Source organism: Cervus elaphus, chromosome 8, assembly GCF_910594005.1.
Source record: "Cervus elaphus chromosome 8, mCerEla1.1, whole genome shotgun sequence".
In the NCBI taxonomy this organism is placed as follows: domain Eukaryota; kingdom Metazoa; phylum Chordata; class Mammalia; order Artiodactyla; family Cervidae; genus Cervus; species Cervus elaphus.
This window is the reverse complement of record NC_057822.1, coordinates 13,930,020-13,985,582: the sequence shown is the minus strand read 5'-3', so window position 1 is coordinate 13,985,582 and position 55,563 is coordinate 13,930,020. Positions and strand designations below refer to the sequence as shown.

The 55,563-nt window shown below is 46.9% G+C and overlaps 1 protein-coding gene and 1 pseudogene across 4 annotated transcripts; one reads left to right on the top strand and one right to left on the bottom strand.

Moving 5' to 3' along the window:
* The first annotated feature begins 18,729 nt into the window (after positions 1 to 18,729).
* Positions 18,730 to 49,532, top strand: SPOCD1 (SPOC domain containing 1). 4 transcript variants are annotated; one of them, XM_043909577.1, is made up of 15 exons: positions 18,730 to 18,833; positions 19,391 to 20,599; positions 38,168 to 38,209; positions 39,201 to 39,377; positions 39,819 to 39,860; positions 40,021 to 40,081; positions 40,395 to 40,500; positions 41,280 to 41,439; positions 41,579 to 41,695; positions 43,251 to 43,376; positions 45,794 to 45,975; positions 46,290 to 46,425; positions 46,946 to 47,035; positions 47,613 to 47,799; positions 48,749 to 49,532. In XM_043909577.1, the coding sequence occupies exons 2-15, from the start codon at positions 19,430 to 19,432 to the stop codon at positions 49,360 to 49,362; spliced, it is 3,210 nt and encodes a 1,069-aa protein (XP_043765512.1). In that variant the 5' UTR covers positions 18,730 to 18,833; positions 19,391 to 19,429; the 3' UTR covers positions 49,363 to 49,532. The 4 variants fall into 4 exon arrangements, with proteins under 4 accessions (XP_043765512.1, XP_043765511.1, XP_043765513.1 ...); XM_043909576.1 differs by having other exon boundaries at positions 48,695 to 49,532; XM_043909578.1 differs by lacking the exon at positions 19,391 to 20,599 and having other exon boundaries at positions 18,751 to 18,833; positions 48,695 to 49,532.
* Positions 33,875 to 35,650, bottom strand: LOC122698873 (annotated as a pseudogene).
* Positions 49,533 to 55,563: the final 6,031 nt, after the last annotated feature.

Here is a 55,563-nt window from a genome sequence, read left to right as displayed (position 1 = left end):
GGGCATGTGTTGCATCTTGGTCCCAACTTATCCTTGTCCTGGGTGCTCTTGTGCAGTGAGTGACCCGCCCTGTGGGTCACAGGTCTGGAACATCAGAGGCTCTCAAGAAATTTATTGAATAAGTTGATGATTAGATGTGGGGTTTAGAGAGAAGGGAAGATCCCCTGGAGAAGGAAATGGCAACCCACGCCAGTACTCTTGCCTGAAAAATCCCGTGGACAGAGAAGCCTGGTAGGCTACAGCCCACGAGGTCGCAAAGAGTCGGACACAACTGAGCGACTTTACTTTACTTTAGAGAGAAGGAGATGAGGAAGCCCCTGAGGGGTTCTTGTTTGTGCTCAGAAGTTCTCTACTTGCAGGTGCCCAATAACATGGAATTGGCGAAGTGCTTTATTTCCTGTTGCAGGGGCTCAGGATGGCATCTTCCAGCACCCAGCCTGGGACCCCTATAGGAATGGGCCAATCTGATGACCTGGTGAGAGAGACCACCCAGGGCTTTCTTGCATGAGGCCTAGGGAGCCTTCAAGAGGCAGCCTCCCCAGGGAAGAGGGAGCCTGACTTGGTAACAAAACCTTGAGCAACCCATGGAAGTAGGGATGAAAAGTAAGTGGGGAAGCTCTCTGTGGAGGGGAATGAAGTGGTACCCTGAAGGCTGAGGAGGAGCCAGACACCTGAAGAGCAGGGGAAAGCATCCTAGACACAAGGATGGCGTGTGCAAAAGTTCTGAGGCTGGGGAGAGGTTGCTTGGCCCCTTTGGGGAGTTGAATGTTGGCCAAGGTGGCTGGCCCTCCATCTGTCTTTTCTTTTTTAAAAATTTTTATTTATTTATTTATGGCTGTGCTGGGTCTTCCTTGCTGTGCGCAGGCTTTCTCTAGCTGCGGTGAGCAGGCTTCTCACTGCAGTGGTCTCTCTTGTTGTGGAGTAGGGGCTCTAGGTGTGTCAGCTTCAGTAGTTGCAGAGTGCTGACTCAGTAGTTGTTGGCACACGGGCTTAGGACGTGGGATCTTCCCGGATCAGGGCTCGAACCTGTGTCCCCTGCATTGGCAGGAGCATTCTTTACCACTGAGCCACCAGGGAAGCTTTCCATCCACCTTTTCATAGACTCTTCACTAATCAGGTGCCTTTTGGAATGTCCTGCAACCATCCTCCTCTTCGTGAACTCTGTGAAGTTCAAATAACTGAGTCATACCCTGACTACACCACTGTCTCCCCAGCATGTCTTTTATCTCTGAGTACAGCCAGCCTAGGAGTTGATAGAGTCGTCCCACTAAGATAGAGAAGAACCCTAGCTCCACTGTGTATCGACTGTGGACTTTATCAACCCCTCCTTCTCCATCTTGGAAACAGGGATGAGAAGACCAATCTTGCCTAGTTGTTGGGAAAATTTGTAATAATAGGGGCAAGAACAAAGGAAAGATATTTTAAAACTCAGGAAAAAGATAAAGATGCAAAATAAGGAAATATACAAGCACATTCTTTGTGCTTGAACAGTATTTATATGTTTACAGTAATCCTTAATTTTTTATTTTTCTTCTTTCTGTGCTGGCCAGAACTTCCAATGCAACATGGAACAAAAGCAGTAATAGTGGGCAATGTTGCTTAGTTCCTGACTTTAGAAGAGATAGTTAGAATGTGCTCCATCCAGTATGGACGCTAGCTTAAGAAACTGTGGGAATGGTGAAATCTGAGTCCTCACAGAACTTCTGATCTCTTTCTTCTTGCAACTAAACAATGGTTTTCGTGTTTCAACCACCCCAGGCCACCCCAGGACGCCACATTGCCTAGGGCAGTAAAGTTTGTTTTTTTTTTTTAAGCACAAAGTTAAAGGCCTCTTACACTTTCCCAGTCTTAAATCTTCAGAGTTCACACATTCATTCCAAATGCCTGAACATCCTAGAACACACCCTTGATGGCATCTTGAATTATAATTTAGAATGTTTTTTTTCTGTGCCTGTATGCCTGCCTGCCTTCGCATAATGATCTTCCCTCTGTCTGGGACACCCTCCCTTTCATGTACTCCCACTCATCTTTCCAAGGCCAGCTCACTTCTCCAAGGAGGCTCTCCTCCCACCCTCTCTAGCACTTAACATCAGACTCTTTTATGCATAAGTCTTACATGCATAAGACTCTGAGGCACAGGCCCCAACACATACAAGAATCTTTAAGTATCTGTTACACAAACACATGCGTGCTGAGTCACCTCAGTCGCATACAACTCTTTGTGGCCTGATCCTATGGACTGTAGCCTGCCAGGCTCCTCTGTCCATGGAGGATTCTCCAGGCAAGAGTACTGGAGTGGGCTGCCTCCAGAGGATCTTCCCAACCCAGGGATCGAACCGGTGTCTCTCATGTCTCCTGCACTGGCAGGCAGGTTCTTTACCACAAGCGCCACCTGGGAAGCCTGTACAAACACATAAATGAACCCTAAGAGGCTGGATCACCAAAACGAAAAAAAAGTTCCATTCCTCCAACAAATCTAGACGGCTTTGCCTCAGCCTCCAAGCTCCCACACATGTTCAGAAATGTTGTCTTCTGCCTTTATACTGGATCAACACTTTAGCTGAAAATAAAATTCCTGAGTCACACTTTCTCTCCTTGCTGACGTTGTAGGTGGTGCTCTATTGAATTCCAACACTGGATTCTGCCACCGAGTCAGAGGCCAGCCTTGTTTCCCCACCTTGTAAGTGATTTGCTCCCTTTCATGGAGTTGCCCAAAGGATTCTTTCTGAACTTTGGAAAGCCCACCTCTTTCCTAGAATATATTTGATATGGGTCATTTTGGTATGGATCAGTTTTCATTGGTCTCATTAACTTTTCAATGTCTCTTTTTCCACTAAAATATGTTCTTGAACTGTATCTTGTAATAATATTGTTTGATGCCATTATTTTGGTTTACTTCTTCTGTTAAGTACATATGGCTTCTCTTTGTCATTTTATAAATCGGTTAAACTTAAATCTTTTCATTTCATTTTTCTCACTTTTCTTATTTCTTTTCCCTCTGTCCCTTACCATGTTTCAGCAAAGCCTGTTCTCTTTCGTGCTACTTTCACCTTGACTTTCACTTCTGTGATATTGTATGGGGTTGGCCAAAAAGTTCATTCATCAGATATTATGAAAAAACTTGGATGAACTTTTGGGGCAATCCAGCAATTTCCCTGAACCCTGACAGCTTATTTCCTTTTGTTACCATCTCACTCTGAAAAATGAATTCTCTGCTTCACCCTGAAGCTCCGTTCCAAGCTTCCTTGCTTTTATCTGCTTCCATTTCGGATTTCTCCCGATTTCCTCAAAGATGGCCTTTGCCTCTTTTTTCCCCTTCTTGTTGCTTTCTGGGAAGAGAAGTGGGGAAGGACCAGCTTTTTCAAATAGGACATTCCAACTGCATCACCAATAACCTCACTTCTCTCCTCCACAGTGATTGGCTGCTGAGCCTACAGGATTCATGGGATCAGCTTTTGTTAACCTCTCTGGCCTCATTTTCAGTGTTCTCCACTCTGTCCACAGTGAACTCTGGTTTCATTTCCTTGAAAGCCCAGCATCTTTCCTTGTTCAAGACTTTGAATCATCTTTCTTTGCCTTTCCTCTGCTCTTTACCTGGATGACTTCTACATATTTTCCAGTTCTCAACAGAAAAAGTCACCTCCCCAAGGAGCTCTCCCTGACTCCCCAGCTGGTGTTCCACAACCCTATCAAGTCTCCAGCGCTCAGCACCTTTCCTCCTGGTGCTCGGAGTCAGGACACTCCATTATCTTCCCCCTATGTTGCCCTAATGTCATCCAAGCAGTGACATGGACACTTCAGTAGCCCATGAGGCTTTGTTCAGGGTGAAAGCACAATTCCCATTTGCCCTTTTGAAATTCTGACAATAGTAATGGGATCCCCACTGCAGGGGTATCCAGAGTTCCTGGGATACCTTGGGTGGGAAGGAAGGTCTTAGTGAGGAAAGGCCAGGTGCCTCCCAGGGGTTTTTAATCCAATGAAGCGGGACAAAAGATTCAGCAAGGTTTTTTCCCCTGATATTGCTTGGGCAAAACCATGGGCATTAGCCAGAGGCAGGGTGGGGCGCTGGTCCATAGAACTCTCGGAGGGACCAGGGCTAAGCTGCCTGAGACAGCTTCGGTTGTTCTTTTAATCGTGTTTTGATTGCACACATGACATTTAAACATCACTAAAGGCAATGTTTAAAAAGAAAGAGAAGCCACTGGACCCCATCCATCTTACACATCTGATGTGCTGGAAAGAGGCCTGGGCTTGGAGTCCAGCACACCAGGCTTGGCAGCCTGCTTTTCCGATTCCTGGCTGTGCCACCTTGGGCGGGCTATTGGCCTTCCCTCTGCCTTAGCTGCCTAAACCCTAAAGGGGAACAACACCTTCCTCAGGGGGATTATTTGAGGACAGTTGGGGAAGTAAGTGAGATCAGGTTTGTGGGATTCCTTAGGCATAGTGTCTGGGGTCTGACGGACACTCAGTAAAGTTTCTTTTTTTTATTTCTATCTACGCAACGGCTTTCATTTTCTTTAAATTTTCAGAAAGCTTCTGCCAAGCTTTCATCAGGTCCATATGAACATTTTGCACTTGTGATCGTGCTTGAAATTTAATTTTGCGCTCTGCTTGTAAACTCACTGTATCCTAAGCACTTGTTTCAATGTTTTCATGATGATTTCATGGTGGATGTGCCATTGAATCAGTGTCTCATTATTTATGTAACCATTTTCCTGCTATTTGGACATTTTTCAGTGTTTAAATAATTCCACATCGAAGTCTGTATTCTGTATTATTGTTGCTTTCATTGGTATCTCGTTTTTATTTCTCCTGCGGAAGGTTGAATATTCTCCCATATTTCCTTACTCCTCTATTTCCTCACCTGAACTGCCTGCTCATGACCTTTGTCCATATTTCTCTCAGCTGCTCTGATCTTTTTTACCGCTGTGCACGAAATCTTTACGTAATGAAGGAGTTACCCGTTTGCCGTTTTCCCCACTCCCCGGGTTCCCTTTCATTTTAGTTGTTTTCTAATAGAAAAACTTAGTGTTTCATCTATCAGTTTTTGTGTTTTTTAAAAAGATCTTTATTTATTTTATTTTTGGCTGCCCTGGGTCTTACTGCCGCTCACAGGCTTTCTCTAGCTGTGGAGAATGGGGGGCTACTTTCTCGTGGTGCTTGGGTTTCTCATTTGGTGGCTTCTCTTGTAGAGCACAGGCCCTGTGCACTGGCTGCAGAAACGGGGGCATATGGGCTCAGTAGTTGTGGCGCCCGGACTTAGCTGCCCTGGGGCAAGTGGGATCTTCTGGGACCAGGGATCGAACTGGCATCCCCTGCATTGCAAGGTGGATTCGTAACCCCTGGATCACCAGGAAAGCCTCCTTTGCGCTTGTGATTTCTTTGGTTGAGTTCATCAATTACCCAACAGACACCACATGGTAGATGAACCGCATGGAAAGGTATGGGGCAAGGGAGGAAAAGTTACCCCAGTTCTTGATTTCCAGAAGGTCTCAGTTAAGTCGATGTTACAGACATGAACTCAATCATGATGCTGCCTCATCATGAACAGAAAGGGTTGCAGGAGCTCCAGCATCAGCAGTGGTCTGAGTTGTTTCTCTGTAACAGGCCCTGTTCTGAGAATTTGCTTTCACTGTCTTATTGAAGCAGCACAACAACTCTGAGGCTTAAAAACTATTATTACCCCTTTTTATAGATGAGGAAAATGATCCTCAGAATGATTACAAGACTTATGTGAGCTCCAGCAGCTAGTAAGAGCTGAAACCAGTATTTGAAATCAGCCAGCCAAGCTGTAAAGCTTGCCTTCTTAAACACTACCCCAGGGCATCCCCAGGGTGGTGACGGTGGTGATGATGGCAGTGGTAAGGGATGGGGCTGTAAATCAAGGAAGGCCTCCAGGAGGAGGTGAGACAAAACTGAGAAATGAGAGATGAAGACATCTTCACCACCAGGTAAGGGGCTGGAGAGGAATGGGCATTCCACAAAGAAGGAGCAGCTTTGGGGCTTCCCTGGTGGCTCAGTGGTGAAGAATCTGTCTGGAGGCTGCAACTACTGAAACCTGAGCACCCTAGAGCCCGTGCTTCACAACAAGAGAAGCCACAGCAATGAGAAACCTTTGCACTGTAGCTAGAGAAAAACATGTGCAGCAAGGAAGACATGGCACAGTCAAAAATAAATAAATCAAATTATTTTAAAAAAAGAAAAGGAGTAGCTTTTCCAAAAGCATGAAGTTGTACCCCTCCCCCAACCAGAGACTGTAATTTGGCCAGTAGCCTCAAAGTACAGGTGTTCTTTCATTGCCCACACTTTATTTAATCTGTGTATTCCTCACAGGCTCCATGTTAGGTGCTAGAGATACAGAGGTGAACAAGACATTCAGGGAACTCAAACTGGGGCTTGGTAACAACCTAGAGGGGTGGGATGGGAGGGAGGTGGGAGGGATGTTCGAGTGAGAGGGGACATGGGTAAATGTATGGCTGATTCATGTTGATGTTTGCTAGAAATCAAGGCAATACTGTAAAACAATTATCCTTCAGTTAAAAATAAATACATTAGATTAAAAAAAAATGCAAGACATTCAAGATAATACCTGCCTCATGGAGCTTTTGTTCAAGGTAGGGGGAAGCAGACAAGAAGGATGTACTGAATGTTTATCATTTATTACTGACTAACAGTTAAAAACAATTCCTTTCTACATGTTGACTAGCCTTTATATCTTAAGTTTCTCCTTCCCAAAGCAGAAGTCATCTCCCCTTACAGGGTATAGGCATATGATCTACTTTCCTCCAATCACACTCATCCTCCTGAGATATCAACCAGAAGATAGTCTGTGTGGGAGCAGCTGTGTGTGAGGCACACCTTTTGCTGGCCTGAATGGTGGTCAAGGCAGGACTGGTTCTGGGGTTTGCAATGGCAACAGCAGTTCCCCCATCAGTTCAGTTCTGCTGTGTGTTTCTTGGAGATGCTCCTGAGCTGGATCTAAAGCTCAGTTCTCCATCGTCCAATGAGCCTAACATTCCTAATTAAATTCCCTTTCTACTTAAATTGGCCAGAGTGGACCCCATTATCTGCAGGCAAGAGTACTGTGAATATGCAAACAAATAAATACACACACCAGGAAAACCAAGGGGTTTGCCCAGGGTTCCCCAGTGGTGGAGCTGAGACCTGAACCCAGGAGAGTGAGGATCCAGAGCCAGCATCTCATCCTAGAAGCCGCTGGGTCAGTGCCCCTGCCTCGTGGGACCATCCTCCAGGGTTGCTGGCCTGAGAAGACCATCTAGTCTTCCCTCTTTTGTGCAGGAAAACACGATTTCCTTTCCTTTCAGGTGCACGGATTGCAGGTGGCTGGGAGGGAAGCCTTTGCACGTGGTGCCCTGGCCCTGGGCTCTTAATCTCTTGCAGTGATCTCTGCACAATCCTCCTGCCTGGAGGACTGCTAGGTGATGGGATTGTGCATTTTTGTTAATGTTATCATCGTGCGATTCTGGATCTATCCCATGGTCAGAAATAAGGGAGGGGCTACAGCCCGACTGGACTGTCCCAGAAAGGGAAGAAGGGGAGAAACAACCCAGGGTGTATGGCCTGGAGGTTGTGAGCCATCCAAGTCCCCTATGTCTGTGTCTTTGTGAAGGAGGGCTCACGCACACCGCAACTAGAGAAAGCCTGTGAGCAACAACGAAAATCTAGCACAGCCAAAAATAATCAATCAATCAATCAATCAAAGAAGGCAGGCTCAGTGCCCCCTGAAAGCCGGAGGCATGTCCTTGACCTCACTATTAAGAAGAACACTGCAGGGACTTCCCAGGTGGTCCAGCGGCTAAGATTCTGCTCTCCCAATGCAGGGGCCCCAGGTTCGAACCTTGGTGAGGGCACTAGATCCCACATGTCACAACTAAAAATCCTGTATGCCAAAATGAAGATTGAAGATCCTGTGTGCCTCAATGAAGACTTGGCACAGCCAAAATAAATGAATAAACAAAACAATACCAAAAAAAAGACTACTACTACAGAAGGGAAAACGGGGGCTCCTGTCTGCAATTCAGAATCTGCTTTCGTTAAGTCAGCATCTTGTTCTGGGAGACAAGGCAACTCGCCCGGAGCATGAACTGACAGCAGGGGAAGTCGATCGCCCACAAGTGGTCCCTTCACTGGCAGGACTTGCCTGTTAGCAGCAAAAGACAGGTGTTTTTCTGTTGGATGCATTTCTCTGCATTTTCCAAGGCTGGTGGATCAATAGCTACAAACAGCTTATATAAATTTCTGTCTCAGTGCCTTACAACTCTCAGGTGGGAAATTGCACCATTGTGTAACTCAGGTTCCCATCAGGTGCCACTGCTGTTAGCAGCTGCTGTCCCTGGCTTCTCTAGACCCACATGACAAGCCTTGTAAGGTCAAAACTACTGTGCCTATCTCAGAGATATGGACTGAGTCTCAGACAGGGGAGTCATTACCCAACGTCCTAGAGTGGGCAGTCATTGGCTTCAAGGCCTCTGTGTGTGGTAAGCTGTTTGTTTTTACAGACCCCATGGACTATAGACCGCCAGGCTCCTCTGTCCATGGGGATTCGCTAGGCAAGAATACTAGAGTGGGTTGCCATGCCCTCCTCCACGGATCTTCCCAAACCAGGGATCGAACCCAGGTCTCCCGCAGTGCAGGCAGATTCTTTACCAAGTGAGCCCCCAGGGAAGCCCATTTGTTTTTACAAACTAGGTTATTACCATTGTCAGTTTCCCAGGCTAGCAGTCACAATGATTCTCAGAGACAGCAAGCTGTCATCCCAAGGTCACAGAGCCAGTGAATAGCAAGGCTGAAATTAGAAGCCAGCTTGTTGGACCGCAAAGCCCTCTGCTAGAAGAGCTTGTCAGCCTGGGCTGGTCCAGCCTCCACAGGCCTGCCCTGGAAATAATGGAGAAAGGCCACAGGCACTAAGATTTGTGTTTCTCTGAGCAGCGCCCAGAGGGAAAGGCAGGCTCCTTCTCCATCCACGGTACCAAGGGCATCAATTCCCAGCTCTGGAAGGACCTACTCCCCAAGGCTGCAGTTCTATTTTTAGCCTTGAATCCATCAATAAACAGAGAACGGCAGAGCAGGCAACTCCTGGCTGCCTGATATTAGTTAGAAGAGAGACAGGGACCATTTATTAAGCATTTTCTGTGTGCTGGCCATTATGCGAAATGCTTCATGTGGATTATCTACTGAAATCTTTACAACATTCCTATGAAATGACTGTATTATTATCATCATTTTATGAATAAGGAAAATGAGGCTCAAGGAGGTTAGAGAATTTGCTTGAGGCTACACGGCTGATAGCTGCAGAGCCAGGGTCCAAATGAAGATCACACGCAGTTCTGTGGGACTCTAAGCCCACACGCTTTCCAACCTGGCAGTCTCCAGATAAGACCGCCTGGAAGAGCATTATGGGCAGGGGAACAGCACAGGCAAAGGCAAAGATGTTTGAAGTGCAAGGCCTGTTTGGGGGACAGCTAAGAGTCTGATGGGATTCAGGTTGACAAGGAAGACGAGGCCAGGGCCTTGAGCAGCACAAGATTCTGTAAGATTGTCAATCCCCGGGTGGGTAGTGGTTCTGAATTCTGGTTTCTGGAAAGATTGTGAGTGGAAGAGTGATATTGCCATGTCTGAGCTTTAGAGTAGATGATGGATTTGAGGGAGAGACTGGGGAGAGGAAGACAAAGGAAGATTCCCACTAGTAACAGCGGTAATAGCTTCTATTTATTGAGCACCTACTATGTATGTTAGGAGCATTAGATGCATTTTGTAAGTTACCACCTAATTCATGGATCAGGGGCTCACTCAGTGGTAGCTATTTGGAGGCTATTACTATCTCTCTTTTACAAATGAGAAAACTGAGGCATTGAGAGGTCAAGTGACTGCCCAGGGCCACTTGGATTGAAATCCGAGTCTGGTTGATTCCAGAGACCTTGACGGCTACCGTGACCAGATGGGAGGGCAGGTCATAAAAACAGTTTCCAGCAAAAGAACATTTATCTGACGTTCAGGAATGAAGAAGATAAGGTAGGTTGCAAAGATCATAGGGAGGCAGAATTTTTGTTTTGTTCTTTAAATAATATGTTTATTCACACACACTGAGGAAAGCAATTACGTCACTATGGTCACCAAGCTTTTCTGGGGCCGAAACTGGTAGACAGACTGAGCCAGGGGAAAGGGCATTATTTCTGCAGGGCAGTGACTGGGGAGGCAGGAAAGGGCAGGGTCCCAAGTTCAGTTTGTCCAGCAACTCCGAGGTCTCCCACAATCAGAGGCGCAGTAGCACGTGGCTGGGGCAAGTGAAAAAGGGGGGCGGGATCATTCTGAGTCTCAGCTGCATCTAATAACTGACATCAAAAGTCTCCAAGGAGGTAGAAAATACACCTGCCCCTTGACACACACACACACACACAATAATGGGGGTGTGTCAAATGTCAAAGGGACACGGGAGCCAATTGAAAGAGCTCCCAGTGACCAAAACTGGAACAGTTTGAGCAACAAAAGAAAATAAAGTAGCATTGGATTACAACCCAGAGTGCACAATAAATGCCCGTGAGTTCTTACTGATTGCAAACACATGATTGAATAAATGATATAAATAAATGATTAAGGAGAGAAAAACCTCCCAAGCAGAATTCCAAACAATTTATGTAGACATTCTGCCCTCAAGGAGCGGAGCGTAACTCCCCACTGTTTACGTGTGGGTTGCACACAGTGGCCGCCTTCCTAAGAGTACCGTGGGGGGCGGCGGGGGAGGTGCAGAGGAACCTTGCCAGTGGAGAAACTTGACAAATGTGACCTCAGCCAGGTGACGAAGGTCGACAGTGATAAGCAGTCACGTTGACACGATGTGTGTGCATCAGAAGCCTTGGGCAAGGTGCCAGCAGCTTTGCATAAACACAAGCATGTCCACCTGCAGCGGCCATGGCCCTGGTTTATTGTTGGCTGCGTCCGTCCACGACCCTGCGGCGGGGGGATCAGGAGCCTTGGAGTGTCTGACCAGGGATCGCCTCCGCTGCTAGGAGCTCAGAGGCACAGGAAATCCAGAACCTTCGGCCTTGGTCCGGGACTTAGAGGGGCAGCCAGGTTCAGAAGCAGGTTCAGGAGGGCTCGGTCAGAGGTCCAGCAGTGCCCAGCAACCTTGACCAGGATTGCAGAGTTTATAGTGTCCAGGGCATGCCCTTGAGTCAGAGAGGAGGTCCCAGGGGCTGGGGTCCCAACAGCTGACAGCCTCAGCAAATTCCCGTGGTGCCTCTCCTCAGACGAGTCTGCGCCTCGGGACACAGAGCTGACGCCTTGTGTTCCAGAGTCTCCTGCCTGGCGCCCAGAGGGTTTGCCTCTGGTTTTCCAGTTCTTGAGTCAACAACCCGTCCTTCAGCAAATTGAGGAAGCCGGGAGGAGGTGGAGCGATGGTGAGCCAGAGGCCCATGCAGGCCAGTGGAGGGGACAGCACGGTGACCTCTGAGCCAGCCGCCCCACTGACTTCTGCTGCTGCTGGCTGGTGGAAGCCGGCCCGGGACAGGCCGTGCAGGGGGGGCCTCTGGGGAAGCTTAATTCCCAGGGACATCTGTTCTCCCATCACGGGTTTGCCTCCCCTCTTTCCCTGGGTCCCACAGCTTGAGAAGCCAGAATTGAAGAAAATGCACAAAGGTATCCATGGAAAAGAAACTTTGTCCTCTCTACCCCTCCCCAGCAGCTGGAGAAGCCGATTGACAAAAATCAGCCCAACTGAGGGAGTCAGGAGAAGGCAATGGCAACCCACTCCAGTACTCTTGCCTGGAGAATCCCATGGACGGAGGAGCCTGGTGGGCTGCCGTCTATGGGGTCACACAGAATCGGACACGACTGAAGCGACTTCGCAGCAGCAGCAGCAGGGAGTCAAGACTGAGACCTCCCCCCTAATTGAATCTGTAGTGGCCTCTGGTGTGGTGGCCAGAGGGGTATAGGACTGTCAAGGCCCAGCCTGTGGAGTAATTGACTGGACGGAATCCTGCCAGGGGAGAGCTGCCTGGTGCCTGGGGAAAGAAGGTCCCCAGCCCTGGAACTGCTAGGAGAAGCAGAGGGAGAGGTGGGGCTGATCAGCCATAGACCTTATGGCTGATGAAAGGAAGGGCTGACTTCTAGGTTTCTGGATGGGGGGACTTGGTGGATGGACCTCAGGACACGGAGATGGAGATGCAGGAGGAGGGGCAGGCGGGGCAGGAAGCCAGCCTGGGCCACGCCAGCTGGCTGGAGGCTGGGAGCAGAGATGGCACCTCTTGGGCCAGGAAGACAAAGCCCTTTGTGTCGGAGTTCCACATCCACTCACTCGGCTGGTGCCCAGCCAGGAAGGCCAGCCCCCAAGCCCTCAATCAGTGGCAGTTTCCCTGCCATACATACAGCACCGAGGTCTCTCCCATCAGCGAACTGCCTCTCCCTGGTTCTTAGGAGCCCCTTTGCTTCTCCCCAGGCTGGGCTCCAGGCCTTAGCTCTCCCCATCCCTCTTCCTCCCTCGGATGCAGGAAATTTCTGGCCCTGCAGCCCACTTGGCTGAGGGTCACCTCCCAGCTTCCAAAGCCAGTCTGGGCCTCGGACATTTGGGGCGAAGGAAGGGAGGGAAAGAACCACCAAGCATTGAGTAGCTACTGGTCTAGGTGCTCCGCGGTTCTCACAGCACTCTGCTAAGTGTGTTGTCACCCTTTCAAATGGCAGTCCTGGGATTTGAACCTATGTCTGTCCAACTCTAAAGCGAGTGCTCTTTGCACAAAAGGAGAGAGCTGTAATGCCCACATGCTCTCAACACTGAGCTAGCTCCTCGCTCCTGTGTCTCCATCATTCCCTCTTCCCTGGTTCCTTCTCATTTGACCATAAACTCAATGCTCCTTTTTCTGGAAGTCCTTTCCCCTTGACCTTGCAGTCCTCTCCTTCCTTCTGCTAGCAAACCTCCTGCTTCATTCCCTTCTGTCATTCCCATGCCAGAGTCACCAATACCCCTGGGCTCCATGATAGGCTCTTTCTTGCTCTTTTTCATTATGGCGTTTTACAGGAAATTGAATATATTTCCCTGTGCTACACAGTAGTGCCTTGTTGTCTCTTTATTTTATGTATAGTAGTTTGCATCTGCTAATCCCAAACTGCTAATTTATCGCCTCCCCTTCCCCTTCGGTAACCATAAGTTTCTTTTCTGTGTGTGTGTGAGTCTGTTTCATAAATAAATTCATTTGTGTCATACTTCAGATTCCACATATGTGATACAATGGGCCCTTTCTTATTTAGTCTTTATATTTCCAGGTCTGGACTTCCCTGGTGGTCCAGGGGTTAGAGACTCTGTGATCCCAACGCAGGGGGCACGGGTTCGATCTCTAGTTGGGACTAAGATCCCACATGCAGGTTGGTCAAAAAAAGAAGCAAACTATTATATAGAATGAATGAAAAGCAAGTTCTACTGTACAGCACAGGGAACTATACTCAATGTCCTGTGATAAACTGTCATGGAAAAGAATGTTTAAAAAGTTGGCACAAACAGTTGGGAGCACAAAGTGTTTGTGCCAACTTGCACTCCCACCAGTCATTAGGAGAAACCCCCTAATGACTCTGCATCCTAATATGTGCTGTTTTTTCACTTCTTAATGACCACTTTTTAAAAATTTTATTTTATTTTATTGAAGTATAATTGGTTTGCATTGTTGTGTTTGTATCTGCTGTATAGCAAAGTGACTCAGTTATACATATATATATATATATAAAATACATTCTAATATTCTTTTCCATTATAGTTTATCACAGGACATTCTATACGATAGTTTGCTTCTGCTAATCCAAGCTCCCAATGCATCCCTCCTCCACGCTCCTCTTGGCAACCACAAGTCTGTTCTCTACGTCTTTGAGTCTGTTTCTGTTTCATAGATAGGTTCATTTGCATTGATGACCACTTTCTAATTCTTAGTACCCTGCCTCTCACTCACTTTCTCTCTCTCCTTCTTCTTTCTTTCCTGCAATAAATATGTGTTTGGGGGCATATATTTCTTTTCTATTTTTAAGGAAAAACAAATCTTTTGTTTTTTCAAGGAGCAGTTTGTTGATAGTGTCATTTGCTACAGAAGGGCCTGGAAATATATATATATATATTTTTTTTTTCCTTTTTTTGACCAACCTACATGTACCATACTATGAACAACTTTGAAAACCTAGGCCATTATCAAAAAGTCTATAAACAATAAATACTGCAGAGTGTGTGGAGAAAAGGGAACCCTCTTACACTGTTGGTGGGAATGCAAACTAGTACAGCTGCTATGGAGAACAGTGTGGAGATTCCTTAAAAAACTGGAAATAGAACTGCCATATGACCCAGCAATCCCACTGCTGGGCATACACATCGAGGAAACCAGAATTGAAAGAGACACGTGTACCCCAGTGTTCATCACAGCACTGTTTACAATAGCCAGGACATGGAAGCAACCTAGATGTCCATTGGCAGACGAATGGATAAGAAAGTTGTGGTATATATACACAATGAAATATTAGTCAGTCATTAAAAAGAATGTATTTGAATCAGTTCTAATGAGGTGGATGAAACTGAAGCCAATTATACAGAGTGAAGCAAGTCAGAAAGAAAAACACCAATACAGTATATTAACGCATATATATGGGATTTAGAAAGATGGGAACAATGACCCTATATGTGAGATAGCAAAAGAGACATAGATGTAAAGAACAGTCTTTTGGACTCTGTGGGAGAAGGTGAGGCTGGGATGATTTGAGAGCGTAGTGCTGAAACGTGTATGTTATCATATGTGAAGCAAATCACTGGTCCAGGTTTGATGCATGAGACAGGGTGCTCAGGGCTGGTGCACTGGGTGACCCTGGGGGACGGGGTGGGGAGGGAGGTGGGAGGGGGGTTCTGGATGGGGAGCACATGTAAAAATAGATAAATAAATAAATTTGAAAACCTATATAAGATAGACATAAAACATAAACTACTAAAATTGGTTCAAAAAGAAAAAGAACTGAATAGATCAACAGTCATTTAATAAATCAAGCTAGTAGTAAAATGTCTCATTGGCCAGTGGCGCCACATAATTTTCCAGTGAATTTCACCAAATATTATAAGGAGTAGAAAATCACACACAATGTTACAGATGCTATATAAAAAAAGGAAATCTACCTGATCCATATTATAAGACTAGTACAAACTTGACACTAAAACTAGAGAAGGCAGAATAAGAAAATAAATCTTTAACCTATCTTTCTTATAAACATAGATGCAAAAACCCTACTAAACTGTATTAAATCAAATGTGGTGGTGTTTGTTTTTTTAAAAAATCATACTTAGCAACATTAGAAAATTCTATCAGTGCATTTTATTGCATTGTTTTAGGTAGAAAGGTATCAACAGATGTGGAGCAAACATACAATAAAATTTGCCTCATTAGTGAAAAAAGTATTTAGTAATAACAACAGAAGGGAATTTCCTTAACATAGTATATATTACCTACCAAAAGTCTACAGCAAAAATTGTGAAACTTTAGAAATTTACCATTTAAATAATAAAAAAAAAATCCCATGCATCTATTCAAAATGGCACTAGAAGTTCTACACAATGCAAGAAGATTAGAAAAAGAAATATGACATATAATGAAAATGCAGTCTAACTAAAAGATATCAAATAAAAAAGGGAACTATAACTCTAATGCAATACAAGATGGAATTGTCATTATTTTTAGACCTAACGATCATACAGTTAAATATAATTACAAGAAACCAATAGGAAAATTATTACAGTTAATGAGAGAGTTCAGCAAAATTTGTGGATACACAGTTCACAAAATATAATTGCCTTCCTTTTCATTGGTAATAAACAAGTGGAAAAATAAGAAGGAAAAAAAGCAACAAAGATTACAGAGCACAAAATAATTTAATAAATATGCATAATATTTTGGTGGAGAAAAATCACAAAAGTGAATTGAAAACTTGAAAGTATAGAGAGAAATAAATCAAATTTATAGGTGAGAAGACTCAGTATTAAATATACTCAGTTATACCTCCAATCTGTACATTCAATGAAATTTTATTATAAATCCCAACAGAATTCTTCAGGGAACTTGAAAAATGATTCTACCATTCATAGGGAAGAATAAAGGTATGCAGACAGCTAAGACAATCATGAAAAATAGGAGTGAAGTTGGGGATAGGACTTGCCCCCAAGGTATCAAGATGCAATCACAAGACCATAGAATTAAAATAATGGAATGTTAGGAATAGACAACTTGATCACTGGAACAGAACAAAGAGTCCAGAAATAAACTCAAGCTTTACTGGGAACAAGGTATACATCAGAGACGTCATAATCAGTGGAGGAATCAGCAACCAATTCAGTAAAGGGCATTGGGCTAAAACCTGGCAAAACTTTGCCTCGATTATTTTGTATGATAATAAGACATTTAGAATATCAGGAGACAGTGCAACCTGCTGGGTTTCTAAACCAATTTACTAAAGGAAATGAAAAGAGGTAAACATAGGATTAATATAGGTAAAGGTAGACCACATACCCAGCACTCAGTTTCCCTCATTAACATATTTTTGCTTTTTAAATTCAACATCATGTCTTTGAGATACTGCATAGGCTAAACAGTTCATTCAGGTTTTTCCGTAACAACGTATGGAAACCTTGGCTTGAAGTAGCACTATTTGTACCAGTCACCATTGTCCTTTTATCCTCTATGCCATGCTTCTCCTTTCCTTGTCCAATTGTGGGAGACTTTCATTATCTCAATGGGCCAGAAAAATAGTCTGCTTGGTCTTAATGGCCCTGGTCCGTGTCTCTGCCATCAGGACGAGGACATTCCATGGTGGGAAGTCATCTTCAAAAATTTTTCTTTAGAGCAGTAATTGTGGTCATTGGTAACATCCAATCTCACCTCTTAACCTTATTTATGACCTTGACAGCCATATAATGAGAGTTTTCAATATGGATCACACTACAGCTTCTTTTTTTTTTTTTTTTCTTGAAGTAAATTTTATTTTCTAGAAGAGTTTTAGATTTGGAGGGAAAAAAATGAAGATTGGTACAGAGAGTTTCCATACACCCAGCACTCAGTTTCCCTCATTAACATTTTCTTGCTTTCTAAATTCAACATCATGTCTTTAACATCCAACATCTTTATTGGATTGGCTAAAAAGTTCATTTGGGTTTTTCCATAACATCGTATGGAAACCTGTATGAACTTCTTGGTCAACCCAATATTTAAATGTATTAATTCTAACTGAATGTAGTAATCCCATTGACTGGAAGCTTCTCTAGGTCTCACATGGCACAAGTTTCATGCTGGGGAATTTCATCTCCCCCTCAGTCAAATCTCTAGTTCTGCAGTGAAAGTATTTACATAGTCATAATGTTATAAATGGGGCTTCCCTGGTGGCTCAGTGGTAAAGAATCCACCTGCCAATGCAGGAGACACGGGTTCTATCCCTGCATGGGGAAGATCCCCTGGAGAAGGGAATGGTAACCCACTCCAGTGTTCTTGCCTGGAGAATCCCATGGACAGTGGAGCCTGGCAGGCTACAGTCAATGGTTTTGCAAAGAGCTGGACATTACTGAGCAAGTAATACACAACAACTAGAGAAAGCCTGTGCACAGCAATCAAGACTCAGAGCAGCCAGGAATAAATTATTTTAAAAAGTCAGCAACATTTCTTTTAAAAAAAGATATGTAAATTTATTTGGCTGCACCGAGTCTTAGTTGTGGCATGCAGGATCTTTAGTTGCAGCCTGTGAACTCTTAGTTACCGCATATGGGATCTAGTTTCCTGACTAGGGATCAAACCCAGGCCCCCTGCATTGGCAGTGTGGAATCTTAGCCACTGGACCACCAGGGAAGTCCCAGATGGAAAATATTTTTTAAAAAATTTCAAGAAAGACTCCAAAAGCAAAATTTGGATTTCCTACGCACATGTAAGATATTCATACAACATTTACACTGTACAAGGAATTATAAACAGTATAGAGATGACATAGTATTTGGGAGGATGTACATAGGTTACATACAATGGCTATGCCATTTGGTATAAGGGACTTGAGCATTACAGAATTCTGGTGTGCCTGAGAGTTGGAGAACCAAATTCACCAATCAAAGAGATGACTATAATAGCAACTAGTAGAAAAACAAAAATATATATAAATATAAAAGACAAAAACTGGGAGGAGCAAGGGGGAAGGATTAGTAATGAAATCACACAGTAGTTAGTCAATAGACACTGTTAGCCTGGTGAGCTGCAGTACATGGGGTGGCAAAGAAAGGAACATAATTGAGCGACTGAACAACAAAGACATTAATAAACCAAGGAACAGAAGTATGAGCATATTATTCATAGTCACATGAATAAAAAAAGAAAGAAAGTTGTTCCCAAGAGCTGGGCAAGTGAGAGGACATTTTTAGGTTTAATTGCTAACCTTTCTGTTGGGGTTTGGTGTTGCGTGTTCATCTACATGAATTATATTTGAGACAACAGTAATTAAAATAAATAATTGAGGAAAAAATCTAAATCTGATTCTGATATTTCTCTAGAGGTTCAGGTACTTTCAGTAACGCCCCATTACCGTAGGATCAAGATGAAACTCTGACGCAGGCATTCAAGGCCCTTCTTTGTCAGGCACTTCCTCCCGGAAGCCCTTGGGTGGAAGAGGGCGCCCTCTGCCGGAGCAGCGACGTCAGCACGCCCGAGGTCCCGCCCTTTGCGTATCAACAGACTCCGCCCCCATCCCTCGGGGGCTCTCCGCATCACGTGATCTCGGCCCCTTAACACCTGGGTGTCGAACCCCAAGAAGGGGAGCCCAGAGACCCCAGACCCCAGGTGAGAGCGAGTGGGTCGGTGGGTTCTGGGTTCCCTGAACGGTGGGAGACTGCCTGGTCAGGCTGGGAACGTGATTGGGAGCGTCTGTCAGGCGCGGCCCGATGTGAGGGTGATGGGCGATTAACCTGAGTGACTTAGAGCTGGACTTTTTGTCGGGGACCAAATCCCAGGTCTTCCATTTTTTATCTGCGCGTGGCCTTGGGCGAGTCACTGAATCTCAGTTTCCTCGCCTGTGGCTGCCAGCATGAAATGAAATAATACACAAGTACATAATTCATAAATAATAATTGTTGTTTTTAAAGCTCATACAAGCAAATGTGTGAACTCTCAGAAGACGGGAAGACCTTATAAAAGGTGGCTGTAGCTCAACCCTGTTTGGAGACAGGCCTCCCCTCCCTCACCTGGGGCGCTGTGTTCCGCTGGGGTGCTTATGTCTGTGGTTCCTGGGTGCCCTGGAGGTGCCACCTATAAGGGAGGCTGCCTCCGAGGTTCCCACTGACCTGGTGTCCTGAGTGGGCTGGCAGGTCAGACCCCCCCTCCCCCTTATCTCCTCACAGGGCCTGCCTTCTGCATTGGGCCCCTGGAGGTGAACAGACATGTCTCAGGAGGCGGCTCCAGCAGGCCCCAGCACAGAGGACCCTGTTCTCAGTCCCCTCAACAGCCTTGGACTTTTCCAGGAGGGTGTGGAAGAAACCAGCTCCATGTCAGGCCTGGCTCCAAACCTGTCAGGAGAGAACTCGGGGGACCCGGTTTGTGCTGGCAGCAGGAAGCGGGTCCTCAGGGAAGAGTCTTGTCAAGGTGCCAGCTCCCAGGCAGTGGGTGCTCCTGGGGCTAGCCTAGAGGCCACGGCCCATCCAGTGGTCCTGGGGCTGCAAGCTGTGGGACAGAACAGGGATTCAGTGCCCAGCCCCAGGCTCAACCCTCGGCTGCCCACAGCGCCTGCCCAGGGGAGGGCTCAGGCCTTCAAGAGGGTCCAGATTATTCTGCATGACGTCTTAGCTGGAAGTTGTCCCGGGAATCTTTGTAGTGGGTATGTGGGGTCAAGAAAGAAAAGCAGGAAGTCTGAGACCACCTCAGAGGGTCAGGAGGGTGGCTTCTTGGGGCTTGGTCAGAGCCCTAGTGGGGACAAGCCCCAGGCTGTGGGAGACCCCCCGCCAGGTGCTGACGTAGTGTTGTTGGGAGGTCCATGCAGTCCTCTCTCTTGCAAGGACACTGGGTCTGGGCCTGGACACCCAGGTGGAAGTTGGGTGGACTGTGACTCAGGGATTCAGAAGTTTGAATATTTGCCCACTGTAGGGAGTGGGACCCCTCCAGGTAGCCCCTGTGACCCTGTGAACTCCCCCCTGCCCAGTGGAGGACCGTCACTTCAGCTAGCTGCCCAGGATCCCCTCCAGAGCCCTGAGCTGTGCCCGGGAGGGTCTGGAAAGGCTTCCACAGCACAGCAGGAAGCCGAGCACGTGGTGAGGCCTGGCGATGGTGATGGCCATGGCACTTCACACAACCAGGAGGAGCTGGAGGTCGGTGCTCTACCAGTGTCTGGGGGGAGGCCAGGGCAGGGACTTGCTAACACCCCCTCCAGCTTCCTGGAGCCTGGAGCCAGCAAGGCTAGGTCAAGCCCATCCAAGAGGCAGAGAAATGCCAAGTGTGCTAAACATTTGAAAATGGGCCCAGTGCCTGCTGCCCAGGATCAGGGCACTAACAGATGCCCAGACAGCTCCAACCAGGACCAACCAGAAGAATCCAGCCCAGGAAGCGGCCCCAGACTGGTAAGTTGACCCTGAGAGGTTGGGATGGGAAGGTCATCTTTATCTTTTGGTGTCAGTGAGTCATGTGTTCAAATCCTATCTCTGCCCACTTTCTAGCTGAGTGGCCCTGGAATATTTTTTAAGCTGTTTCCTCATGTGTGAAAAGGGAATACTAGTTCCACTTTAATGGGGTTGTTTTGAGGATTAAATGAGATGATGGTGTGAAATAATGTGCCTAGCACAGCATAAGGCACAAGGTAAATACATTTGTGTTAAATGTGCTTTTCCTTGAGTGTTACAACAGTCCTGTGAGATAGGCATTAGCCCTGTGTTTCCGTGTGGGGAAGCTGAGGCTCAGAGAAGTTAACAAACTTCTCCAGGTTCACACAGCAAGGGAGTCAGTGCCTAGCCATATTCCCTGTGTTCACTGCTTCCCTTTTCATTGTTCCTTAATTGATAATAATTAGCATTTTATTAATACTAATAATTATGGTCAGTATGTTTATATACCAAGGGCAGAAGATGGCATTGCTGTGTTTGGTGTATATTTCTGACATAGTTGAATTTTTTTTAAATTGAAGAAGCATGTTAGTTTCAGGTGTAGAGCATAGCAATTCAATTATATATATGTAAGAGTCAGACATGACTGAGCGACTGAACTGAATTGAATATATATGTATATATATGTTCTTTTCAGATTCTTTTCCCTTGTAGGTTATTACAAAATATTTGAGTATAGTTTCCCATTTTATATAGTAGCTCCTTGTTGGTTCTCTATTTTATATATCATAGTCACATAGTTGAATTTTTATCACCTTGGTTGAATATGTGTTGTATGCTGAGTGCTTTTGACTTAGTCTTCACATGAAACCCAGAGAGGTGGTTACAGGCCCAAGGCCTCACAGCTGGTAAATGATAGAGCCGGTATGCAGACCCAGGCAGTCTGTCCAGAAAGCTTACTGCACTGCCTGCTTGCGCACATTCCCTGCTAGCATCGCAGTAGTAAAAGCATCTGGCATGTTTACTACATGCTGGGTGCTATTCCCCAGCACTTATCTTCAGTCTTCCTAACACCCTTATAGAGAAGATGCTATTGATATATACCCATTTTAATGATGCAGACACTGAGGCTCAGACAGGTAAAGTGAGTATGTCAAGGTCAAACAAGCAAATTAGTTGAACTAGGATAGGAACCAATGAGTTGCCTGTTGTGATTTATCACTGTTTGATACTGTAATTATATTGGAGATGCTATTACATTATCTGTGTAAATATCACTCAAAACATTAATTTTTAATAAAAAATGAATACATGTTTATCATAGAAAATAAGGAAGAAATAAAAATCCCCATAATGCCAACAACATTCAGAGCTATCTCCTGTTGACATTTTGGTATATATATCCTTTCTTCCATCTTTTTCATATGCATATATATCTTTTCTTTGCCTAGAAATGGGATCATGCAGGTCAAAATTTATAACTTGATTTTTTAGCTATTAAAAATTGTTTTACAGTGAAGTTGTCGACACAGAATGAGGAAATCCCTTTTAATGTCTCCTGGCCCAATTGCCCTTTGTTTGATGTTAATGGTTAGCATCCTTTCAGTCTGCTTTTTTATGAACTTCTATACATATATGAACATCTGCATATTGATCACACCTTTTTATATATAAGTAGGCTCATGCTGTGCCTCATTGTTCTGGGACTTGTACTTTGATTTTCAAATGCTTTAGTGTTTGAAAATGTTTCCAAGTTGGCAGATCTGTGCTTTCCCTGAACCCTGCATCGTGTTTGTCTACAGGCACTGCTGGGACCAGAGGGTGGGCTGGGACTTGCTTTTCTCATTTCTGGTCACTGTCTTGTAGTTAAGAGCATGAAGCTCAGAGGCCGACAGATTGGCATTCAGGCCTGGCTTTGCTGCTGTCTGAGTGTGACCTAGGCAAGTGGCCTCACCTTTCCAAGCATAATTTCCTCATCTGTAAAATAGAGGTAATAAAGTACTTACCTCATTGGGCAGTGGTAAGGGGCAGGTGAGATGCCGTGTACCTGTGTTCGGTATTTAGCACAGTGCCTGGTACAAAAAAATACTGAGAAATGTTACCTGTTGTTGACTATACAATTTTGTCCTTCTCCAAGGACTGCCGATGCACCCCTGTGCATCTGGCTTCTCCCCATTTTAGATTATCTATGTGGGCCAGATGCCCAAAATTGGGATTCCTGGGTCTGCAGTGTTTTGAGGGGGTGTTTGAATTTGGTGGTGGAGGCAGGTGCCTGCCCGCCTTGACGGGAAGCAACCCACGGCTCCTCTCTGCTTCAGTCCCATCCTTGACTCTGTGACACGGTCCCTTATCCCACAGCATCCCAAACAACCGGTTGCCATGGCAACTGGTGCCAGCTGCAGGAGAAGAATGGAGGCTGTGCTGCGACAGGGACGGGCAGGTGGTTGAGACCAAGGCTGAGTGGGGTGTGGGCAGGTGTGGGCGTAGTGCCCAGCTGGTCTGGATCCCGTCTCAGGGCTCTGGCACCTTCTCCTGGAGACAGCTCGGCTCGTGTCAGGAGCCGACAGACAGGTTCAAGGTCAGGCTCTGCTTCTTACAACGGAGTGACTTTAGAGACATCTCTTCTCTGAATCTTGGTTGCTTCCTCTATGAAATGGGGGGATCAGCTGGGCCCTGGAACTACTGGGAATCTGGTGTGAGAGGCTGGCTGTGTTGTGTCCTTTTGGTTTGAGATAGAGATTCTTGGAGGAGGGTGGAGAAGTTGGTTGAAGCTCCATTTTCTTCTCTGTTTGATCCCCAGGGTGGTTAGTGAGATCCGGAGCCACTCTGTGCCTGGGATAGCAGGAGTCGTGGGACGGGCAGCTCTGCCAGGGCCCCCTGCTTTGCCCAGCACCGTTCTGGAGGTACACAGCTCCTCTGACTCCACCTAGGCTCTCAGGCTCAGGTACCCTGTCTGCAGCTACAAAGTATCAGGAGGTGTGTGAGGGAGGAACATGTCTCCAGCAGATGGACAGCTGAAGAGTACCTCCTTTAAGTGTTTACTGTATATTAGGAGCTTCACATAGGTCATCATCTCATGTTTAATTCTCATAGTAGCATGAAAATTCAGTGTTAATATGCTTATTTTGCTGATTAAGAAAACTGGGATTCAGAAAAGTTTAGTGACTCACTGAGGGTCACACAGCAAGTAAGTGGTGGAGTCAGGCTTTGAATCCCGGCCTGTTCAGTTCCACTCTGTGCCCTGAGCCTGGCTGCCAATGGCCTGGCTACAGGATTTAGACGTTTTTTCCCTCATGGGGGAGAATGCAGTTTATTTATTCTTTTAAATTAATTTTTATTGGAGTATAGTTGGTTTGTAATGTTGTATTTCTACTGTACAGCAAAGTGAATCAGGTATACATATATATACCTTCTCTCTCTTTTAGATTTCCTCCCCACTTAGGTCTCCACAGAGCACTGAGTGGAGTTTCCTGTGCTATACAGTAGGTTTTTATAGTTATCTACTCTTTTCATAGTAGTGTTTATATGTCAGACCCAGTCTCCCAGTTCATCCTTTCAGTGCTTCCCCTCTTGGTATCTATACCTTTAGTCTCCACTTTTGTGTCTCTATTTCTGCTTTACAAATTAGTTCACCTGTATCATTTTTCTAGATTCCACATATTATAGGATATGTGTTTTTCTGTTTCTGACTTACTTTACTTTGTGTGACAATCTCTAGGTCTGTCTGGGATTTAGATTTTTATGGGACTTTTTGTTCAGCACACAGGTGTGCTCCTCCAGGATCTCAAAGTCCAGTGGAAAGGAGACAAAGTAACCAGAATTGAAATGCATATAGAAGCCTGGCATGTTCTGGATCCCCAGAGGACAATTGAGTCTTCCTTGGGGAGGGGTGAGAGGGCGGGCTTGGAGGTAGGGAGGAGCAGAAGGCGGGGGCTGTAGGAGCTGGGTTTGGGCAAATAAAGTGGGTATGCAGCAGGCCAAATGTAGGAAGAACATCCCAGGCAGAGGACAGAGCACATGCAAAAGCACAGAGGCAGGAGGCAGCCTGGAGCATTGCAGGAGAGGGGCAGTAGGTGGGATAGGGTCAGAGGGGAGGAAGGAGGTGGGAAAGATCTGTGATCATAACATTGCTTTATTTTGGGGGGTTCCAAAATCACTGCAGATGGTGACTGCAGCCATGATATTAAAAGACGCTTGCTCCTTGGCAGGAAAGTTATGACCAACCTAGACAGCATATTAAAAAGCAGAGACATTACTTTGCCAACAAAGGTCCGTCTAGTCAAAACTATGGTTTTTCCAGTAGTCATGTATGGATGTGAGAGTTGGACTGTAAAGAAAGCTGAGCACCAAAGAATTGATGCTTTTGAACTGTGGTGTTGGAGAAGACTCTTGAGAGTCCCTTGGACTGCAAGGAGATCCAGCCAGTCCATCCTAAAGGAAATCAGTCCTGAATATTCACTGGAAGGACTGATGGTGAAGCTCAAGCTCCAGTATTTTGGCCACCTGATGTGAAGAGCTGACTCATTGGAGAAGACCCTGATGCTCGGAAAGATTGAAGGCAGGAGTAGAAGGGGACGACAGAGGATGAGATGGATGGCATCACCGACTCAGTGGACATGAGTTTGAGTAAACTCCGGGAGTTGGCGATAGATAGGGAAGCCTGGCGTGCTACAGTTCATGGGGTCGCAAAGAGGCGGACCCGACTGAGTGACTGAACTGAACTGAACATTGTTTAAACGAAATTGGAGAGACTGAAGTGTGGTCAGATACCAGGAGGGAATCTCTCAAGGATAGGAACCAAGGAATCTTTAACAACATCAAAGCTTACAGAGAGAGCTTTCTGTCTTCCAGGCACTGTTCTGAGAGCCTTGAATAATGGTGATAATCCTTGTATTGACACTAGGAAGTTGATAACTGGTATGATCCTCATTTTACTAATGAGAAAACTGAGGTCCAGAGAGGTTAAGTAACTTTCCCACAGATCCTAGGTAGTGGCAGAAAGTATCCTATTGCCTGAATATGGCACGATTTATTTATTCCTTGACTCTATGTGGGCATTTGGGTTGTTTGCAGTTTTTTTGCTGTTACATCTGGTGCTGCTGTGATGAACAGTTTTGTATGTTTCTTGGTACATGTGGGCAAGAATGCCTCCATGGAATATTCCTGGGAGTGGAATTGCTAGGTTATAGAGTGTACACATCTTCAACTTAGTGCCAGATGTGTCTGAAATGGTTGAAAATAGTCTGTACTCCCATCAGCAGTGCCAAATGCTAGTAGCCCCATATCTTTACCAACACCTGATGTTATCAAACTTCAACTTTTGCCAAAGTGAGGATATGCTGTGGTGTCTCAGTGTTGTTTTAATTTTCATTTCCCTATTACTGAGGAGAGTCTTGGCATAAATTCTGATATTTTCTGTTGTCTTTTGCCAAAAAGTTTTGGTGGTTTTAACTTTTTCTTATTGATCTGTAGGAGTTTTTTAAAATATGTATATATTCCAGATACTATTCCATTGCCCATTGTATGTTTTGCAAATATATTTTCCCAAAGTTCATATTTTGATTTATTTATGGTGTCTGTTGATAGCTAGAAATTCTTTTTTGTTGCTGTTGTTTGACCACACTGCACAGCATGTGGGATCTTAATTCCCCAACCAGGGATCAAAACTGTACCTCCTGCAGTGGAAACTCGAAGTCTTAACCACTGGACTGCTAGAGAAGTCCCAGAAATTTTTAAGTATTAAAAATTGTTTTATTGTGGTAAAACATACATAACATAAAATTTCCCTTTTAAAACCATGTTTAAGTGTACAGTTCAGTGGCATGAAGTGCATTCACATTGTTGTACAACCATCACCACTATCCGTCTCTGGAACTTTTTCATCTTCCCAGACTGAAATTCTGTACCCATTAAATAATAACTCCCCAATCTCCTCTTCCCCCAACCCTTCATAACCTCTATTCTACTTTCTGCCTTTTTGAATTTGACTATTTTGGTGCCTCACATAACTGAAGTTGTGCAATACTGGTCCTTATGTGTCTGGCTTATTTCACTTACCATGATGTCTTCAAGGTTCATGTTGTAGCATGTATCAGAATTTCATTCTCTTTTTAAGGCTGAATTAACATTTCATGGTATGTATTTACCACATTTTGTTTATCCGTTCATCTGTTGATGGACATTTAGGTTGTTTTCACCTATTAGCCATTGTAAATATGCTGCTGTGAACGTGCATGCAGGCTAAGTCGCTTCAGTTGTGTCCAGTTCTTTGCGACCCCATGGACTGTAGCCATATCCAAATTTCCAATAGTCTCATAAAAATGATAATTTATTTTTATACTTTGTCTTTTTTAAAGTCAGGGTCTAAATAAAATCTCTATGTTAGAATTGGTTGATATGCGTTTTTAAGCTTCTCCTAACCTATAGATGGGAGTCCCAGGTGGCTCAGTAGTAAAGAATCCTCCTGCCAGTTCAGGACACGCAGAAGATGCAGGTTCAACCCTTGGGTAGGGAAGATCCCCTGGAGGAGGAAATGGCAACCCACTCCAGTTTTCTTGCCTGGGAAATCCCATGGACAGGGGATCCTGGGGGGGTATCATCCATGGAGTCTCAAAGAGTCAGAGACGACTGAACATGCACACGCAACCCATAGCTCTCTTTCCAATCTTGTTTTTTCTGAACTTTTAAAAGTATTTTATATTGAAGTATAGCTATTTAACAATATTGTGATAGCTTCAGGTGCATAGCAGAGCAACTCCACTATACATATATATGTATCCCTCAAACTCCCCTCCCATCCAGGCTGCCCCATAACATTGAGCAGAATTCCCTGTGGTATACAGTAGGACTTTGTTGGTTATCCATTTTAAATATGGCAGTGTGTACCTGTTAATCCCAAACTTCTAACTATTCCTCCCCTCGTTCTTCCCTCCTTGGTAACCATAAATTTGTTCTCTAAGTCTCGTGAAGTCTGTTTTTGAAGAAACTAAGTTGTTTGTTTACTAAGTTGTAGCTTATTGCATCTCCAAGGTATAGTGAGACCTGATCCTCTGTTTTCTGTATTTTCTGTGAAGTGGTGGTTGAATCTGGAGCTTTGATTAGATATAGATTCAAAGTTCTGGGCTAATTAATCTGTTTTTAGTGTGTTTTTTTTTCTCTTTTTAAAATTATCTTTTTTATTAGTTTTTTTATTTTTATTTTTTGGGAGGCAGACTAATTTGAAAGCATATAATGTCTCATCTTATTTCTTTGTATTTTTGATGAGCTATAAAATGGTAGTGTTTTAAAACTGCAGTTTCTAGCTATTGATGGTATATAAAATGCAATAGATTTTGCAGAAATCTTTTATTTATATAATTTATCTATTAGGATTTTGTTTGTTTTCTATGTAGACAGTCATGAAACGTGCAAATAATGACAGTCTTGTTATTTCCTTTCCAATTGTTGCATCTCCCCTATTCCCTTTCCTTATTGTGCTACCTGAGACCTTTATGGTATTGTATATACCTGTGTAACATTGAATATAAGTGGTGATAGCAGGGACCCTTGTCTTGTTCTGGATTTTAAAGGGAATGTGGTCACCATTTCACCAGTATATTTGCTATATTTGTGTCAGGATAAGGGAATCCCCTCTATTCCTGATTTGCTTGTTATGAATGGAAAGTACATTTTAAGAAATATATTTTCTACAGTTTTTGAAATAATATGATTTTTATTCTCTTACTAATATTAGTAAATTTAAAGAGTTGGATTTTTTAAATGTTAAGTCAGTCTTTCACTACCAAATAAACCCCAATTGATCATGTTATATCTTATTTATGTTTTCTGAAAACATAAACATGTTTTGTGTTTGTTTCCAGAACATAATTATGTGCTTTATGTTTCTTGTTTATGTTTTCATGTTGATAATATTTGGTTTGGAAATTTCGTGTTTCTGTTGATGAGCTGGTTAACTGGCCTGAAATGATTTGTTCTCATACTGTCCTTGTGAGGTTTTGGTATTCAGTTTTGCAGCTTCAAAGAATGAATTGTAGACTGTGTTCTTTTTTTCCATTTTCTGCAGCAGTTTGTATAAAATTGGAATTATTTGTTCTTTGAACATTTCAGTAGAATCACTGGTTAAAAAAAATCTAGACTGGTGTTTTCTTTAGGGAAGATAATTCCTCCCCTACTGAGTCAATTAATTCTATGCTTATGTGTTTATTCAGTTTTAAAAAATTTTTTTCATTGAGTCAATTTTGGTAATTTATATCTTCCTAGAAATGCATCCACTTAATCTGAGTTTTCAAATTTACTTGCATGTTGGCATAAAGTATTTTACAAATCCCCTAATTTTTTTTAATATCATGATTACTCGTTGCAAATATTGTCTTGTTGTACCTTCCCTCTTTTCCTTATTGTTGCCAGAGAGTTGTCTGCTTTGAGTCTTTTCAAAGACCCGATTTTTGGTTTTGTTGACCTTGCCTGTTGTGTGTTTGTTTTCAGTGTCGCGCTTCTTTCCGTTTATTCTCTTATTTTTATAATATTTTGAGAATAATGCTTGGTTCATTTATTTTCTCTATTTAGTTTCTAATAAAGTCATTTAAAGTTACAAAGGCACTTCTGATGATCATGTTAGCTGCATCCCCATACTCTCATATATAACCTTTCTTATTATAGTTCAGTTCTCAGTATTTCATGATTTTTACTACTTATTTTATTTGGCCTGTGTACTATTTAGAAGCGTATTTCTTAATTTCCATTCACATGAGTTTCTTTCTTTACTTTCCTTCTCTCTCTAATTTTTTGTTATCCTTTGTTAAATTAATTAATGAATTTTTTACTGTGCTGTCTTCACCGCAGTGTGGACTTTTCTCCAGTTGTGGCAAGCGGGGGCTGCTGTCTAGTTGCCGTGCTCGGGCTTCTCACTGCGGTGATTTCCCTTGTTGCAGGGCACAGGCTCTAGGATTCGAGAGCTTCAGTAGTTGGGGCACGTGGGCTCAGAGGTTGAGGTTCCCGGGCTCTAGAGAACAGGCTCAGCAGCTGTGGTGCACGGGCTTAGCTGCTCTGTGACATGTGGGATCTTCTTGACCAGGGATCGAACCTGTGTCTCCTACATTGGCAGGTGGATTCCTTACCGCTGAGCCACCAGAGAAGCCTTTATTATTGCTTTTTAACTAATTCATATTGTGGCCTGAGAAAGTGATCTTTATCTGAGTCGTCTGATGTGGTGGCCACTAGCCGCTTGTCTCTGCTGAGCACTTGAAAGTTTGCCAGTCCAAATTGAGATGTATAAGTGTAAATACAATACTGGATTTCAAGAAATTAAAATTTCACTAATAATGTGTTATATGGATTATTAGGCTTGTCATAGTAGCATGCATTTTAAAAAATATCAAAATTGGTGAATTCTTGTGTTCAGTTCAGTTCAGTCGCTCAGTTGTGTTCGACTCTTTGTGACCCCATGGACTGCAGCACGCCAGGCCTCCCTGTCCATCACCAACTCCCGGAGTTTACTCAAACTCATGTCCATTGAGTCAGTGATGCCATCCAACCATCTCATCCTCTGTCAATCCTTTCACCTCCCGCCTTCAGTCTTTCCCAGCATCAGGGTCTTTTCCAGTGAGTCACTTCTTCACATCAGGTGGCCAAAGTATTGGAGTTTCAGCTTCACCATTAGTCCTTCCAATGAATATTCAGGACTGATTTCCTTTAGGATGGACTGGTTGGGTCTCCTTGCAGTCCAAGGGACTCTCAAGAATCTTTTCTAACACCAGAGTTCAAAAGCATCAATTCTTCGGTGCTCAGCTTTCTTTATGGTCCGTCCAACTCTCACATCCATGCATGACTACTGGAAAAACCATAGTTTTGACTAGACGGACCTTTGTTGGCAAAGTAGTGTCTCTGCTTTTTAATATTCTGTCTAAATTGGTCATAACTTTTCTTCCAAGGAGCAATCGTCTTTTAATTTCATAGCTGCAGTCACCATCTGCAGTGATTTTGGAGCCCAAGAAAATAAAGTCTGTCACTGTTTCCATTGTTTCTCCATCTATTTGGCATGGAGTGATGGAACCGGTTGCCATGAACTTAGTTTTCTGAATGTTGAATTTTAAGCCAGCTTTTTCACTTTCCTCTTTCACTTTCATCAAGAGGCTCTTTAGTTCCTCTTCACTTTCTGTCATAAGGGTGGTGTCATCTGCATAGCTGAGATTATTGATATTTTTCCCCACAATGTTGAATTTTTGTGTAGCTATTTTAATATTGAAGATGAAAGATAAAAAGAAACATTTTCAGCGTACTATGCTTTATTATTTCAATAAAGGTAAAAACACGACTAAAATGCAAAAAAAGGTTTGTGCAGTGTATGGAGAAGGTGCTGTGAGTGGTTAAACATGTCAAAAGTGGTTTTCAAAGTTTCATGCTGGAGATTGCTTGCCGGATGATGCTCTATGGTTGGGTAGACCAGTTGAAGGTGGTGCTGATGGTGGTTTAGTTGCTAAGCTGTGTCCAACTCTTGCAACCCCGTGGATTGTAGCCCCTGTCCATGGGATTTCCTAGGCAAGAATACTGGAGTGGGTTGCCATATTCTTCTCTGGGAGATCTTCCCATTGAAGTTGATAGGGATTAAATCGAGGCATTAATTGAGAACAATTAAAATTAACATTATACCCAGCTTCCCAAGTGGATCAGTTGTAAAGAATCTGCCTGCCAGTGCAAGAGATACATGAGATATGGGTTCCATCCCTGGATCCGGAAGATCCCTTGGAGGAGGAAATGGCAACCCACCCCAGTATTCTTGCCTGGAGCATCCCGTGGACACAGGAGCCTGGCGTGCTGCAGTCCATGGGGTCACAAAGAGTTGGACACCACTGAGTGACTGAGCACACATGCAATGTTATACCACATGAGAGGTAGCTGACATACTCAGAATATTCCAAATCAAGCACTGAAGATCATTTACATCAGCTTGGTCATGGTAATTTCTTTGATGTTTGGATTCCACATAAGTTAAGTGAAAAAACCCTTCTTGACTGTATCTCTGCATGTGATTGTCTACTTAAACATAATGAAAACATTCCGTTTTTAAAACAAACTGTGACAGATGATGAAAAGTGAACACTGTACAATAATGTGGAATGGAAGAGATCTTGGGGCAAGTGAAATGAACCACCACCAACCATACCAAAGGCCAATCTTCAGCCAAAAAAGGTGATGTTGTATATATGGTGGGATTGGAAGGGAGTCCTCTATTATGAGCTCCTTCTGGAAAACCATACAGTTAATTCCAACAAGTATTGCTCCTAATTAGACCAACTGAAGGCAGCACTTGATGAAAAATGTCCAGAATTAGTCAACAGACTACATATATCAGGATAACACAAGACCACATGTTTCTTTGATGACCAGGCAAAAACTATTACAGCTTGGCTGGAAAATTCTGATTCATCTGCATGTTCACCAGACACTGTACCTTCAGATGTCTATTTAGTTTGTGCTTATAAAATTCTCTTAGTGGAAAAAAAAATTCAATTTCCTGAAGACTATAAAAGGCACCTGGAACAATTCTTTGCTCAAAAAGATAAAAAGTTTTGGGGAGATGGAATTATGAATTTGCCTGAAAAATGGCAAAAGGTAGTGGAACAACCAGTGATTGGATTGCCCAATGAAGTTCTTGGTGAAAATGAAATATGTGTCTTTTGCTTTTAACCTTAAAACTGAGGGAACTTTTTGGCCAACTCAATGTTGAGATGATAATGTTTTGGATGTGTTAAGCAAAATATAAAATGAATTTCACTTGTTTCTTTTTACTCTTTTTTAATGTGGCTGCTGGAAAACTTAAACATGTACCTATGGCTCATTCATATTTAATTGGGGAGTGTTGGTCTAAAAAATACTCGTTTTTTGAAACTTGCTGAGATTTGCTTTATGGTTTAGGCTGTGCTTAATTTTCGTATATGTTGCATGTATACTTGAAAAGAATATGTACTCTAGTTGTTAAGAACAGTGTTCTATATATGTACACAGATTAGGCTTCTTCATTGTTTTCATTGAATCTTTTTTCTACTCACTGATTTTTTTTTTCAGCTAGATTTAACAATAATTAAGAGAAATATGTAAACATTTCTTGCTACAATGTGGATTTGTCATTTTCACGCTTTGCCAATTTTTACTTTATGTTTTTGGAGGTTATGTTATTAGATGCTTATACATTTAGAATTGTTGCAGCTTCTTGGTGAAACTGCTAGTCATTATGTAATAAGGTCTCTACCTCATTATTTTTTGCCTTAAAATCTGTTTTATCTGATATTAGTGTAGCTACAAAATTTTATTTTGGTTAGTATTTACCCATTCACATATTACTCCATTTTCTTCTCTTAACCTTTTTGCATCACTGTGTTTTAGAAATAGGTTTTACAAATACCTTTTTTGCCTTTTAAAAATTTTATTATTTTTAAAATTTAATTTTATATTGGATACAGTTGGTTAACAGTATGTTTCACAGTGTACAATATGTACAGCAAAGTGATTCTGTTATACATGTATCTACTCTCTTTCAAATTCCTTTATAAATATCTTATAATTGGATTTTCTTTTTTAAAGATCTGATAATTTTTGTATTCATTTGAAGTGTTAGTCCATTTACATTTGTTGTAGTTATCGATTTATTTGAACCTATTCCTACTGGCTTATTTTGTACTTTGAATATACCCTGCATTTTCTATATGCTTTCTCCCTTTTATTATCTCCTTTTATTTATTTATATTTTCTTTAAAATCAATTTATTAATTTTGGATCACAAAATATAGGGAAGACACAGGGGCAATGCCTGTGACCCCTTGGCTGTACTTCCCTTCCATGAATACCTTTTAGAACCCCAGATTCATGCTGCCCAACCATTGTCTCACATCCTAGCAGCTGCAAAGTATATATCCAACCATGTGGGAAGCTTGAGCAGACTCCCTGTACTCAATGTGGTGTCCCGTCCAACGAAGTCCTCCAGCTCACTTTTGCCAGTATTGCAACAGCACTGCTTGTTCCAACCGTCTACGTTCTAAAACTCTCATGAAGGAATAGGTCTCAGGCAAGTTATGCCTGCACAGCCCTTAGAACGTGTGGATAATACAGGCCTGTCCACACTTTTAAAGAGGCCCTTCTTAAACAGCCATGAGAGAGGCCCCTCCGCTGTACCCAGTCTTCTAAGCCCCAGGCTACCTGTGGCACCTGGATGGCAGCCCCTGGGGGTCCCCCGCAGCCGAGTGTGGTGATGGAGGAAGGGCAGGCCAGGCCAAGCATGAAGAATAAACCATTTTATTGGGCTCAGACTAAAAATCCATATGTCTTGAGGACCTCTGTGAATTTTTCAGTTTTCTTCCTCTACGTTCCTTTCAGCCTGCTTCCGTAGTCTCATTAGGTACTACGACCTCTGATAATGATACTTGGCCTTCTCCTTTCTCTTCTCCTTCTGGGTGGCTTTTACTGCCTGGTACTGCCAGCCAACCTCATGAGCCAGGTGCCCTAGGTGGCAGACTTCTGCCTAGACTTCAGATGCACAGCCTCGAGGGTGGCAGGAACCACTGTGTGCTTTTTCTGGTCATAGGGTGGTGGGATCCCTTCAGAGACCTCGAGGTGGTCCAGAGCGGCCTGGCCTCGCTTGGTCTTGTGGAGCAGCGTGCCTTAGGCCTTTGGGGGTTCAGCAGTGGTAGGGGCCGCAGAAGGGGGTTGGTGTTTATCTGTTTGCAGAGGAAGGTCAGGTAATTCAGCTTATTTCTGTAGAAATTGCCAGAGATGCTGATGCCCTCACAGCACAGGACCACACCTTCTGGCCCAGAAGCACCTGCTCGGCCATGATGGCTTCGGGGGACCTGCCCTTCTGCCATCTTTGGCAGCCGAGTGGGGCTTATTGCCTGCTTTTAGATTGACTGCTTTTTGTTATTCCTTTTTATCTCTCTAGTAGTTTGGAAGTCTTCTGTGTCCTATTTATATTCTCTTGATGTCTGTTAGAAATGTCAACAGAAATACCTAGGCTATCAAAGTATAAAGGTAGTTACTATCTTCCTCTGAAATAACGGGATCTTGGAATGCTTTAATTCCAGGCATGCACCCCTCCAATTTTTGTGATGTTGTTATCTAGGAAGTTAGTCCTCAGTTATTTTTCCAGTCCCACAAATTACCCAAATATTATAGTTTCATAGAATCTGTGTTTGTTTAGGTTTAACCACATATTTATCATTTTATTTGGTCAGAATTCTTTTTTGCATCTCAGTTTTTCTGTCTGGATCATGTTTTCTTCCTTTTGCCTCAAGTTCATCCCTTAATGTTTATTAAGAAAGATAAAATTATTTAAAAAAACAACTCTCTTGGTTTTTCTCTATGATACCTTTATTTTTTAATTTTTAAAACTTTTTTTCAATTGAAGTATAATTAATTCGCAGTGTTGTGTTAGGCTCTGGTATAGAGCAAAGTGATTTGACTCACTGAATCTGTTCTTTTTCAGATTCTTTTCATTATAGCACAGGGAACTATATTCAATACATTTTAAGGTTGTACATGACTGAGCATACACACATATTGTAGCATTAGTGGTTAAAGGTGTGGCCTCTGGAATCAGGCTGTGTTGTATGCTCAGTCGTGTCTGACTCTTTGCGACCCCATGGACAGTAGCCCACCAGGCTCCTCTGTCCATGGGGATTCTCCAGGCAAGAATACTGGAGTGGGTTGCCATGCCCTCCTCCAGGGGATCTTCCCAACTCAGGGATTGAACCCAGGTCTCCTGCATTGCAGGCCAATTCTCTACCATCTGAACCACCACAGAAGCCCAAGAATCCTGGAGTGGGTAGCCTAACCCTTCTCCCCCGAATCTTCCTGACCCAGGAGTCAAACTGGGGTCTTCTGCATCGCAGGCAGATTCTTTACCAGCTGAGCTACCAGGGGAAACCCCTGGAATCAGACTGCCAGGATTTAAATCTTAGATCTCTGGTTTACTGGTTGTATGACACTGAGGAAACTGACTAGCCTTTCTGCACCTCCATGTGCCTCAGTTTCCTCTTCTGTAAAATAAGGGCAATAACAGTACCGATGTCTAACTCACAGCATTGTGGTGAGGATTAAGTGAACTAACGTGGAGAGTATTCAGAACAGTGGTAGCACATTGTCAGTGCTAGATGGTTAGCAAAGTGTTAGATGGTTATTTTTTCTCGGTGCTTTTAGGATGTCCTTATCATTGCTGTGGAGCAGTTTCACTATGAATTTCACCTGAATTCGCTAGGTGTGAATTTACATTTACTTAAACTTTTTGAAATTCACTAAGCTTTTGGAATCTGTAAATTGTTGTCTTTTATCAGTTCTGGAAAATTCTTAGTCATCTATCTTCAAATACTCCCTCTGCTCAGTTCTTTCCTTCTGGAACTTTGGTTTGAGTGAAATCAGTGCTTTTCACTCTGTCTTTTGTGTTTCTTTAATTGTGTTTCATGGTCTCTGTGCTGTGAATAATTTGGATAATTTCTTTAAACCTATCTTCTAGTTCACTAGCTTACTTCAGCTGTCTAATACTGTTAGGCCTATATATTGACTTTTTAAATTTTCATGCTTATTATCATATTTTTCATTTCCAGAAGTTGTGTTTGGTTCCCAACCAAATATGCTTGGTCTTTTATATGTATTTTTGCCCTTCATCATGTTTGGACTATAAAGAAAGCTGAGCACCAAAGAATTAATGCTTTTGAACTGTGGTTTTGGAGAAGACTCTTGAGAGTCTCTTGGACTGCAAAGAGATCAAACCAGTCCATCCTAAAAGGAAATCAGTCCTGAATATTCATTGGAAGGACTGATGCTGAAGCTCCAATACTTTGGCCACCTGATGCAAAGAACCGACTCACTTGTAAAGACCCTGATGCTGGGAAATATTGAAGGCAGGAGGAGAAGGGGACGACAGAGCATGAGATGGTTGGATGGCATCACAGACTCGATGGACAGGAGTTTGAGCAAGCTCCGGGAGTTGGTGATGGACAGGGAAGCCTGGTGTCTGCAGCCCACGCACTTGCAAAGCGTCAGACACGACTGAGCCACTGAACTGACTGATGTGTTTGACCTCACCCTTTCTTTTGTTCCTTTCTTTTTTGGCCGCACTGGGTCTTCATTGTGGCGTGCAGGCTTTCTCTAGTTGCGGTGTGCCGGTATACTTGCCCTGAGGCATGTGGGATCTTAGTTCCCCTACCAGGGATCAAAGCCATGTCCCTGCATTGGAAGGCAGATTCTTAACCACTGGACAACCAGCAAAGTCCCCTCACCTTTTATTTATTTAAGCATATTATACATACATACGTTGTTATTCTTGTCTGATAAGTCTAGTATCTGAAGTCTTTGCCGGTCTGATTCTGCTGCCTGTTGTTTGGAGCCTCATAGCACTGGTATGTGGACCCCTGAGAACAGGGGCCAGCCTAAAGGTTTTAAACTTGGAAAGACCATTTTTAATCTCTTGCCTGCTTTCCTTCCCAGGTAATCCTGTTTTCTTGTCTCCTCCCCTTTTTTTTTCTCAATTTACTTTTTTGAAAGGCTGATTCATTCCCATGGTTTAAAAAAAAAAAGTGAAAAACCTCTTTCCCAGCTCCCAGTTCCTTTCCTACTGGAAGCCTCTGTTACCAGGTCTTGTAGATACTTCTAGAGGTATTTTATGCAGATGCAAACAAATACAATTAAAAATTCTGTTTCTTTTTAAAGCAAATGGTAGCACACTATACACATTGTTCTGAACTTTCTCATTTTAAAAATAGTATGTAATTGTAAAAGAAACACACGCTCATTTTGAATAACATAAATACCCAAGTGTCTTCGAGTAGAAAGTGAAAGTCCCCCTGGAATTTTCATTCCCCAGGGATAACCTGTATTATGCATCTATAAATATATATTTACATAAATTGGCTTATGCAACACATACTGCTCCATAACCTATTTTTTTTTCTTTTTCTCCAAACTATACAGCTTGACAGTATAGTCAAAGTTGACATCTTTCCATGAATCTTATCACATCTGTCAGTGCTCTCCACATAGCGCAGCAGTTAAATGCCTGGACTTTGGAGTCAGACAGAACTAGATTCTAATTCTAGCTCTGCCGCTTAGTAGCTACGGGACTTTTCAGAGCTGCTCTGAGCCTCAGTTTCATCATCTGTAAAATGGGGATAGAAATAATACATAGTCCATGGTGTTGTTCAGAGATCGTAGTAAGACCACGTATGACATGCTCCCTCCATAGCCAGCTGCTTTATAAGCCCTTCACAAACGGTGGGTTTTCCTATGACTCACTCTTTTTAATGGCCACTTAGTATTCTGGCCTGGAGAATTTCATGGCCTTTATAGTCCATGGGATCGCAAAGAGTCAGACTGAGCAACTTTCACTTTTAGAATCCATAGTATGATATGTCACTATGTACTAACCATTCTCTTTTTGATGGACATTGGATTGTACCCCATTTTTTGGTTACAAATGCCAACCCAGCGAACACTGAATATACATCTTTCACCTTTGTGTGGGTGTCTTCTTATGAATTCATTGTGCGGGGGTGGGGGTCACTGGGTCCTCTGAATTCTAATCTTTCTATCCTCTTTCTCCCCAAGGAGGCAATGAGAATGGCCCATGGAGTGAAGCTTGTGTGTTACGTAGGTTTTTGCTTTTTATTACTGCTCTTCTTTCTCCCTCTTCTGAGGTTTGGTGGGGTGGGAGGGGTCCTCCCCAGAGACAATCCCAGTCCCTCGCCCCTGCCTGCCCTCTTCCAGAGCATCCCCACTCCCTATGATGTGAATCTCAGACTTCCATTTTTCCCTAAACCTTGGAACCTGACCATTCATGGTCATTTACTCAAGGATTAGTTTTCAGACCCATCTACTTTCAAAACAACTCCTGGTGACTCGTAATAAATTGGAAGAATCAAAACACACTTAAATGGGATAAAAGTCTAAAGAAAGAGAGAAAAGGGCAAGGAGAAGGGGAAATCTTGTTACTAACAACCCGTTACTCTACCAATCCTGGAAAGGTACAACTGCTAGGCTTAAAGTTAAAACTGAGCTTCCTGGCGGCCAAAGCAGAAAGGGGAGCAGAATAGGTTCTATAGGTCATCAGAAGACCCAGAACTACTCTGCACCTTGAAAGGGTCATGAAGGGCTTCCTCTTTGGGTAATAGAGGGATGATCAGTAGGCTTTCAGAGGGGTCGTGGATATGTTCACCATGTGGCTGCTTCAGGGGGAAAAGGCAAGTCATTTACCCCCAAAAAGGGGCCTGACAGAGATTTTGAGAAAGAGAGGGTGGACTCAGAACAGGATATGAGCCCCTGGTAAGATGCATCTCTGGTCATAAGGGTGAGAAGGGTCTCGGTACAGGGTCCAAGTAACATGTGAACATGGCTGGGAGGAAGGGTGAAACCAAGAGGATGAGAAAGAAGCCAGGCTTCTTTCCTGGGATGGAGGCCAGGCAGTCAGCAAACATTTACTGAACCCTACTAAGTGCCGGGCCTTTTCCAGGCATTGGGAGTACAGGGGGGCCAAGATACACATGCTCTCTGTCCTCATGGAGCTTACAGTTCAGCGGGGAAGAGAAAGGACTGTAAATTGCAGATGAGGTTAGTGGTCTGAAAGGCTCTTCTCCCCTGGCAGGTTGGTTCCGAACCAGTGATCTACCTCCTGGGGGCCGTGAGCTACGGCCAGGCAGTGGGGCAGCTACCTCCAAAGCTGGAGGTTCTGGAGGACATGATGGAGGCCTACTCAGCCTCATCTGCCCAGAGGCCCAGAAGGAAGAAAAGGCGCACGGCCCGGGGCCGTGTGAGGCGCCAGGTACAGAGCAGGGTCTTTACACTGACGTCGCTTAATCCTGCTGGGAGGGACACATGGGCGTGTGGTTCACGGAGACGGGGCTGCAGCCCAGAGCGATGCTCTGACTTGCCCACGGTCACACAGAATGTGACAGCCAGGGTGCGTTAGGCGGTCATCTAGCCTGGTGTCTGTGCGCTCCTTCCCCTGCACTGCTGGGTTCAGGAGCTTGACTGCAGCAAGGGAGGAAGGGAGGGCCCGTGGCCTCCATGCATTTGGGGAGAGAGTGGTCATGGACCTTCGTTCCTGGCCAACTGGCATGTCCCTCCATTCCAAGATCCTCTAGCCACCTCCCTCAGGGAGGGGGGTCCTGGTGGCCTCTCTGGCCCCTTTCACCATCCCTAGGAGTCAGTCCCTGCACCCCAGGGACTCCCCCTTCTTCTCTGCATCCTCGTTCTGTTGCAGGTGGGGGTTCGTGTTCAGGAGGCCAGAGCTGAGTGTCTAGGGGTGAGTGCTCCTGCTCTGGCCACGCGGTCTCCCTTGCTGCGGCACGGGTCAGGGCGAATGTGGGGGTGCACAGGCGAGTGGGGAGATGGTGCCCCCTCACCCTGGGGCCGGGAGGCTGTACCCAGGGACAGGGCCTCAGTTCCTCACCCTTCTCCCACAGTGTGACCCAGTGGAGGCTGAAGAGGAGGAGCCTGGTGAACAAGCAGGGGGCGAGGACTTAGGTGAGGGGCTGTGGAGGGAGCCCCTCAGCAGCTGCCTGTCTTCCAGGAATTTCTGGGGACAGTCGGGGCTCATGCCCAGCTCCTGGCCTGAGCCCTGCCGGGACTCCTCTCCTCCCCCCACCATCTGCCTGCAGTCCTTGCCCAAAGGGGTGGGGGCTGCTGGCTGCCTGGACTCAGCAGACAGACATCCTAGATACCTTGGGTCCCTGAGGTGGGACCCCTTCCTTACCTCCCTAAGCCCCTCAGCCTTGAGCTGCCCCATACCCTTGCCCCTGAGCATCCCCTGGGAGCCCATGACTCTCTTTCCCTACAGCTCAGCTTCAGCCCCAACAGGAGAAGCCACCCCTGGATACTGGGGTGCGGGACACCATGGTGCGGGACACCGTGGTCCGTGCCATGCAGGAGGCGCTGTGGAGTCGGTAAGGCCTTGCTCCACGTCCTCTGACACCCGGACATTTTGAAGGGCTGCCCTCCCATGTCCCACCTCCCGGGGCTGAGCCGTGTTCTGAGGGCTTCCGTGTGTAACACTAGCCCCGTTTTGTCCTATGAGGTCACTTGCTCACACAGCAAGCCAGTGGAGAGCCGGATTTGAACCTGGGTCTCTCTGGCTGCAAGGTGGCGCTTTTCCTTTAAGCCGCTGCAGCTCCCAGTGTCTGCTTGGTCCTCGTAGATATCACCCACAGAAAATGCTTTCAGACACGGGGTGACTCTGTGCTGGGACCATCTCAGAGGTCTGAGCTCAGGGCTCTCATTTTACTAATGGTGAGACCAAGGCCCAGAGAGGGCAGGATTTTGCAAAGGCCACACAGCAAGTCAGTGGCCGATTCAGGGTTATATACAGGGTTAGGTCTCCATCCTCTGCCCTGACCAGTGCCTTACCCTCCCACCCCCCACCAGCTTCTGCCCCTCCATCCATACCCTGGTTCACTGGCCAGGGAGAACAGGGGCTGAGCAATCGGAACTTGCTTTTCCACTCATCATGTGGTCTTGGCAAGCTCCTTATCTTCTCTGAGCAGCAGTCACCCATCTGTAAGTGGGGAATGATAATACTTGTTCCTCACAGAGTGAGGAGAGATGGGTTCACGTAGGAAAATGTTCAGAGTAGAAACCAGAGTTGGCCCAAACCCTGTTCCCCACCCCTGCTCGCGCTCGGACTCAGTGCCCTGGCCCTGCCCTTGTTCCCCTCCCCACCCCACAGCCTTCGGGAGCACCCAGACCTGGTGCTGAGTGAGAAGGTCGTGGAGGGCATCGCTGCTGGCATCGAGGCAGCCCTCTTCAACCTGACACAAGCCACCAATGGCCGCTACAAGACCAAGTACCGCAGCCTGCTGTTCAACCTGAGGGACCCCAGGAACCCGGTGAGCGGGCCTCCGGGCCAGGCGGGGGCCCCTTCCGAGGTGGGAAGCCCTGCAGTATCTGGGAGCCTGACCTGGGAGTGCCAGGCAGGGTTGGGGTTGGGGTTCTCCAAGCGGTGTGATGTAGCCCTTACCCCCGCAGGAGCTGTTTCTCAAAGTGGTTCACGGAGACCTCACCCCCCATGGCCTGGTGCGGATGAGCTCAGTCCAACTGGCCCCCCAAGAACTGGCCCGCTGGCGAGACCAGGAGGAGAAGAGGGTGAGTTGTCGGATCAGGTCAGGACCCGGCAGAGGGACTTGGGGGAGGCCCGAGGATGGAGCTGGAGAGACAGAGAGTGAGGAAGAAGGCGGTGGGACAGGGGAGCACAGGATAGACAGAAATGAGGAAACAGAGCAGGCGGACAGGGAGAGAGTCAGAGACTCTTCTCACTGGGGGGTTGAAAAGGGAAAAGAGGCAGAAATGAAGGGAGTTGGGGATGGAGAGCCTGGGAGAGGTGATGTCCCAGGAGGTGTGGTCGTCCACTGGCTTTTCTGTGGAGCTGGACTCGGGGTGTGTGTGTTGGGGGTGGGGGGACTGGGGATGATGGCCCAGACTCTGAAGTCCAGGAATATCATCCACCATCCATGGTGGGTAGACCCAGTGTGATGCCTCCGCTCTAGTTCCAGCCCCAGAAGTTCCAGAAAAGGCTGGACGTCTTCCTGGTGCCCCAGGCCCGGTGAGGATGCCCACAGCCTCCCACAGTTCACAGTTACACTCCCATACACTCTGTGTCTGTGGGTCTCTCCCTCCCTGGGAATGGCTCTGAGACAGGGAAAGTGTGGGCACTGAGCCAGCTTTGAGAGATGTTTGTGTAATGGCTGTTGGTGGCCCAGTGAGAAAGACGGGGACTGACTGAGGGAGTGGGGCCCGTGGATGGACTGGGGGCACTAAGGCCTTGTTCTGACAGATACTAGGCTGGTTAGAATTGATACGTGGAATCAGGTAGGTGCATCTGCCCACTGCAGTCCGAGTTTCTGTCGGGGCACTGTGGGGGCAGGGAGTAGGGTCATCTCTGTAAGTTGTGGGCCCACGCAGAATGAAAATGCGAGCACTTTGTTGAGTGATGAAGAATTTCAAGACGACAGCCTGGGGCCCTTCTAGAACAGAACCCTGGGCTACTGCATGGAACCCATGCCCACAAAGCCAGCCCTACAGGGAGGACTGGGCTTCTGTTCTCCAGGGGTTAGAAAGGGACAGACAGGCTTTCCGGAAACATTTCAGATAGGATGACATTGATCAACAATAAGGATCACAAGAAGCAAATACTATGAACTAGACTCCGGGCTAAGCACTCTATATAAGCTGTTTAATATGACAATCTTAATTTCATTTCTAAAGAACAGATCAACTGAAGCTTAGAGCCAACGGCTTGCCCAAGGCCACACCACGTTGTGGGTTTTTATTAGTGGCAGCCGGTGGGCCGGCGGCTGTGCTTTCTTGATGACACAACACACTCTTTCCAGGACAGAGAGTGGGTGGGATACATTCTGGGGCAGATTTGACTTGTGGGAGAAGGCAAAGTTCTGGAAGACTTCCTGGGGGAGGCAGGGTTTGAGTCGGAGGGTGAATGAGTGGAATATGGAAAGGTAGGGCAGGTGATGGAGGTCTGTCCGGGTTAGGGAGTTGCAGAAGTGGAGGTGTGGAGGAAGGGAACCGGCTGGCACGGCAGGGGAGCCACGGTGGAGGGGCCTCGGAGGAGGAAAGGGAGCACGTGGGCTCCTGGTGGCCAGAGTCCCCCCAACCCCAGCTGAGCAGGGGCTGCCCCCTCCACCAGGGCCTGGAGATCATTGAGCAGCTGCAGAAGGAGCCGTGTAGCCTCCCAGCCTCCAAGCTGACCCACAAGGGGGAAGTTGAGATCCTGCGGGACACTGACCAAACGCTGACCCTGGAGGACCTGGTGGTAAGTGGGAGCCTGACCTGGTGGTTGCCAGGCAGGGCCTGTACCCACAGGCCCCAGCCCTCACCTCCCCAGCTGTGTGGCCGTGGGCAAGTCACCTGACTATGCCTGAGGCCCAGGGTTGTCACTGTAAGTCGGGAATGTTGGTTGCTGCACAGGGTCTGGGAGAGCATGGGGCGAGACAGCCGCCGGCACAGGGCCTGCCGACACCTTCTCAGTGCTGCTCCCCCATGCCGAGGCGCCCCCTGTGGGAAGTAGTGAGTTCCGTCTCTGTAGTTCCCCCCAACCTCAGACACTCTGACCACATCCCAGGTTGGGAAGCAGGCAGGCCACGCTGTTTGAGGCAGTGACTTTTGGGAATGTAAGGAGCAGAGGCTTACTCTACTCAGAAGAAGGACTGAAGGATGCTCCAGCAGGGAACTGCTTGGAGTCCAGGGCAGTCTGTGCAGCATGTCCTTTTATCACTTAGGGTCTGCCCCATCCTTGTGTCCATCCTGCTCCTTCTCCCACTTCGGCTCCTCCGTCTTGCACTTGGCCCAGCAGGGTGGAGCAGCCTTCCAATCAATGAAACCATCCAATCCATTGTCAGCCTCCTGCAGCCAATCGGAGTGCCTGCTTGGCTCACTTCAGTCACTCCCAGGAGAAGGCTGTTTTGGCTTTGGTTGGGTGTTCCATTGGTCGGATGTTCACCCTGGTCTAATCAGTTGTGTGTCCAGGATAGGGGAGTGTTGGGCAGGTCCCTTGAGCCATGTTTCCAGGGGAAACAGCAGTGACCATGACCAACAAGAATCCCTACTCTTCTGCACCAGTATCCAGGCCAACAACCAGAATTGCTGGCAACGCAGAGAAGAGCCCTAAGGGTGTGTGGCTGTTCCCCAACCGAAACCAATCTGTGTTCCCTGAGAAAATGTAATGTAAATATAGGGGGAGGAGCCAGAGAGAGATGGGTAGAGAGAGTGGTTGGAGAGGACGGGAGGGGAAGATGACACAGAATAGCAGTCCTTGCTCCGATTGAACACCTACTATGTGCCCCTTTTACAAACTGTCTCATTCAGACCTCACAATGAGTGAGATGGGTGATGCCTGTTTCCTGGGTGAGGCACCTCAAACCCAAGGTCGCTTGGTTGGCAGTGGGGGAGACTGGCACCCAGGCTGTCTGACTCCAAAACCTGAGTCTTGTCCAGTGCTCTAGAGGTGGTTTTAAGGCAAAAGTAAGTTTCAAGATCTTTTCAAATCTTCCTAAAGAAATGTTCACTGTGTGTTTAAAGCTGGTTCTATTGTAAGGTAAAAGGCTGATTTAGCAATGGGCATTAGGACTTTAAAAATGTTCATTCTCCCTGATTCTGTCATCTGCTTGTAAGAACTCATCCTAAGGAGGTAAATTGAAAGTTTAGGAAAATACTTTCTGCTCAAGGATGTCCTCAGTGTTATTTGTAATAGTGGAAGCCTGGGTATGACCCAGTTGTCATTCAACAGTGCAACAGTGGTGATGCGCACACTCCAGTCCACCCCGTGAGTGCAGTGTCTACAGGGATCGTATAGCATGGCATATGCTCTGCTGTGGTTCATGGACAAAATGAAAAGACAGGCTTGCATATATGATCCCAGCTCCATTTTTTTTTAAGTGATTTATTTATGTATTTGGCTGTGGCAGGTCTTAACTGCCCTAGGGGTCTTCATTACAGCCTGCTGGCTTCTCTAGTTGTGGTGTGCGGGCTTAGTTGCCCTGTGTCATGTAGGATCTTAGTTCCCCGACTAGGGATCAAACCCACATCCCCTGCAGTGGAAGCCAGATTGTTAACCACTGGATCACCAGGGAAGTCCCCCAGCTCTTTTAGTAAAAGGATTCCCAAAACTTTGGGTATAAATAAGCTATTATAAAGGAATACCCCAAATATCAGCAGTTGTTTCTGAGTGGTGAGACAAGGAGTGATTTTTTTGTGTTTTTTTTTTAATTTTCAAATTCTCTGTGTTTCCTAAATTTTTTGTAACAAGTTTGTGGTACTTTCGTAATTAAAGAATGTATTATGCTGATGCTGTCTGGAATTTTCTGGCCAGCATCTGCCCAGCTAAGGCCAAGGTAACCACCCAGCTGTGAGACACCTCTCCTCCTAGCACCGTCCCCCTAGCCCTGACCTCTCTTTTGCTCCAGCTCTGGAGCAGAGGCCTGGTTTACCATATCCGGGTCCAGTTCCCCCTGTGACTGCAGAACTACTGTGTGACCCTAGGCAAGTCCCTCTGTTTCTGCATCTGGAAAATGGGGACACTGTTCCTCACACGGCTCTCAGATTCAGACGAGACCAGGGGTGTTTGTTTAGAAACATAAAACCACATCGCTGAGGCCCCCATACACCAGGAGGCCTCCTGACTGCCCCAGCCGCCTTCCCAGCCCACCCCCTCTCTCCTCTTGTGCCTCCCAGGGACCCATGGTATCCACAGATGGCGGCCCACTGGCCCTGCCCGCCACATCGAAGGACAGCTCCCTCAAAGCCGCCAGGAGGATGGGGGATGATGCTTTCCAGAGAGCCCCAAGCCAAGTCCCTGTGTCCTTTCCAGATATGCCCCCAAACAAGAAGAAGCCTCCAGCAGAGCACAAGGACAGGTGTGGGGAAGTGGGCAAGGAGGTGGGCAACCCAGCAGGGTGGGTAGGCGAGGCACCCACTGGGGCAGCAGACAAAGCCTGGGCTTTTCCATATGGCCTTGGGCAAATCTTGCCTCTTGTTGGGCCTCAGTTTGCCCATCTGTGCAGTGGAACTAATCACCCCCGCCTACTGGTCTCCACCTTGTAAGGCCTTACTTGGACCAGTGTTCCAGCACTCACTGGGGTCACAGGGCCTTCTCTGAAAACTAAGGAGCTGCTGGGGAAGCCCTGATGACCTGCTCTGCCTGGCCCTGTCTCTCTGTCCTTTCTTCTAGGCTCCAGATGCCTGCTGGGCCCACAAAAGCCCTGCCCATGCAGCTGCCCTGGGAGGGGTCTCTGGACATGTTCTGCATCAAGCGGTTCCGGGTCAAGGCCCAGCTGATCTCAGGACACAGCTGTCGCCTCATCCAGGTACTCCTGCCCTGCTCTCCAGGGACTCCCTTGCACACTAACCAGCCCTCTCAGCTACACACACCGCCATTCATTCATTGACACACTCATTGTTCTGAAACAAATCGTCAGCACCCTGTCTGTGCTTGACCCCATACTAGGCACAGGGGCAAATGAGATGCCAGTCCCACTTCACACATGGCCAAAGGACTCCCTGTAACCCAAAGCATAAAGCAGGAAGGATGCAGGACAAGGTCTGGTGTTTCCTGGTCAGAGAAAACCAGAAGTGAGTGAGTGATTAGCTAAAGCATTGGATAAGGAGTTAGAGGAGGGAGGGAGGGGTTTCTGAGAAGCTGCAGATTGACCAGGACAGGCTGTAGGCCTCCAGGGGTTTTTAGGGCCTCAACAACCATGGTGGGCCCTGATAGACTGCCTGCCCATCCTCTTGGCCACAGGCTGTAACTTCCGGGTAGCTGGTCCTGAGTCTGCCCTAAGTGGGTGGGAAGTTGGGAGGCTGACTGGCCGTCCTACCTGCCTGCAGGCCCTGCCGCAGGTGATCCGCTCTGCAAGCTGCATCGCCCCTGATGCTGTCTGGGACTTTCTGGCCAGCATCTGCCCAGCTGAGACCAAGGTAACCACCCAGCCGTGAGAACCACCTCTCCTCCAAGCACTGTCCCCCCAGCCCTGAGCTTTCTTTTGCTCCAGCTCTGGAGCAGAGGCCTGGTTTAAGATATCCGGGTCCAGTTCCCCCCCAGTGACTGAAGACCTCCTGTATGACCCTGGGGAAGTCCCTCTGTTCCCACCTCTGAAAAATGGGGACATCTTCCTCACACGGCTTTCAGAGGTTCAGATGAGACCAGGGGTGTTCACAGGAGCAAAGCATGCTGCTGCTGCTGCTAAGTCACTTCAGTCGTGTCCAACTCTGTGTGACCCCATAGATGGCAGCACACCAGGCTCCCCCATCCCTGGGATTCTCCAGGCAAGAATACTGGAGTGGGTTGCCATTTCCTTCTCCAATACATGAAAGTGAAAAGTGAAAGTGAAGTCGCTCAGTCGTGTCTGACTCTTAGCGACCCCATGGACTGCAGCCTACCAGGCTCCTCCGTCCATGGGATTTTCCAGGCAAGAGTACTGGAGTGGGGGCCATTGCCTTCTCTGGGAGCAAAGCATAACTGTTGCTAAACCTGCTCTCCTTCCTGCGACCGCAGGACGTCTGCGTGGTCAGGCTGTGCCCACAGAGCTCTCGGGACACCCAGAACTGCCACCTGCTCTACTCCTACCTCAACAACAAGCAGCGCCACGGCCTGGCCGCTGTGGAGCAGGTGAGGGTGGTCCTGCTGCCCCTGCCTGCCTTCCAGCCCCTGCCCTCCAGGCTGCGCCCTCTTGGAGGTCCAGGTGAGTGACCGATGCCCGTCCCAGACCCCGCCTCCCCTTGTTTGGTGACCAGACGGGCATTTCTGACACAGTCACCCATTTCTGTGGAGGCAGGCACATCTCAGCAGGGAACTCCCAAGACAGGCGCATGTGAGAACAGATTTGTATACCACTTAGTATGAGACAGCGTTCTGAAAGCTGTACTTAAATATTAATTCAGTCAGTCCTCAACATTACCCTATCAGAATGGTACTATTAGTTTCTTCATTTCACAGATGAGGAAACTGAGGTAGGGAGAAAGCAAGTGACTTGTCTAGAGTCACAGAGTCAGTCAGTAGCAGAAACTGGGCTCCTAACCACCACATAGCCTCTCCAATAAGGCTGATGAGAAATTAACCAGCGAGTCACGTTTGACTCAAACACAGCAGAGCAGAGGCAGGAACCAGGAATAATTGGCTGAAAGTCAGACCTAAATAAAAGAGGAGGAGGGATGTTCTTACCACAGCTGTCCTGGGCCAAGCTTGGCTTTTGTGCATGGGTAGCCTCCAGGGCGTGACTCCAGGAAAGCTTGGGAGGGGGGATGGGGTATCAAGGAGTGGGATGTGCCTATTCCTGAGCAGAGTGTTTGATGTTTCTGGGCTACCTGATCTGGAGACACTACGGTAGAATCACATAGTCTGGAGATCAAACTATCCATGCCTCATTCTCAGCCAGTGAACCCGTTCTCACACCATGAGAACCAGTCTTAAACCCTCCTACTTACTTTTCTCAGCCCCTCTTGGGCCCCATCTTACTGCTGGAAAGCTCTCTTGGGGTCTAAGCTGTAGACCTCTTGGCCACAGCCAGAATGCAGTTTCTGGGGGCTGTGAGTTCTCTCTGTCCAGGCCTTTGGTCTCTTCCCCCCATATTTCTCCAGGCCTGGAAGCCACTCACTCAAGCGTGTTGCTGGCTGTGCTGCTCCCCCAAACAGGGCTTCCGGCCACGGAAGGATCTGGCGCCTTGAGGGGGAAGGTTCGCAAAACAGTCTCCTTCAACAGAAAAGTGGAGATGAGATGCTACCAGCCAGAGGACAAGGGACCACATGTGGCCCTGAAGGGCTCCTCTCCCCCAGGGGCTGCTGTGCAGCAGAGCCAGGGCAAAGACAGCCTGGCTCCAAGGGGAACTTGTGCTTGGCAGAGACCACCCAGAGGCAGGGGGAGTCTGTGGGGAGAGCCTGAGACCTGGCAGGGTTCTGGGCGAGGGCCGTGGCTTGCAAAACCAGGCTGGTGCCAGTCCTGGCATCCCTATTCAGCATCACCAGCTGGCCATGACCAGCACCGCCACAGGGCTTCCTGTCCCAACCAAGCCCTGCTCCAGCATCTCGAATCCCTGGTGGCCATGACGCAGCAGCTCCAAGCCTCACTGATGTCCCCAGGACAGGAGGAACTTTCCCAACCCCCTGCTCAGCCTCCCACAGCCCCTGGGACTCTTGGCCTTCTCTGCCAGCCCCTTGCAGCTACAGAGCCCCCTGGCCCAGCCCTGGACTCCTCTTTGGGCCCTACAGATGGAGCTGGTGCTAATAGTCCCCTTCCTGGAGAGACCTGACCCTCATTACTCATAGAAGAGGGGTTTTAATTCCCCCACCAGTGCTGAACTCTTAAGTGTTCCAGGGAGAGCAACGGACATAGGAGGGGGAGGGTTAGCTGTTTAAGTTTCCTGTTCTGCTATTTGCTTGGTGTTGATTTTTGGTTTAATAAAGAATTTGGCAAAGTTGAGACTGCATCTGCTGGCTGGACAGGAGGGACCCTGGGACTGGCCCTATGTGGGTTGGGGTGGGTGTATCTGGAAGATTCTGTGTACAGGCGTGGCAGAGCTGAAGTGCTAGGGATGGGGGAGCAGGGCAACTCTGCTTATCTGAGGTCCTGGGCCATCACTGTGCCCCAGGGTTCACCTGTTGCCATGGTGGGCTCTGGAAACATTTTTATAAGTATTTTGAACTGGGTGGAAGAAGAAGTGATGGGAGAGAGGACAGCTCTAGGTTGAGGAGAGAGAGAGAAATGAGGTTTTTGAAAGGGCATTGACACTTAAAGATTGTTAGGGAGAGAAGGAGAGCAAGTTGCAGTGGTTTTTAAATTTTTCAGTTACCAAGGTTTTTATCTTTGGGTGGTTGGAGGTTACCACCATAATCCCCATGTCTCTGTTTCTGTGCGTATCTGAGGGTCGCTGTGTGTCTATGTGCCTGTGAGCATGTGTGTGCGTCTGATCCTATGTTTGTCTGTGGGTCTCGGATGTCTCTTCTTTGTTTCTCTTGCCAGCCCCCAGAGATTGATACTGGAGACAAGCCAAGGGTCTTGGCTTGGGAGGTGGACTTTCAGGGTGGGTTTGGAGGCTTGTGTTAGGCTGGGATGGTGCTGCTTTGTTTGGGGGCTGGGGTGAGCTCCTAACAGCAGCTGCAGTTGTAAGGTATCTGAGTGTGTGTGCACCTCCGGAGAGCTGCATGGGAACTAACTGCCTCCTGGCTGCCTAACCCAGGGCCCAGAAGCAGGGCTAGCATTGGAGGACAGAACTTGCGGCAGGACTCCAGCCTTAACCCACTGCCTCGGCTTGAAGGGTTGTTCCACTGCCCACCGGTTCTCGAAGTCTACCCACGTCGCCCTGGGCTGGGAACACTGGGACAGTAGTTGGGGCTGTCCCACCTCTCTGCCCCACGAGCTCTGCTGCTGTCCTACTCGCGATCGACAGCAGAGGGGGCCCTAGACCTTGGGATGGAGGTCGGGGATGGCAGGACGAGGCCCAGCTGGGGGCGGGACGAAGTGTGGGAATTTAGCGGTAGGAATTGGAAGCGCTTGCGGGGGTGGGGTGGGACAGAGAGTGGGAACAGGATTGACGAACGGGGGAGGGGGCAGGGTTGCGAGGGCCTTGTCTGGGCCTCCGTCTTGTATGCAAATTACGCAAATTACCATGCAACCTGCGGCTGGATGCTGACTCGGCAGCAACTTGGGTCATTATCTTAACACAAGGCAGTAAGGGGACGGCTGTGCGCCCCTTCTCAAGGCCCAGGGCTTTCTCACAGGAAGACAAGAGAGTGTTTACTGCTTTCCCAAGCACTCAAGGAAGAAGCAGCTCCGTACTCTGGACTGAAACTTCCTTTCGGAGCGTCAGTTTTCCCTTCTGTAAATGGGAGTGATAATGCGGCCCTCTGGCACCCTGAGCCGCGGAGAGGACTATAGGTGATCCCGTAAATCCTCAGGCTGCTTCGAGGTCTGGACAGCATAACCGTCACCCACCTTTTGCCCCAAGTCCACAGCCCCTTGCCTTTTATTTGGCAGAGATGGCCAGAAGCGCAGATTAGGCGAGCTGTTACTAGGGGGCGTGGCTGGTGGTTGCTAGGCTCGGGGTTGCCAAGCAACGCTGGGCGGGGCTCACGTTGCTAGGCCGGAGTGGGAGTCGCCGCCGCGGACCTGAAGAGCCCGCTAGTTCCCCTCGGTTTTAACCCAGGGAGGCCGAAGGCCGTGCTCTCCCAAGATTTTCTCCGGGCTTGTGCTTCCTCCAAGCAGAACGCCTTCTCTGAGGGTCCTTCCGGTCACACCCTCTGAGACTCCACGAACCTCTGGGCCCCGGAGCGAGGAACCCTGGGTCTTTGTGCACGTGTCTATGCGTTGCTTGTGCATTAGAGGGAAGAGGGGGGGGGCGCTTTTGGGTTTCTATAGCAACCGCTCCAGTGTCACCCCATTGCTCCCGAAGATTTGAGAGGTTGCTTGTGCAAATTTACATGTATCTGCATGTCATTAACATAGAGGCGGAGTCGGAACTTGTTTGGGCAACAATCCCTGGACAGTTACGTTTGCTTTTCTCTCATCCCGCCTGATGGGCACGTGGGCCCGCGCATGCGTGAGTATTTTGCTTATTAATGTTCCCAGATTTGGGCTAGGTGGGTGAACTGTAATAGTCACCACCGGTTCCTGGGTCCCCCAGTCACTTCATGGAGCTATTTGAGTGAATCTGTCCAAGTACCGGTGACCAAAGACCGAGTCCCACCGGGCAATGCCAGGCCTGGTTGGAATCCCAATTCTGCCATTTCCTGTCTGTGTGGCCTTGGGCAAGTTTAGTTGCCCTTTCTGTGGCTCAGTGTCCTTCTCTGTGAATGGGGATACTAATCCCTAACTCATCAGGTTATGTGAGGGTTCAATGAGATGCCATTTTTAGGTACACTTCTTGCTGCTTCTGGCATACAGTAGGCCCTCCATGATAGCTCTCTCTCTCCCTCCATGGAGCCCAGCTCCTCTCAGGCCCCAACCAAAGCAAACTGACTTCTTTGCAGCTCACGTCGTGACGACAAAACACCAGGAAGAACTTCCAGATGTCAAGGCAGACTGAATTTGAGGCACAGGGTGAGGACTATTAGTTTGCCTTTTTGTCCTTCTTGGAGGTTGGAGACCAGATTGATAAAACATGGACACCCCGCCCATCACCACCGTTATCCACACACACCCTTACACCCTTCTCTATCTCAGTGGTCAACTGTTCCAAGAAACCTTACACTTCTGTCTCAGGGCAGCAGCAGTAAAGTTGAGAGTTTCGAGAACCAGATGAGGTTTTAAGGGGACCAAGGGAGTATTCTCCAGGACTGTGCCGTCTGGGGTGGAGCAGGATCTAGCAGGAGGCTGCGGCCAGAAACTTTGCTTGAAGAGCTGCGTAGCTGAGCCTTTACTGGAGAGGACTGGGGGACCCCTGGGGCCACTCCTTTGCCTTTTCTGTCCTCAGTGTCCCCATTTGGGGACCATTATGAACAACTGGGACTCCTCTGCTGTGACTTGGGGCAAAGGGAGGCAGAGGTCAGCTCAGTATGGAGAACCTTCTCACTGCTGCAGCTGTGTAGCAGTGCAGGCAGGAAGTGAGTTCCCTGTTGGGGCTGTGAAAGCAGAAGCTGAGAGGGGTCCTTGGAGCGTGGCTGGGATAGAGCAACAGATCTGGAAGTTGTTGTTCTAACTTGGACTCTCCTAGTTGTTCACTTGTCCACTCGTGTCTGACTCTTTGTGACCCCATGAACTCCAGCACACCAAGCTTCCCTGCCTTTCCCAATCTCCCAGAGTTTGCTCAAATTCATGTCCATTGAATCGATGATGCCATCCAACCGTCTCATCCTCTGTCGTCCCCTTCTCCTCCTGCCCTCAGTCTTTCCCAGCATCAGCGTCTTTTCTAATGAGTCGGCTCTTTGCATCAGGTGGCCAAAGTATTGGAGCTTCAGCTTCAGCATCAGTCCTTCCAATGAATATTCAGAGTTGATTTCCTTTAGGATTGACTGGTTTGATCTCCTTGCTGTCCAAGGGACTCTCAAGAGGTTTCTCCAGCACCACAGTTCAAAAGCATCATTACAGATGGGAGGAAAAATGGAAGTCTGTCATTGTTTACATTTCCCCCCATCTATGATTGTTCCAGAGAGCCTCTTAAAAAACTGGGAAATTCTCCTGAGTCTAATGTCACCTTTCCGCTCTGGCAGAAGCTCCCTCTTGTCCTCCTCTCTCTCTATGTAACCTTAACAGCCAGGGTCAGAGAGGTGGCAGAGCAGGTGTTAAAGGAGGAGAGTCAGTTCTACTCTGTGTTGATCTCTTAGTAGTCAGTTGGGTTCAGATAATTAAAATAAATGAGATTGGCTCCTATCCTAGGTGGCGGATGGTTGTTGGTGACAAAGAGGGAGTGTAGAAGCTGGGTTCTGCTTGGTTGGTTGGCTTCCTGGAGGAGGTGGAATTGTGTTGGGGCCATGCCCTGCAGTTGTCAGTCTGCTGTGTGCAGGACTGCTGTCTGCCGGCGGATGGCAGTGGGCCAACTCCTTCCCTAGAAGCCACCTGTGCTCCCCAGGTAAGGGTTCTAGGGACAGGCTGAGAGCCTGGCAGTGCCCAGTTGGCCTGCTTGTGTCCCGCTCTGGGGGCCAATTAAGTCTCCATCCCTAGCTGCGCCGATGAACAGTTAATAAGGCGGCAAACACCTGCAGCTATGGAGGCGAATTAAGAGCAACAGTCGGCATAATACACAACCCGATAAGTGAGCAATTAACAACCGGAGAAAGATTAATAGAAGCAATTACGTCTTACTCGGAGCTCTGTAAATACGACTGTCAATGGCTGAGGGATTCAGTCCAGTCTCTCCCGGTCCCACCCCAGGCTGCAGCCTTTGCTGGAAGGGGAGCCAGCCCAGCCAGCCTGTGGATTCTGGACCACATAGTCATATGTAATCATGGAAAGTGTGCATATATGCAGACGTGCACATAGACATACATATACAGATATGCTCACAGAGGCAGTCCATAAAATGCACACAGACACACACATCCCTTACTGTCACCACACTCACATTCACACAAATGAGTACCCGGAACTACATGTTGGTCCTGCCAGAAATACACACACAGGAAAATACCCACAGTGTCACAAACAGACATTCCCCTGTTTTAGACAGAGCTAGAGCCACACGGGGGCTTCCCTGGCAGCTCAGACAGTAAAGAATCTACCTGCAGTGCAGAGACCTGGGCTCGATCCCTGGGTCGGGAAGATCCCCTGGAGAAGGGCATGGCAACCCAGTCCAGTATTCTTGCCTGGAGAATCCCCGTGGACAGAAGAGCCTGGCGGGCTGCAGTCCATGGGGTCACAGAGAGTCAGACACGACTGAGCAACTTGAACAGCACAGCACAGGTTGGCACAGACAACCAGACCCACAGTGACACTCATGTGTACAGTCTGGGCATGTAGACACCCAGCTCAGTACTCTTAGGATCCCAGGTGCATATGGCATCTGCCCTCCTTTGATGTCCACCTTGCAGAGGGTCGTGCGTAGTGGATGAGAGCTGTGGCCGGGCATTGGTCTGAGAGAACCGTAGTGAGGGTAGGAAAGGACAGAACATATGTGAACACATATGTAAGCATGTCTGTGTGCATGTACCTCTAAGCATGTGTATCCTTGCAAGTGTGTTTTACCAGTGTATGTTTCTGTATGTAAGTGTACATGTGTCTACATCCAAGTGCCTGTGGAGTGTTGGCCTGCCGTGATGTGTGCACAGGTACATGTGCACCTTCTCGTGTCCAGCGGATCTGTGACTGCACACGTGGGCTTCCAGTTCCTGTGTGATGCTGTGCCGGTGCCCAGGTCTGGGTAGTTGTGTGGCTGTTCCTCTGAGTGGCTTTATGTCTGTCCTGTCTCTGTGCTGGGGCAGATGAGGGAATTCTCTCTAGGATGCTTCCCAGGGAGCCTGCGAATTCTGATGATCCCGGGGTCTATCTCCAGGGGTTTGGGTTCAAGGACAGTCCAGCACCCTCTAGAACTCCTTGGTTTTCCTCCCAGGAACTTCCAGCCCCTGAAGTGGGACTCAGCACCATCGGGCCTGACCCAGGTAGGAGGAGAGGAATGAGAACAGTTCCTAAAGAAATAGACTTGAAGGGTAATTTCTCCTGGTTGAAAGTCGAGCCAGGGTTTCCCTGAAACGTGTCTCTCAAGGCCACAGCTCCAGTCCCCAAGGGGCTCTTCCCACTCCTGCCTCCACCTTGGAGCTTCTCATGGAAAACCCCCAGACCCAAGACTCACACACTTAGCCTGCAGTCTGGGACATACTCCATCATGCACAAAAGCTCCCAGACTACAAGGATATGGTCATGCAGACACACAAACCTAGATGGTCATGAATATAAACACATGACTATAACCACCTATTCACGGTCACACCCAGACCTGGCTGCCCACTCACCGTCTCCTAGCACACACAGAAAATCACACACTCATGGGTACACACACCTGCGCTCCCACACGTCCCCATTC

Coding starts and splice junctions, on each gene's coding strand:
- SPOCD1 (XM_043909576.1), top strand. CDS start 19,430: ATGTCTCAGGAGGCGGCTCCAGCAGGCCCCAGCACAGAGGACCCTGTT. Junction 38,210..39,200: donor GAGTGAAGCTTGTGTGTTAC/GTAGGTTTTTGC, acceptor CTCCCCTGGCAG/GTTGGTTCCGAACCAGTGAT. Junction 39,378..39,818: donor GGGGCCGTGTGAGGCGCCAG/GTACAGAGCAGG, acceptor GTTCTGTTGCAG/GTGGGGGTTCGTGTTCAGGA.